This window comes from Petromyzon marinus, chromosome 6, assembly GCF_048934315.1.
Source record: "Petromyzon marinus isolate PM22_M1 ecotype Great Lakes invasive population chromosome 6, UKy_Petmar_22M1.pri1.0, whole genome shotgun sequence".
NCBI classification, from domain to species: domain Eukaryota; kingdom Metazoa; phylum Chordata; class Hyperoartia; order Petromyzontiformes; family Petromyzontidae; genus Petromyzon; species Petromyzon marinus.
The window spans coordinates 9,060,163-9,132,251 of NC_133672.1; the positions used below are offsets into that span (position 1 = coordinate 9,060,163).

Sequence of the window (72,089 nt, forward strand, 5' to 3'; positions counted from 1 at the left end):
GTTTCCCTTCTACGTCACTTTACCGAAAGAACCAAGAATATCATATTTAGATGTTTTGGAATTGCCGTTATTTGATGACGTCTTTCGGCAGTAGAAAGATATTGAATTATAAACAAAATTAGGCTTTAAGATGTGCAAATACCAAATAGACAACAATTCACGGTATTGTCTGCATTGATCACATATACTGAACTTGTGTTGTGCGTTTGAACATTTTAATACCTGTATTTACACCAGAATGGGTAAAGCTTTTTATCATTCAAGATGCATTCCTTTGAATGCTTTTTAAGCTGTCTGCAAACGCATGCATTTCTACAACCATTAAAATTGTGTCTATGACATTGCGGTTTTTTTTAATGCAGCAGTCAGGCTGATTGTACACAGAGAATCTTGAGTACATCATCACAAACGTTGAGTGTCATCCAGCATTCTCAACAGCTCAGATTAAATTGATAGCGAATATAAAAGCACCATAAATATAAGGTGGCGTATGGACCCTTTGAACTGTTATAGTGCAAACAGGAATTTTTACTTAGAGAGGTCAAGATGCAAAAGATTGCCACGGGGGCTCACATCTGCAGAATTCTGCTTCCTGTCATTTGAGTAAAAAAATACCCCTCAAAATGATCACTCCTTAGTATGACACTTTCCAATATTATTCTCCTTATTGCAGTGAAGCAGTTGTCGGAAATTCCTGAAGGGTAGTGCTCATTTTGCGGTGGCACGCATACACACACACTCCTGCTTGCTACCACTCGTGCTACAAAATGGGAATACTGTAATAGCGAGGTGCTTCAAAAAGAATATATCATGAGGGGCTGACAACCAACGTCAGTCGAGATTACTTAGGATAAGGTAGCACCCACTTCCTGGCTCCTGGTGATGTGTGAGATATTCATGAATGACTGTTTTTGATCTCGATTTCTTTCATGGTTGAGGTAGGCTATTTTTAGATAGCATTCCTAATGAGGCCAAACAAATGAAGACACAAGGACTATTCCAAAACAAGCACAAATTTAGACACCATTAATCTAATTGCATTATTGTAGTGTATAATAAAGAAATTAATATATAATTCAAACTACAATGCATGTTTTCAGAAATACTAATCTTGGTGTTAATATTTATATTTACTTCTTATATATTAAACAATTACATTTCAGAACGTTTATGGTATCTAATCAGTGGGCATATATAAAATAATGTTTGCATTCGCTCTGAAAATGTATATAAAAATAAAAGTACACCTCTTTGAATAATTAAAAAAATCTGCTAAAACATTTAAGGCGTGTAAGCATTTCAATATACTGTATAATACACGATTTATGTATCAGCTTACAATACTTGGATGTCTGTAGCTTTACCATAAGAGCACTGCAGGCTTCATCAGTAGTCACTGTATGATTGAGCCAGCCACCGTATCGAGGGATAATATCTTGACTTGTTTGCAATAAGCTCCCAAAGGTTTACCTACTTGGAATTGATATTCTGTGACCATGAAGACTAGTTTATCAAGCACATTCATTACTGTTTACCCAGACTTGAAGTATATTGAAGAAGTCTACATGCCAGGAAACATGACACACCGTTCCGGTAAACAAATTTGAGAAAGTCTTCGTACATTTAAAATGCCAATAGTATTCCTGCTTAAACAAGCAATGAAGCTGAATTTATCTACATTTGTCCCTGAACCAGTAGTGGGCGGCACTTCCACATTCCAGCATCGTCAGAGAATTGAATCACATGTAAGACAATTTGTTTTTACATCTGCAGTTTTTAACTTTTTCACAAATACTGCAGTCAATAGAAAAACATTTAAGTATCTATAAACTTCCCAGTTATCCACAATCACATCCTAAGCCATTACTGAAAAAAATATGAATTGCACAATTATAAATCTTACTGCCTTGACAAATTTATTTTTTTAAATCCATCTAAAATAAGATTACATTTTCAGATGACTGCTAATATTTGAATTTCCATATTGTGAAACACAATGAAGTGAATTTGTATTTTCCAAAGTAATCGATGTTCATGTGTAGTGTTAACTGGGGGTGACTGTCGATACATATTTCAATCCTACATCTATTAGTGCTGGCATTATAGTCGACTATTTTAATGCTTAATCGTATTCTTTAAAAACAAGTGTTCAAATTTGACAAATATTGGAACGCACAGCTTCATTGAATATGCAAATTATTGCACTTTCAATAACGGCGTCAGTTTTATGCATATTGTGTTGGCTACATAAAAGTTCAACAAATATGCATGTGGATAAACATGAAAACAAATGGTTTCAACCAACTTATACATTTCCCACTAAATCCTGGGTTAGGGTATGAGGTAGTAAAACACTAAATTATCCCGGAAATATCTCTAAAAAAATATATAAAATAGCATGATTTTTCAAACAGTAATTTTCATGTCACAACAATCTAAAATTGCTTTGAAAAACTATATGGGAAGTAGATACATGAAATAAACAAAACATATCGATGTCGACTCATATTTTAGAATCGAGCAGCTTTTATTTGCTTTCAACAGTTTTTTTCAAATTGGCGATGAATGCACTCTGAAACCGTGTATGTCAGTGATGAGTTAATTGCTTAATCGTGCATAATGGAATATTGAAATTCTGCATTTGCAGCCACAAAGCCCTTCAGTGTCAGTGAATTGTGTCCTCATTTTCCAAAATTATAATAAACCTATTTAGGCATCCATCTGTGCAAAGTTGTTACACTACAAAGCATCAGTAATTAGTTAATGGCTCAGATTGTATCTTTTAAGGTCGTGCAATTGCATCACCAGCCATGATCAATTCATGGTTTTGCAATGCAATAAACCATGCACGCAAGATAACTTTAGAATACCATCTCTATGGTGGTGGTGGTAGTCTCTTGGATGTTTTCCCTATCATCCCTTCTCGCGATGTGTTCTAACCAAAACCACTTTTTTATTGTCTCTGGTTTGTATGTCCTGTAACCAATGTGTTCCTTTCTCTGTGTCATTCCAAGCAGTAATAAAATCAGTGTATTTCCAAGCTGCAATTTTTAAGGAATGTTCAATTTTATTTGTCAATGTCCATGCTTCTGTTCGATATGTCAAAAGCAGGTAATATACACTGATTGAACACTTCCTCGTGAGGCACATTGGTATGTTGCTTTGTATTATTAAAATAGTAATTCAAAATTAATCCAACCCACTCTTGTCCACTTTTATTTTAAGGTGATGTTTGTGTGCCTTTAATAACTGTTCTAGATACCTGCCCTAGGCATAACTACTGTGATGCATTTACTTGCTGGTTATTACTCTGGTTATTTCGGTAAAGTCACGTAGGTAGTCACGAAAGCTTCAAATCTAGATTGCTGGTTATTGCTTTAGATATCTTCAATTGTTAAGCAAATGTGTACAACTGCTTAATACTGAACCAATACTGTATATATATTTAAATTGTTAAATTATGTTATAGTAATACATGAAACCTTTTTAGATATTTAACTTAAATTATAGTAATGGTATTGCCATGGATTACACACACATCGTAAGCCCATTGGCGATTTTATTTGTTACAGATAATTGGTATAATTTCTTTGTGGTAATGTGTGCTTTGAAATAAGCAACTTTTTTCATCATCATATGGTAATAATCTAAATTAAGACTACAATCACATAGAGGCCTATGACATTTAAGCAATACATCTTACAAAAAAACATTCTTTTAAATATACGCTTTACTTGAAACCATAAATAAAGGAATCATGTAAAACTAAGATTTATGTAAACGTATATTTTATGCCGTAAAACTGTCAACATTCTCAGGGTGCCTTTACTACCAAATACATTATTTAATAAATTGACAAATATATACGTTTGTTGGTTGTTATTGTCTTGTAAAGGCTTTTCGGTGCACTGAACGGAAACGTGGACTTCCCTACAGATAAGTCTGTTGGTGACTAAAATGCTATAAACATTTCCCTACTGACCTTGTGCACTTTATTCTTCAGATTACCACCAAACAAATGCTATTCTACAAATTATTCAGTTGCTTTAAAAGGCAAATGGGCGCATTTCCATAAGCTGCATGCTAACATCACTGAAAATACCTTAACCCCTTTTAAAGGGATTAAACATAAACATCCGATTGCAATGTTTACAAAGTTTACCTGAAAAAATATAAAAACACGTTTCACAAGTGTAAAATCTCATTTTGATTTTGTAAACGGGCAACTGACCCAATACTGTACGCACTGAAACATATAATACAGCACATTGCCAACACTTTTATCTAATTTTATCTGTGTGATAAGTAATAACACTGTAGAATGTTCCACGTGCAGTAAAGCGGATTGCTCGTTTCAGATTTGATGTCTAAATTCTCATAGACTTAAACATACAAAATGTTGCTACAGTAGTCGTATGTTATTGTATGCACTGCACCATGACGAAGATGTGCTAAATGCAACCAAGACAATGGGTTTCATGGTAGCAATGTGTCGTCTAAAACAAAGACTGAAGAGAGGGGGATTGTTTAAAATAAATCAAAGTCCCCTATAATATTAGAGGAAATATTGTTGACCGAAAATAGACAATGTTCATGATTGCTATTAACTTACTTAACGCCCACTGAGCTTTATAGCTCTTTCGCAGAAACGACCTAGCTATCACAAATGACAGCTCAACGAAGTGGCTTATCATCTGGAAATTTATGGCAGCTAATAATACTTGAAACACTGTAAATGTGGAGGGAAAAACTGGAGGACCCGGAGAAAAATCCACGCGACCACGGGGAGAGAGACATGGAAACTCCAAATATTCAAGTGTCAGGGTCGGGATCGAACCCACACTCTCCTGTATACATTATTTGTTAAATGTCAATATGCACAATGTAATGCTATAGGATATTACACACAGCATACGGGTGACGGTGTGCCTGTAGCCTTTTAGAAATGCAGTACAGAAATCTTGACATATGCCACTACAATACAGTGCATCAACGTTTGTATAACACTGTCAGTATGCCACATTAAGTCGTGTGAAACAATTTACGTATAAAGTATAAACGGAGTACAAACATGTTTGTGTCTTCAGGCTAATGAGTTACCTGTAGCTGGTTTTAACACTGGATTTACACATCGTACAAACAGCTAAAAGAAGTCGCCAGTTTTTACAGACATGCTCGCATTTTTTTTTAGACACTAATCATAGCTGTGATATTTTAGCATGATTGTACAGATGTGGTAACCTGAGGATTTTTACTTCGGCGTGGTTGGGCTCTCCAGGCTGATGTTGTGCACCATCTACTGTCAAAAACAGTTACTGCGCTGCAATCAGGAGCCAGCGCTCTCAGAGTTTTACAGCACAAATCCCAATGCAGAGCATCTGCTTATTTCCTTTTTATACACCGATCAAAGGATCCTAAAAAAAAATAGATTTACGACAATTACTAATAGAAAAATGGTATGTTTGAAAGAAACGCATTATTATGAAAAATATGTTCGAAGCAATAAATACAAAGCACATGAACCGTGTCAAATGCGCTGTCGGAAATCATTCCATACTGTTTTATTTATGAACACAAATTGGAAATGCATCGTAGCAGTCCAACACACCGAGATGATGAATATTTCTGAGCTTCAGGTCAAGCTGAGCAGCAAAGTGTAAAATGAATGTTGCTTCTGACCAAAAAACTGGCATTTTATGAAACCTACCTAATGATCCTAAGTTAATCATTGATTACAATACATTATTATTAATACAAAACTTTAGTATTAATGAGAATGTACATGCTAGACACTTTCATTTATCTAATCAGTTAATTTTAATGGCACTAGAATTATTTTCTCTATTTTCTTTTACTCCCATTTGAATAAATCCTTGTTACAATCATAAAAATAACCTGGCCAACAACGGTTCAATGATTATTAAACCAAAAGGAGGCACTGGAGAGCAGACGACAATAAACACAGTAGCTTACATTTGAGTACAACGCCCACAAATTCTTCAAGAGGCAAAGACAACATTTAAAAGTATCGTTACAAATATTAATGTATGCACTGCACTCTACAAACCTTAATATTTAACTTATTTCACGTAACTTTAACACGTAGGCTTTCGCGACCAATATCATCCCATAAGAGGTTTTTGGGTTAGATCGTGTAAATATACAAATGTGTCGTTAAAACCCGACACCACCCGACACAGCCAACTAGTAAGGGTTGTCACGTAAACAGAACATGCCAATTCGTCACTAGTACAGCACACCGGTGTGTTGGAGAGCCAAGCCACAACATTTACAATTGGAGTACGACGTTTCGCCAGTAATTACAACTAGCTTCATCAGGCGACAGCCAGATTTGTGGTATTTGTAAGTGGAATCGGTGAAAATCCATGCAGCATCCAAGCTCTTCTTTTTAATGTCAAATAATTGGTGCAAATAACATCTCCAAAGCTGTTTCTCAGTTCAAAATTAATAACACCATTAACTAAAATTGGCGTTTCCTCAACATTTCCAAAGAGAGCTTAGAATGTAAGAATTGTTCTATATTACCCAAGACAAAGCGGAATGATAACCATTAAGCCACATCTACTCACTCCAGGTAAGCCAAAGGACAATGCATATTGACTCATAAGGGTTGCATAATATCACCCATTACAATCGGTTTAAGGAATATAACACTTTAACACATCGGGTGAATTATGCAGGTAATCATGCATTTTTCCAAGTGGGGATTTGACTGTTCGTGGTTGCATTTTCACCAATATATTTTACAATGAAATGACTTGCGTTTCTTTTACCAGTTTTTCAGACACAATTGACTCGTAAATAGTATGCATATTATAGATGAATTAATACTATAAAACAACTGTTCTTTGAATGTAAAACTATTTTAGACTGGCAGTTTTTCAAACTAACATACATTACACGAAATAATATTACATGGTAAATGTATAATTTGCTATGATCAGGTTTCTTTGTTTTTATCTGAAATCAAATGTCACATTCAAAGCATAGAGAGGTGCATGCTGGTATTTACAGAGAAAGGAAGCCGAAAGCCTGCATCAGTGAACATAGTCAGGTTAGACATCTTGACGGTAGAGAAAACAAAGGCAATGCAAGAAGGAAAGATGGCCAGTAGCCAAGACTCACAACGGAGTGGCAGCAAAATTAAAGAACACGGCGGTGCAGATGACATCAGATCATGTGTAGGTGCTATATGGCATGCTGCGATTGCAGGACTATGAGAGATAGTGGTGGCTTGGGAATAATTTAATCCAGTAGTGAAATTATCATGGCAGATGATGATGATAATGCATTACTTGTTCTATCATTCCTACTTCTACTGCATCTGTGCTTGACCAGCAATGGGCTTGTGGCACCCTCCACCCCAGTCAGTCACTTGCAACTGTTCCTGCCACCAGAGCAGAGAGTCCATCTTGATCTGGCACAGCCAAGCGTGCTTCACATCTTTTTGAACTTTTTACGCTGCCTTTGTCCAAACATAGGTGGAGATGCTGTTGCGATGCTGTCCGGTGTGGGACACAAGTGGCTGCCATCTGAAGTAGTGGTATTGGGTGTCAGTGCAATGCCACTTTCACTCAGAGCTGACATTGGCTCATCAAAGCCACCTTCACAGCCAACCAACACGCCTGGAGGAGGCTCATCTGACTCCTGAGGCTCTGCCTTCACCTGCACCAGGCTCCATATAGGCGACACATCCCCTCCACTGTCTGTGCCTGTTATGTAAAACAAAATGATACGGTAAGTTATTTTTCGAAGTACATGAATAATAGATGTCAAATATGGAACGTATTCATGTGACAGGTACAAGGCGTTATGCTAAAAGTATTAAGGACAAAGTAGGAATACACAACAATTTACTTTGAGTGACAATGATGAATGTTGATGCTCTACCTGCATTGCTGCTGGATTGTTCTGGGCCCTCAATTTCTAACTGCAACGGCTGTTGATCGGCAGCTGTTTGCTCAGTTTCACTTTCTTCGCTCACAGGGAAACTGATCTGCTCTCCCAATGGTTCCTCCTTCACACGTAGCATCGTGGACAATACCCTAACACCAAAAAAGGCAGTTTATGAAATACCAGATTATTAAGATTACATCGCAGACATTTAAAGAATAACTAAATTAGATCATTGTTGTTTCAGGACTTCTTGTACAAAAAAATATGCTGGTATACACCCATTGTAACGAATATTTGGTAGTCCGTACAGCACAACCAGTAATACCCTTATTTGATGATATAATTACAATGACTGCCAGTTGTACTGGAACTCACCTTTCAGGGTTAAGCAGCCTCTCGTACTCCTCTGCCAAGTGCCTGCTCGCTGAGAGCACATAAGCGTGGTAGTCGACCACACGCTCCTGCCAGAACTCCTGGAGATCCAGAACGCTGCCCAGCCCCGTCTCCTGGAACACTTGCTCTATGGCATCGGGAAAGCCTGTCTGGCCCGTCTGTGCTTCCCGGTCCACTGTTACACGAAGCAGCTTCGTCAGTTTGAGCATAAATTCATGGGTAATGTCCGTTAGGGTCTCTAGTGTTGACTCCATAGCAGTATCAAAGCCAGCATGTGCCAGTGCCGTTACCACAGCTCTGTGCAGCAGCTGGCGATTCTCAGCAGAGCTCACCTCCATCACTGGTTCTCCACAGCCTCTGCACATACGCATTACATGTAAAATTAAAGACAGGGAATGCACAACTTCAACCATTCACTGTACAAAATGGCTCACCACTTCGCAAAGGCTATGACCACCAGCATACTGAGCTGCCAATGCTGACACCTATTTCATAATAAAGATGCAATATAAAGAGTGGACGGACCTGTAAAAATCACCCGTCTCCATGTCCGGGTCACGGAGCCGCATTCTGAGCGTTGAGCCTCCCAGGTTGCTGCTGCCAAGCTCAGTGCCCATGGAAGCGAGCTCTTCGGGCAGCGGTGGGGGGCTGGGCAGTGAGGGCAGTGGTTCCACCTCCTCGCTCTTCACCACCTCACCTGCCCCCTGCTGCTGCTGCTGCTGGGCGCTACTGATAAGCCCACGCAGGCGCCGGTTGTACTGCAGCAGGCGGATGGTGTGTGTGACGTGCAGTCCAGGCACCCCAGAGTCAGTGGTCCGGGCTGGGCTGACTGCGCAAGGCTGCAGCATTGCCGGCTCCCGCACCTCTGCCGCACGGGGCTCAGGCTGGAGCAGCTCCACAGCACTGCGCAGTGACTGACTGGGAGACACTGGGATCTCCCCCCAGTACCTCATCATCTTGTCCCTGCTGTTTTGCCTTTCGTTGTTACTGTTGTTTTCCCAAAGTGATGGCACACAAAGCCCTGAAAGATTTACAAGAATTTGCTTTGTTTATGACTTCATTCAGCACAGTGTTGAAAAATCAATGGCTAATTATGATGCCTTATTCTTTTCACAGGTTAACACGTATCAAAATTACGATTAACTGTTATGCCAAAAATATCGACCACAGTGCTATGTAAAATATTAGTGATCTATATGTCCAGAGGATTACAAAAATGTATGTAAAGTAGAAGTAATATGTAAAGTATTTTGACCAGTACAGGGTTGTGTTATTTAACAAAGTATTATATTCCTAGGACTGAATATTATAAATATGCACTTGGTAATTTTTATAAATTAAAAACATGTTGTGGCATATAGAGTATTTGCACATTAATAGGCAAAAATATATGAATAAACAATAACACGGTTTATAATGTGAATGTGACTTTCAAACAAAAGTACCGTAGTTAAAATGACCAGACAAGAGAATTCTAGGTAAGATTTGTACTGCATTGGAGAAATCGGATTCCTCAAGTAAAGATTCTGATTCTGAAATTAAAGAGAATGGTGCTTAGACTTTGTAGCCAGCAGCATCTTGAAGATGATGAACATCGTTTTCAAAAAGGAATCTTGGAAATGGACATGGAAGAGCCCGCAATGAGAATTAAAACTTGATTATAATGGACGTAAACCAGACTGTAAAATGTCAGCAATTTCAACATCGGAAGTGACTAGACTGACGAATTCCAAGGTACACTTCAGCAAAGACAACGCCGCCTGCATGCAGAAACAAGATTATTAACAGCATGTGGTATAGTATAGGATGTATATCTAAATATATACGATACGCAACAGATTAAAATACCACGAAAAGTAAATGATTAAATGGATGTCAGCACTTTAAATCATGAAACACCCAAGTATACTACGTATTGGGGGCAAGGTAAAAAATGGCAGAGAACACATTATCTGAAACCACCCTGTAAATAGGAAAAGAATGAGAAATATCGGAGAACACAAATGCAATTGCAGACGTCATCAATAAATAAGAGCATAAAAGTAAGAAAGACCCATAAACACTGGATTACTACAGAGATAGTTATAGCACATTAATATATCTGAGAAAACAATGTTCTAGATGTCACGCTTGAAGAAAAGCCACCGTTATTTACAGTATGAAAAAAATGCAAAGTTTCTGGACTAAATGGAATAACTGTGGCAACCAATACCGTATTGATAAATAGGAAAAAAGAGAAATAACTAGTAAAATCGAGGTGTATACACTATGTAGTCGGTGCATAATAAACAAAGAAATCTCACGTTCGTCAATAACATTGCGTTAAACATATAAATATTTTGTATGCGCCATAAACGGGCCACTGTCCAAAACGTCGCCTATATATGGTTTTCCTTTTTAAGGCAATATGTAATTTTGACGAAAGTGTTGCATTTTTTTGTACGCATAATCGGCACTTTACATTTAGTTTCGCATCAAAGATGTGCACATTAAATATACATTAACCCGCATACAGTACCGTATTAAACTATGGTTCTAACACTGTGGGCACTCCCACCAAGACGTCTGGTCAGCGTGGAAGAGTAGACCAAACACCCTCGAGTGGAAGCACTTTGGCCAGCAGTGGCGTGAGCAGGGAATCTACATTTTGCCCTCCTGTAATGTTTATTGTTGTTACTTTCTGACCCGCCCCTACTCGACATCTGTGAAAAAGAGCTTTATAGCTCATCGGATTCCTCAAGTATATGTAAATATTCCGATTCTGAATTACAGGGCTGCACCTTTAAATTTTACTATCAGTGCACAGATTGAGGTTGGTAGGAGTAATACTGTCGGTACATAAACGTGCATAAGGCAGTACACCAGTTTACACACAGTAACCTACAGTAAGATAAGTGTAGTTATAAACTATACAACACAATTCATATACTATGCAATACCGCGGCACTTAACAGTAGTGCTAGTACATGTTTACGTATACTACCATGCAATATCAAATAGAGTGTAGTGCGTACATAAATAGCCTAGCATTGTACATTACTTGCTATGTTAAACGATTCCCAATCATTGTTAAACTTTACATTACATGAAACCACGTTAGGCTGAGCGCTTCGACCTCGCTGCCGAGGCCGGGCGGTCGCCGACCTCGTCTTTGTCAGACGCGCAGTGCTACGATTACCATTGCTTAACTTAATTTACTGCATACAAATGTTGCGCCTTTCAACGTCAGTGATAATTTATTACATTAAGAGCTCACGGCCTCTCGCAGACTGGGAACTTGGGCCCTAGGCCCCGCACACGTCCGCGCAGCGAAATCTTCCGCCGCGCCCCAACCAGCGCGTGGAAAGGTTCCGGCCGATAACAGTCCGGGGGTCAGACGCACAGCCAATAAATATCTTTGCAGCATACCCGTCAAGCCCTTATCACTGCCCTCCCCTACCTTATTACAGACCTATTCAGACCTTATTGGTCACCCCGTGCCCCTTATGAATCTCAACGTTCGTCCTACAAAGTCCCCCACGAGGGAGAAACACAAACAAATAAGACAATGATTTTGTTCTAGATTTGAAGCTTTCGTGACTGCAAGGATCCATACTCTTTGGTTCTATTCGGTAAAGTCACGTAGGTAATGATTTTGTTCTTATTGAAACGGCTTTACGCCGTATGGACAAGAAAATTAAATTTCCCCGTACAAGTATACGGATAAACCGTATGGGTTGACAGCAAATGTAATACAGGGCCATCATTTGGTTAAATGAAGAGTTCGTTGTGGTTTCCGGTGCAGACTTACAGATAGTTATATAGACATTTCACGTGCCCCTCATCCACTGTGCAGTAATAACGCGTTAAATTATACTACTTTGTTTAATGTCTTCAGAGAGATGGCTTTACTGCTTGTTAAATTCGCCCTGTGCAGCTTACATTTGCGCTTTCATGCGTATTTTGTAAGCATGCCTTAAAGTGCACAATTAACAGAAACAACCTCAACACATTCGTCAATAACTCTTCCTTTAATGGGAAAACATAAAATGTTACGTATGAGGGGATGTTGCCCGAAAACGTGGCCGATTATATATTTGTTTCTTTTAAGGCATACTTAGTGACAAAGTGTTTGGTTAACTGTGCCTTGTAACACCACTGCCAACCCAGCACCTCACAAGTAATTTAATTTTGAAAGCGCATTTACCATTCACACTGTCAGACCAAATTCAAAACTCGGTGATACTCGCTAAATCACCGAGTTATACTAAAGATATTATATTGGATAAAATATTATATTGGATAAAAGTTTTGCATACCATTATGTGATTTACAAAAAATCATAAATTGGAGCAGTTTTCAATCTGAAACTTGACCTGCGGTGGCAAGAGAAAGTGGACAAAGGAAATGTGACTGCATAAGTTGACCATTGTGTAGTCAGAAAGTGCGTATCTTATCTTAACGCAATTTATAATGCGCCTTAACCAAGGCACTTTAGAGATCATTAAGAAGGGCACGACGTATGAATGTAACGGTGGAGATGAGGTTAATAAAATACACGAGAGATAGGAAGCAATGGGTCGCACAATCTGTGATGCGTGAATTCGGAAAAAAAGTGCAACTGGTTGATGATAGTCAAATGCCACTTGATGTCTTTCAATTTCAACACATTGTACACGGACGTTTTTGTATTAACCCCGAGAAAATGCCTCTCTGCATGTTGAGAATTTCTCATCACTAAAAAAAAAGAATATTAAAATTCAGTTTGGATTTTTCTTTTTAAAGTTTATTATAACGAGTGACATTTCGTATTTGCAAATGTTATGCTTCTATTATCGTCAGTAATCGTATCGAAATACCAGATTTAATGCAGCTATTTATGTACGACCATTTAATCTATCAGATTTGTTGCCTTAACATAGAGAAATGCAGTAATCGTAATATTTCAAGCCAAGTACACCCAAGATCGACTTGAAATACACGGTCACAAAAAGCGTGTCATGTTACAAGCTTGTAATTATTTTGGAAGCAGGGGTGCATGTGATACAAGACTCCCTCGGTGCGTATCAGTGATATACCTCACTCAAAACTGTAGTCGAGGTTGAAATGTAAAAAAAAGACAAATTTTATTGACAAACTGGTGTGTAAATTTCGATTTAAAGCTTTCGCCCCTTCACCTGATGAAGGCCGCTTGTGTTGTGGCCGAAACGTCGTGAGAATTTTATTGTTATTTTATCAATTTATTATTTTATTCTCATTCTACGTGACTTTACCGAAAGAACCAAAGAAGAGGAAACTGGTGTGTATATGTGTAGTTCAAGTACATTTAGCTTGACTGTATACTGATGACATCTGAACATTGCAATGCAATATGCGTGCAATTATATAAAATGGGTACATACCGCTCAGTACCTAAAAACTTTGTATAGCCTTTATGACCTAAATATATGTTCGTATTCATTTTTTTTCAAGTTAAATTAAGGCTGTCTCTTGCATTGTTTTTAAATAATAAAAGCTTTCTTACTCTTAGTAATTCAACACTAATTGGTTTCAAATTTTAAAAAATTGCCCATTCCATTTAATTTTCATATTTAAAGCTGGCTTATTTACGTCGACATGCATTAAGTTATTCCCCATTTACATTGCTGTAATGTGTGCCAAAATGCAAAATGCACGTTGAGTATTGTATTAAAGGTAAATTCAGTGCATACAATTCCACCAATATATTTAAACTTCCATTTCAACCAGCAGTGAACATATGCCAGTATACTCCCATGTCCCTCTTGGCTCATGCCAAAAAATGTCACAGTAGGCAGTTTACAATGACAAAACACCATTTAAATTAACCCGAGGTATGCCAGCAGCTGGTACTGTCATACCTATCCGATTTGCTGACATGGCCAAACACTGGGAATACATCATATATTTGCAATATTTCATATCCAATTGCACTTACATCATATGGACCTGAAAGGGCTTTCACTGAAAATGACATCAAGTTGTAGCCAGCACTTGAATCTGTGTCAACAGCTTATTGACCCTAACTGCTTATTAATTTATAATAAACTTACAGTTTGCACGATCTTGGAATTTCCTTTAATTGATGTAAAATACAATGTGTCGTGAATAATTAAATACATGTTTAAAGCCGTTTGTTAAACTACTGCTGGATGAAGGCCACCACACATCATATGAGTTGTTTGACTATAATTTGCCACGATGGTCAGTGCAGGTTGATCAAGTGTGTGGTGGGGTACACATGACTGAGTTCGCTCGCCACTTATGTTAGCTATTGCCACGAATTAAACTCAGGTCACCGGGTACATAACACTGACAACTGCACCCACCATTGTACCCCTACCATTCACCCCACAATATAAATTAATGCAGTGAATTGTGTAAACAGCGTACCCATTCACCAATACTGTTGAAGAAACGACAGGATATTTTTAGTGTAGAAAATATTTCCTGACTTTTGACGCAATTTTATTTTAACTCTTGTGGTACACAAACACACAAAGTTTACGCATACAGTAGAAACGCTCGTATCAAAACAAGGGTGACATTTCCAGGTCGAACGTCAACGTTGCAGAGTTAAATTCTGGTAGAAAAATGTGAATCCTGATTCAATGATATAACATACTGTAAAAGGGTTTTTGGAGAGTTGGTGAAATGTGTTTCATAACTAATTTTCAATATACCTGAAAAGGCTCACATGTACCATGTTTTGAATTATTTTTTTTACATTGTAAGTGCAATAAAACTACAAAAAAACTAAATAACTCATAACACAACTCGTCAACAAAAGATTATAAGTACATGGAAGTGTATACTGTAAATACGCACAATATGGAAGTATTTTGTTTTAACTGGAAGGATAACTTATGACAGTGAAAACATTACATTTCCAAAAAAATATTCTCAACACTCCACGAGTTCAGCAACTAATACTAGCTACTCGGGTTATTTTAAATTAGTTTGATGAGAAAAAGAATATTCAATCACTGGAAACATACATTCTTTAAAATTAGAAAGTAATAATTGCATACAGTATTTACATCATCAATTGATACCACTAAATATCAACAAGTGCTTTTCTCTAAATGAATATATTTTTTCCATTCCTTAATCTTAATATACATACTATATTGCACTGTATTTCCACAAATACCAAAAATAACACACAAAAGTGCTGCTTTCATACAAATGATCGATATCTCATTATGCAAATAATGAATTTTAGTCTTTCGTCTTGACACTCTTTGGTAATCCAATCTGTTTTCTTAGTCCTGATAGATTTGGCTTGCACGGTTTCTGTCAAGACAAATAAATGGGTAAATGTTGTTGTACAATTAACTTTTATTTTTACAATGCAGTTTTTTATTTATTTTAAATATACATGAGAGTTGCCGACTACATTTTTCATGGGTTTTTTTTAAAGGGGGATAATGTTGCAAAACTCATTACAGCAGTGAAGGCTGCCATCTGGTGGAATTTTAATATTGAGTTTAATCAACATAAAGTTACTGTTTTGGGTTAAATTATATTTTCAGTAAAAACACCATATGGATGACATCCATATTAAATTTTACGTGAAAAAACTTTAATTTTAATGGTGATTTCATGTAGATTTTACAGTACAGATGTCAGAAGTATGTGTCATAGAAAATGTATATTTGTATATATATTTTTTATATATAAAAGAAGTAAACAGCAAACTTAAACATATGCAGAATTAAACAATCTTTTGATAATCACCTGCATGTTGCACACTACAGGCAGATGGTGAAGATTGGCTAAGGGCATCATGGCCGGACGTCCATGGGCACACTGAAAGGGCAGCTGACACTTGGCTAGATCACGCATCAAACTTGCACACTCATCCCAGGAGAGCTTGTCCCCAAACTTCACAGCACCTGTCGACAACATAAAATGTTATTTTTTTTTTTGCCCAATGGAGCAGGTTCATCTGTCAAAATTAATTACATCATGCAGGCGTATAAATATACGTCAAAAAATAATCTTCATGCAGGATTTTGTATATTATACACAGCCCTTTCAATTGTTTGTACAAAAGAGCAGGCTAGTATTTGTCTATTCTCACCATGACAGGCCTGGGAGTTGAGAACCCTGATAATGGCTCGAGGCAACGTTCCCCTGGCACCTCCAGTCTGCTGCAGCAGCTGAGCAGTACAAACACAGCCAATATATTTTTTATTCACAAACATTACTGAAATGTTAATCATATTCACTTTCTCGCATCAATGCATTTTTGTTTCAAACATCGCCATCCTGCATACTTTAATATCAGCTGAAATGTTACCAAAATATTTTCTGAGATCCATGGGTGGCAGATCACGTAAACTTGTACATTTCAAAGGAACTAAATGTATAACCATACTGGCTGTGCAAATTCGTGAAAATGCAGAAATTGGGATCTTTTGGTCATGTAAAATAATTTAACACGTGTGAGGTCATCTTAGAATGAGGAAGATCAAACGAAAGATAAAAGAAAATCACAAATGATCTACATGAGTGAACGAAGCTGGAAAATCTAGCATAAGATAGGATGTTTCTACAATATCTGCAGAGCTGCATTGTCATGATTAGTACGAGCAATTACTGATGACACCAATTGCCTTGATAGTAAAAAAAGATAAGAACCGACAGTCAATCTAAAATAAAACTAAAATAGGAAATCATCCAAATCAGATACTTTAGGTCTTATTTGGTGTTGAAAAGAAGCACCAGAATATGATAAAATAGCCACAATATGCTTAAATAATTATTTAATGAATACATTTCATGTAATTACAATTCTAATATTGATGAATTATATTTACAATTATAAGACTTTTTTATATCTAACACTCAATTTAAAGATTCACCAGATTGGGTTTGTCATGTAAAATTTATAGGGCATTCTGGGAATTGTAAACATTGATCTTCAAAATTATAAAACCAAAGGAGTTTTTTTTTTATCACAAAATGCGAATTCTCCAGTGAGATTTTGTAACATTTTCCCACTAAACCACGTATGTGAAAGTAAATGCCACCTCAAGTTCTTCTCTAATCAGCTCCTGTAAGACATAAAAAAATACAATTCCAGTTTTAATAAGAGTTTGCAGAATTATTCAACGAAACCATCACACTTAACTATGAATTTACAATGATGGATACAAGTATATTATTTTCATTTAAACAAAAAGCCACATTGAAAAGTACGTTAAATAAACCCCCTCATTTGTTGCCAACATTTTTTCGTATTTAGAGCCCTTTGCAAATGAAGCCCACCCCATGCCACGTCAGCCATGGGGGTTGTTTGACCATACGTCACCACACTTGTTATTCGCGGACATACATTTAATTTTAAAACATTAATAAAATAATATCCCCAATGGAGTTTTAAGCGATTTCACCGACAACAAATGCAGGCATTTTATATAGGGATGGGGATGGGGGGGGGGAGGTGGAAACTCTTTCTAGTACATGAGTGATTCATGATTCATAGTACAGGACACCTCGAGAATGGTGCCTGTGATGGGTGGCCGGCCACGACGAGCCTCTCCAGTCTCACGCTCCACCAGGCATGCTGGCACTCCAGTCACATGCACCACGGCCTCAGCTGGGAAAGCCAACTGCAGCCCATGCCTCTCCAAGTGCCCTTGGTATGACCTAAGCACCGTGCCAAATGTGTATAAAAGATGGGAGTCAGGTGTGCAATAACCCCTAGCTGTACAGCTGTTTCCATCTTGCATGAAATCAGGGTGTCATTTTTTAAGTATATTCGATCACAAAGTGTGAGTATAAAGCAATGCAAATTTTTATATATATATTTTTGCAACACATTGGTGGGATTACAAACATATCCACACAAATAGTTGTTTTGCTTTATTTAGAAAAAAATGTTTCTGCAAACACATTGAATAACAGGTTGAAAATATGCTTCAAAGGTGTTTAAGGTACAATAAAACATGGGGTATTAGTCAAGCTTAATTTTTCGTAGTATAATTAGAATCAAGTGCAATGAAAGTAATACCTTATGAGGCTGATCTCGTGACAATTAAACTCTAATGCCATGGGAGGCACAACCAGTGATGTTCTCATCACTCTTTTTCCAATATCAGCAGAATCCTCAGACACTTCAAAGAGTTCTGTGACAGCAAATAAAAAAAGTGTCAAAACATGATGAATTAGATGAGTAATTTTATAATTGCATAATCATCGTTTTTCTTACGAAATTTAAATGTTCCACACACTTTTTTACGTACTTCTTTTGCTGTTTGCAACAAAATGGTTTATATGGTTGTTCGTATCGAAATTTAAAATATTGATGAAAAACATTTTATTTATAGATCATTCATTGTAACAAAGAAATGCAATAGTTTTCAGTATTCACGTTAGATGCTGCCATTGCTCATTACAGAAAATATATACATAAACACAAGGCAATCAAGGTATAGTAGAAGATCTTCTTGCGTAAATGCACACAGTTCTATTCATGTGTATCGAAGAAATATGTTCAGGAGTTAAATGCCAATGTTGAGGTCTGCCAGCCATGAGAGGGAGTTCAGGAGTTTGTTTTTCACATATCTGTATTATGTGTGGCTTGAACATCAGGCTTCTCTCCATAACTGCTAGATATTTTGGGAGTAGGGTAAATAGACACTGGAATAACACAGAATGATGCATCAAGGGTGGCATCTGCTGCATGATTGTTCGGGTGGAAAGCACTTGTGGTAAAGCTAACGGCGTTGTCATTGTCTGTTCCCAGGGTTCTGATTGGTTGGAGGTCATGGACGTCAGTAATTTCCCAGCAATATGATTGGCTGCATTCCGGCCAGCGTGTGGGAGGAGGGGGGCCCTTGGGAGTCCGAGATGTGCGAGTTGCGCAGGTAAAGGAGTGTGCAGAGGGACCTTGGAGGAGGGGGAAGGGAGGTGTAAGGGGACGGGTAAACTAGAGAAGTCGGCTGGATGTTGAGGGGGGGGCTAGGGAAGGGTGCACGAGGTGGGGTGGATGGTTGATGAAGGAGGTGCCCAATCACAGTTCAGATATTCCTCGCCACAACATATAAGCCATGGCCTGGAATCGAACTCAGGTTGTCCAGTCTATAGCGCAGCTCAAAAAGCACTATCGACCGGTCCACACCAGTTCCGTGTACTGTATTGTCATAATTTTTAATCGTAAGATATGAACAATTGCACAAGGCACATCCAAGTGGTAATGCACGGCAAAGTAATATAAGTGATGCTATATACCAGCTGTCAGTTGCTCTAGTCGTACTCTCTCATGGGCCGCATGCTGATCCACCAGAATGAGAATATTCAGATCTACATTACAAGACAATTTTTTAGAGCATGCACTTCAAAAGGCATTACATTTACACATCATTGCTACAATTAGCACAACACCAAGATAATACATTTTCGTAAATTATAATTCACAAGATTGTGAAAAGAATACAAATAATTACTAAATTCATAACCTTAATTTAATTAAACAAATGATGCACCAATTAAATGTTGATTTTTTAAAATTTCAAATGCATATTAAGGATCTGAATGGATTGCAGTGTGCAAAAAACTCAAGAATCCACCACATCTCCATGAACATTGCCTTATATTATAATATTAGCTAAGTTTTCAGTCGATGACACTTTTACCACTCATAAAGGCTCATTGTCCAACAAACAAAAATCTTGCCACATAAATTTTGCACTGCCTTGTAAGTTGTAAAAATATGAAATAGGTTAATCTTGATTTGAAGCAGGAATCCATACTCTTTGGTTCTTTCGGTAAAGTCAGGTAAGTAGAAATAAAATAAAATAAATCACGATGTTTCGAGCGCAACACAATAAATCGTCATCAGGTGAAACAACCACAGCAAGAAAATGCTGAAGTAGGCGAGAGCTGCTGTGGCAAGAGGTTATATTGGTAAGAAAGGGGGAGGCAAGGGGGGAGAGAGAGGGGGGGGGGGTAGGAGAATGGGGGGGGGGGGGGGGCTGCGTGACCGCTAGCGGAAGAGGATGTGAGGCTGGGGGGGGGAAGTGGGCGGGGCTGGAAGTGGGAAGCTGAGTGTGGGACACGGGGGGGGGGGGGGGGGGGAAATAAAAATGTACAGTACTAGTAAACCGGCAGATACGATGGAAACAACCACAACCAGTTTAGGCATTACCTGGTTAATAACATCCTTCCAATGATTATTCAATTTGTATCCATCTTCTTGAATGAAGTTATGTCTATGTTATATATCTGGATGGCTTCATGAACAAACCTTTGATAGTTGCCCAAAGGTTTGCAGAGTACCTTGGTCTCGGAAAAAACAATATCATGCGAGCCCACAGCGTTATAACAATGGTCAGCTACGGCAGAGGTATTGGTTCTGCCGTGTTTCAAATCTGCCTTGTGTTCACGAACACGGTCCGAGACATGTCGTTTCGTTTCCCCAATGTAACTGCTAATCGCAGGTACAACTCAGATTGTAGACTCCAGGGTATTGCATGTCAGGAATGACCTCCTTCACAGATGGGGTTAGATCACGGATTTTGTGTACTGTATTGAATCGGACCTGGATCTTGTGTTTATTCAAGATTTTGGAGATCTTTTTTGTGATCCCCACAATGTAGGGTAAAGTGATGGTTTTGATTGGAGAAACAATCTCCTGAGAAGCTAATCAAAACCATCACTTTACAATCATTGGAAGGATGTTATTAACCAGGTAATGCCTTAACTGGTTATAGTTATTTCCATCGTACCTGCCGGTTTACTAGCACATTTTTATTCCCCCCCCCCCCCGTGTCCCACCCTCAGCTTCCCACTTCTAGCCCTGCCTACTTCCCCCTCCAGCCTCACATCCTCTTCCCCTAGCGCTCACGCAGCCCCCCCCCCCCTCTCTCTCCCGCTTTGCCTCCCCCCTTTCTTACCTATATAACCTCTTGCCACGGCAGCTCTCTCGCCTACTTCAGCATTTTCTTGCTGTGGTTGTTTCACATGATGAAGATTGCTTGTGTTGAGATCGAAACGTCGTGATTTGTTTTATTTTATTTCTACCTACGTGACTTTACCAAAAGAATCAAAGAGAACCAAAGAGAAATAGGTTAATGTTTTGGACAATTCTATTCTTGCATGTATAAATATGTTGCATACGCAAATGATGAATGTGGCAAGCTTTTTTCTTTAAGTGTGCTTATTTTCAATGTGAAAAGAGTGATTAATGTTAGAAAAAAATACGTTTTACTATTACCTAAGTGACTGAAATTGAAGTCTACTATAAACATCTTCTCATAAAAAGGGTCCCTGTATGGACTTTATTACATTTACCATATCAGTAATTGAACCACATTTTTTTTATTTACACCCTGTGATGACTTGAAACTCCATTAGAGAATTGAATCAAACGGAAAAGCAATTTTTTAATTGTCTTTTGTACTACATTCTGGATGGAGAATGAGAATTATTTCCGTGTGGATTAAACATAAATGAAAATAATATATCAGCTCATCAGAATTAGAATATTACTTCCGCTTATTAGTTATATTAAACACGCAAATGTTTTCAATAAAATCACTGCTAGAATGTGAATTAACATGCATTCATTTCAATTGATATTTTTTATGACAAATTATTTTCGAAACGCTTCTATTATCTCATAAAGCAATGATTTATGTCATTAGAAGTGATATAGCCTTCAATTTCTAGAAAGCACGTAATATAAGGTCGCGTTTTAGTTATATGTCAATTGTAAGAAAAAGCAAAATTATGCGAGTTGCTCAAAGTAGAGGACTTAACAGGCATTCACTACCCCAGCAATTCCACAATTTGTTATGATTCAGGGTTGTGATTCAATTCAAAAATGTGATTTCCTGTCTCGTTTTTACAATCTTACTTATATTATTTACCATTGTTTTGTATCTCATTTCTGACCACTCCATTAGCCTGTACATTAGTAATGGAATAGTTCCACCCACAATTCTATACATGTCTTGTAAGAAATATACTTTGTTTTAATCACTGAATCAATTCATTTACAGTAATAACACAGTGGTATGTGAATATACCTTACCTTTTTGTCTTTCAGGTCCCTTATCAGTACAGAGACAGACAATAAACTTCTTGTCAACTTGCTGAATCACCTGTTAAAATAAATGTAGCATAATCACACGATATATTTAACCCAGGCTTATACCTTTGGTCAATAAGAAGAGCCACTGCCTTGTTTCAGGACATGTTATTCATCACCGATGTTTAACTTTGTCATGACAATGATACATAGTTGCCTTCTATGGCATACAATCTTGTGGCGTGGGGCAGATTTTAAGTTCAACCTCTGTTTTTTTACAAAAACTATAAATCACTGTAATAGGGTTTGATTGGTAGAAATGTTGAGCAAAGATAGGAAAGCTACCCAATAAAGTGACATTTCCACTAATTTCAAGTGTCAAACATCAACCCTTGTATGAATTTCAATTTGGTTGTCGTTATCTAAACACTGTTTAGATATTTAAATGTGCTTGAAAAAATGGTAAATGCACACAAGGGTAGCACAAACATTTATGCTGGAGTTTAGTTATGATATGAAATGTTATGATATTGTTCAGAAAGTTTGTCATTGTTTAAGGTAATAAGGAACACTCTTGTAATTAACTTCTTGCTAACATTATTTAAAGAGCAGAATCTATACATGCCAAACATTTTCTTACCTGCAGAGAGGCAAACATGTCTTTTGTAAACTTGAATGGGTTCAGAATATTATGAACTTTGACAGCCTTTGCATTCATTGAATTTGCAATAGTATCCACTGCTACCTGCGAAATAGAAATATGTTTTTATACATGACTATAGTACACAGTCAAAAATAAGGAAACATTTAACTTCGGCAATGCACATTAGGCTTTGAACTTACTTCTGGAGGTCGATAAAACACTGGATTTTCCCATTCAGAAAACAAGGCTTTAACTGAATTCTGGCTGGAACCGTCACCTAAAAAAACATAACAGTGAATTATAGATTAACAAAATGATCTTACATTGTTTTTAACATGACAGGATTTTCCATCCCTGCAATATTTGTGGCTTATCAACAATGAATGTGAATTGAGCAAATGTAATTATCATCAGCCATGAGCAATCTACTGTTGATCCTGCAATGCAACAATCCATCCAGCACCTGCACATGAACTGACCTCATCGCTCCACCTCCTCAGTGGATGACTTCACGGACACTTTCCATTCTTGGGCTGCTATGCCACTTCATAATTATTCCTGTGCATCTTCCATCATCACTTCAAGTGGCATTTCCTGCCCAAGGCCTACTTACTTTCATTAACAGTCAATATCACTATCATGAGTTATGGTTCCATCATTCTCCCTAAGTGTTTCCATTTGTGAATTGCCAATCATCAAACTCTTTTTTTTGCTGTTAATGCTCCCATTGTTTGCTATGACGTCTGCAAGGATATCTGTGTTCCGCTATCTTATCTATTTTCTCATTATTTTCCATTTTCTCCTTTTCATTACCACGTATTATAATTAGAGTAAACAAAGGTTTCATGGGTGTATTCTAAGATGAGATACATCTTTCATGTCATATTTGCGTTCAAGGTAACGTTGAGAGCAGCAAAGGAAGAATTTTATTCTGAGAGGGACAAGAGAGTGGGAAAGTTTTGCCCCATACTGTGTGAACCAGAGGTAACTTGAAGGGATCTCAGAGAGAACTCTGTGCTATCCACTAACATGGGAACGTTCGCAAAAACGAAGGGTCACACTGCTCTCCGAGAGATTTGAATGGACACTTTTTCTGATGACATAACTCCGATAGCACACTCGGGATACAATTGGGAAAATGAACAAAAACTTTGAAAAGTAAAATGTATGTATGTTTAACTTCTTTCGCACAATACGTAGCCAACCGTGGTAATCGGAGGTGTGAACAGCAACTGAATGCAAAACAGAACTGAGGGACATTATCTTATGAAGATTTGAAAAACACGTTATGCCTCACCATGTTTTGTTTCTCCCTCCTTCCACTTGCTGCCGACCTCAGCGTTACAGTCTGCCAAGTGCTGTTTCCATTCCTCCCTTAAAGTAGATTCAGACCCGTTTCCGCCTCTGTGATTTTTGCCCAAGTTGCTTAACCGCTTCTCCTTGGACCGCGGTATAAACGGCAGCGCGGAGTCGGTGATAAATGGTTGACAGCTGGAGGAACGCCCTTCACGCGCAAACACAGAGTGACGGTTTGCCACCTCAACACATAGCGCATACGATATTGGCAACAGTTGCAATGTAAGTCTTTTTTATGTTAACAGTAGACTGCCCAGTTTCACCTGGTCACACACCTTCTTAATTGAATAATATCCCTCCGCAACCAACATTCACAGCTCCGATCTCCCATATTTTTGCCACCCCACCTTTTTCACACCCCTCACATGTTAATTTTAACAAAAGAATGCCCAACTCTGTAAAATCCCAACAATGAGCTGTGTAAATAGGGATGTGCATCACGTGTAGGCCATTGTTTATTCTTGGAATTTACCATGTGTAAGAAATGTGAAAAAATGTTTTTTAAAATAATGTTAATAGTAGAAAACCAAAGTGCATTATTTACATAGCAGTTTTTTGTTAAGTAAAAAAGAGACTAATGGTTGATATTACATGCTGCAGAGATATCACTAATACATAAATACATTTAGATATGAAATGTTATATTACGTTTACGATCAACTCACCAGATGAGTCGACAACTAAAATATTCATGGTGCAGAATCCTTGGATGCATGCAACCTGAAGATCAGCTGAAGGTGGCGGCTTGTAGCTGCTTATTCCTGTTTTTAAATTCACATAGACCCTTTTTTCCAACGTACTATCATAATGGCTCACCCAATTGGATTTCATTTGCGTACCAGGTGAAGATGATCCAATTTCAGTTTTTTTGTTTTCACGATTCAAATTGTCTCCGGTGACCTCTGTGTTCATATTTTTTATTCTGTGATTGTTTACAGTTTCTTCATTTTCCAACGCTGCAGTTTTCTCACGTTCAGCACTTTCAGAAATATTTACAGTCTCTGAGATGGTAGGCTGAACGGTACACCCTTGAACAGAATCAATTAGACATTCTTCACTACAATACTGTTTGCATACTTGATTGTCAAAGGGTTGTATATCACCTTTATCAGCCACATCAACATGTTTAGAATAACCTAAATAGTCTGCCATGCAATCCTTTAAAGGCACATGGCAGTGTTTTCTCAAGGACATGGCAGGTGATGTGGTGTCAGTGTTTTCCATGATTACTTTCTCCTCTTTTTGTTCCTTTTTACTGTGGATTTGAATCACACTACGAGTTGTTTCACTGCAGTGAATCTGAACAATTTGTTTCTTTTCAACATCTTCTGATGAATTAATCTTCTCAAGTGAATGTATACCTGCTGAAGAATTTGAAATGGGTCTATGCTCTTTGGGATGAGTACAGCCTATTAACTTGGAAAGCTTTTTTGACAAACTTATTGAAGATGTGTTATTTGTTACTGTATTCTTTTCAAAATATTTTGCTATATTAAAATCTTTACTGTCTTTAATGTGTTCCTTTGTGGCAATTTCAGAACAGTTATTGTGATGCAAAAACGTTCTTTCTGTTTTGGCATCACTGGAATGTGACGCCAATACCCTGGATGAAATGTGGGAACTTTTTGCTGACAAAAATTGCTGACATTTAATTGATATTGGTTTTATTTTATTTGCCAAGATGTCACGATTACCAGAACCTTCAGCAATGTTCTTACTCAGTGGTGGAAACAAAGGGCATGAAATAGCCGAACCTCTGTTAGCATTTTCATGCTCGGAACTGCCCATTTTATTTTCAGAAAGAGCAATCTGTGTAGCACACTTTTCATCCGAAGTTCTTCTGAACTTTCCCAAAGAGTTTGTTATAGAAGAAATGTTGACGGGATAACTTGGTTTTTTAACTGTGCTGCTCAGTGGAAAGGGCAAATCCAGCCTATATTTGTCAAAGTAGTCAGTGTGCAGCTTGCTGACAGCCGTTTGAAAGCACTGTCGGCGCATATCACCGTCAATTCGAATATCTTCTGTGAGCCTTCGTCTTAGACTCTCTGAAGTGGGCTGAGAGAGGCTATGATGCACACATGGTTTGTTTGGACAGAGTCTGATTTCCTTCCAACTTCTACTGATGCAATTGAGTTTGCCACCACTGGCCTTATAATCGGCTAAATTTTGACCACTATCAATCCTTTCAGTGTTTGCTGAAAGGATTGATCCTGGTCTCAATGGTTTAAAATGTAATTGATGACAAATGTTTGTAGTATGACATCCATCAGTAGAATCGTTTGGTTTCATGTGTGGCTGTAAGTTGTTTAGACAAACTTGTTTTGCCTTATTTCCTTCAAAACGGTGCAGCATTTCACTCCCTGGCAAGTCACAATCCATATTTATATCCTGTGTAGACTTGGGACCCAATTGAGCAGAATTGAAATTAGTACTTCTCTCTTGGTGAAAACCAGGATTTGAAATGTCTGATTGCTTTCCGGTGATACAAATAGGGTCAAACTTGGATTCCTCAGGTATGGTAGTGCTAATATGTTGTTGTACACCACATAATTGTAAAGTATGGTTATGGGAAGCAGTGTCTTTCACAGAAAAATGTTCAGCGTCCAGATGTCTTTTCTGCTTACAAAGTTGATGTGCCAATGTTTTATTCATGCAACTGCATGTGCCAATACACGTTTCATTGTCAATATCCAATAAATTATTAAACCCTTCAACATTATTCGGCGTTGCAATGTCTGCAATGGATGATTCACTATTTGTTTGTTCAGAAGACTTGTCAAGTATGACACTACAAACAATGGCATCTGTATTGGAACTAGATAAACAAATTCCAACACTCCCTTGATCGTCACAAATCACATTATCCTCATCCACTGTGTTATCAGTAGGCAAATTGCTTGTTGATTCAAATATTACACTGCCACTGTTTCCTGTGCTCGTTTCACTAAAGTTTTCTCTGTCAGACAAATCGTGGTTGGACCCCGCATCTACTAATATGTCTTTTTCTGCAGGTGTGTTTATTTTACCGTGAATGTTTTTATCAGTTGTTGGTACTTGCTCTGCTGCAGTTTCCACCTCTGTCTGCTTGAAATTGTCTGTGTTAAAGTCCACCACTACTTCTTGACAATTACTTGGTACTTCACTAACGAATGTGCATTTCCTTTTCACACTGTGTGACTGAAGTTCAGGGCCATAGATCTCAAGAGAAGCAAAGCTTGGTCGAACTGGAGATTCTCCGAGAACACCAAACTCTTTGGCATCTTCCATTGAATTTTTAGTGCAGGGATGGCCTATGATAAAGTCGTTATCCAGCAACTCTCGCTTAATGTCTTCTCTCGAGATATCTTCCTTAGCGGAAAGATTTTCCCTCTCAAGAAATTCCTTCACTGACATTTCCACACAGCCCAAAACATTTTCCCAATCTTGGAACTCAATTAATGTTTTCATAGGGTCCAAGCAGATGTCATAGTCAGACAAGGGACAAGTTATATTCAATACAAAAATCCCATGAAGCTCTGAATTTCGCAGACTACCTTCCTTCTTGCTTGGGCTTAAAAGAGGGTCTTTCCATGCCCATTTTTGGCAGATTTTCTGCTTGCAAATAATGCTCAACTTCTTTAACAAGATGTTAACAAGTTTGTGCAGTTTTGTTTTGAGCACAAGCCTTCCATTGACATATATGAACTGCAGGTTCTTGTTGTGATGGCCTTCTCGACCAATATATCCAGCGATCTGAAATTTTTCAGACTGGTAGTTTATCTCTGAGAGTCTTTGTGCCTTGGTCTCCCCAAATATCTGTCCAAAGCGGGAAAGCATGCTGTTAGTATGCTGGCACTGAACAGAAACAGTGCCAGTGTATTCGTTTTTCAATGTGAACGAAACTTGATGATGAACCAGAGCTATTGCCTCTATTTTCTGACGAATCTTTTCATATTCCAATATTGGTGGAATGCACTTCCTTCTAACTGGCAGGTTATAGAAGAAATTGTGTACAGTAACTGTCGTTCCATGGCTTGGTCTGATTTTTTCCGCTTCATGAACAATCACCGACTGCATGTCCTGAATGACTTTAGTGTAAGTTCTTGAGGAAGATGTTGCTCTGGAAGTAATCTCAACAACACTCGATACACTTGCAATACTAGCAAGGGCCTCGCCCCTGTATCCATAATAACGGAGGTTCTCAAGATCTTTTATTTTGTGGCACTTGCTTGTAAAGTATCGATTTCCTAATACCTGAAGATCATTACTGGTAATTCCATTGCCATTGTCAACCACCTGAAAAATGACAAAAAAATCGCATCTTAAAAGGTGAAAGCAATCATTTAGGCCTTACATTAGCCCCACGTATAAAGCGATCATCCAAAAATACAACTTGATAAAGGAAAAAAAAGTATTGCTTTGGCTGTCAGAATGATATTGAAACCAAAAAAGTATGCTAAGTTCATAACATTATTTGTTTACACTAAATGCATCTACATATGCAACACATTTTCTAGCACTTGATTCATTGATTAATATTAACTTTTAAGCTCACAATACACACATCGAATTCCATAATAATCAATGTTGTTCTATTCTAATAGGTTGATTGCAATGGGTCCAAGTGACCCACATGACAACCTTAGGTTACTACATTTACCACAATGTAAATAAATTAAGAGTAATAGTAATACAAATTATTTTTTAAGTGCAATGCAAAGTGAAACTCTTATATGTAACATTTTGCTGGGTAGCCCATATCAGATAAGAACATTCATGAATAATAGTGTCCATCTTATTACCCACAAACATAATTCCTATTATCCACCATAAAAAAACATGCATATTGGGGTGAACTTAGCACTCATTGTACTTCCGTAAATGTTATCCGTTATGGCCATGAATAAAATAATGAATGATCCTTACTGTACAGTTGTGTAATATACCGTGGTATAGGGTGTTGTGTTTTGCAGTTGCAGCAGTGAATGGAGATGACAGCGTAGACTTAAGATAACATTATCACCACCCCTCATGAACAGCCCTACCACTACCCCTTCACAACTGTATGGAGTGCTAGGTTGCCGTGCATGACTCCTTGATACTATTTGAGATATTCATGGACAGTCTGAGTACCAATTTGCAGATCATGGGCAATAATCATAGATCAGTCCAACTTAGGAGTCATGAATAAGAAGCCCGCAGATAAAATGCATTTCACTAAATATATCACCTCCAACTATTATCAAGGGAATTGTACTACCTAGAAAAGGCTTCATATATAGCCATTGGTGCTTAATTATACACTTTTTAACAGACAAAAGAAAGTATGTACCGCTACACATTATCAATTTTACCTGGAACATTACTCATTAATGAGTGGCATGGCGTATCCATGGCTGCTTTTTGTCACGATTTCCAGGCATAACATGTAAACAACTGCACGCACCTCATAAATATTTAAACATTTATCCGGCTAGTACAGATGAGACTCAACACCTCATTAACCAAGCAACCCTAGTGATGAAAAGGCATGTCATGTCAACATCGTCGTCGTAATGCGGTGGGCATAAATGATCCACGATTGGACCAGTCGCCTGTGACCGCAAAAAGTGTTCCATGCCAAGTATAGCAGTTCCACAATGATACTGGGCAACGTTATTCAAAATCATCCTAATAACACGTGGTGTCATTTAGAATGTAATTGTCTATAGATTTAGTATAGAATATTTAAATCGTTAGACACGTGCATCATCAAAGCGTGGATGCAAACGTAATTTTGTCCTAGTACGTCCGTGTCTGATGACATTTTCTCTCATTAAGGAAGGGTGGACACAGAGTACTTATGAATGAATTAGTGTTAATTGAATGACATAGTACACTCAATAAAAAAGCCACTTCAGGAGTGCCAGTAAAGCTTGTTACAAATGCTCAATTACCACTCCTGTTGAAATCCACACTATATTCTGGTTTCTTTAATGCTAATATAACATGTAAGAAACTAAAAAAACACCACCTCGCGATCACGCCAACGCTTACCCAATCTCTTCAAAAGCGTACGTTAAGAGTGGAAACGCTCGGCAGCTTCCACAAACGAACCTGGAAGCGGAAGTCGTCCATGTGGAGCCGTGCCGCCACGCAACTGGCACCCGCGTCCAGGCTGTTGAGCAGCAGCTCCTCCACACACTGACTGGCCGTGCTGAGGGCCACTCCCGAGCGCAGCCTCGCCTGCACCTCTGGGGGCAGCTCCTGCAGCATGGGTGCACTGTGAACATGAGAGAGTAAAATACTGGTGAGCGACGAGTGCCGCGCACTTTTTTTGGGAACTTGTTCAGGCTTACACAAGGGGGGGGGTGATTAATCGCTCATCTCCTGCGTGATAAAGACGTACCCATCGAAAACCGCTCATTTTATTATTAGAAAGAACAAATTTCGATTTAAAGCTTTCGTGACTGCAAGGATTAATCTTCTTTGGTTCTTTCGGTAAAGGCCACTTGTGTTGTGGCCGAAACGTCGTGAGAATTTTATTGTTTTATTTTATTATTTTATTCTCATTCTACGTGAATTTACCGAAAGAACCAAAGAAGATGAACAAACAAATTATTTACTTAATACTCTAAGGGGAAGCTCCTATGTTTGACCGTTTTTGAAATATTCAGATTTGAACATCATAAAATGTGCATGTTTTGTGGTTTAAACCCACTTGAATCCAAAATATCTCAAAAACAATAAAAGATGGTTTTCGCTTGAATGTTATTTGCTGTTTAACGCTCTATCAAACGAAACAACCTCGCGATGTTATATTTTTAATGGTTTGTGAATGACACGCACAAACGTGTTTATGGGGCACTTTAAAATCGAGATTTGTGGGCCTTAAAATGAAAATCTCGGATTTTCAGATTTTCTGTTGTGTCATAAAAGCTACTTTGGTGTCACGACCACTGAGCAACTCTGCAAGCGCTGCGATTCCCCCCTACCCCCCACCCTGAGCACACGCACGCAGCACACACACGTAGTGTCCTGGCAGGGGATTGCCTGGCACAACGGGTTTTCATCCGAAGGGCCCCTAGGTGGGAAGTCCCGCGGTTTCGCGGTGCCAGAAGATTGGCTGACCCTCCCAGAACAAATCACATTGCTTCGCCCCTAAATTGGCTTAAAATTGTATGAGAGCACAAAGGTTCACCAGGCCAGCCGCAATGAGTCACGCATCGGGGAGAGGGCTGGGGTGAAATATTAAGCGAGCAGAGCAAACGATGAGGGAGGGGGAACCCAGCGAGACCAAGTACACACTAGCCAGGTGTGTATTCGCCAGCCGGACGCTGTCCCAGATTTAACAGGGTGAGTCAGAGATTAATGAGTACGGGAACAGAGACAATGGGCCTAAAAATAACAACGCTCCATGTAAGGGCAGGATAACATAACCCCAGATGTTTTTTTAAAATCAAGTGGCATAAAAAGGGGAGCCCGAAACGGTTCAAGTCAGTTCTCTCCAACCTCTTGCCGTCCTGTCTCAAGCCGTTCGCAGCATCCGTGTGATGCCAGCGAGTGCTGCTACGAGGCAGTGATAGGCAAAGTTTTTTCGTCATCCTCCCTCCGACTCTCACTGCGTCCGTGCGACGCCGTGAGTACAGCTGCGAGGTACGTGATAGGGCGTGTGAGTGTTCGGGGAATCGGATAGTAGTAGGACAGGCTCTGCCCGCAGGGTTTGCGCCGTGAATAAACGTTAGCACAGAGCCTCGGTGCGGTGCGAGTGATTCATGTGCGGAGCGGCTGCGTGGGCAGACGCGCAGCGAGAGTGAGGGCAGAGCCGCAGCATGAGCGCTCGATGAGATAATCGCCTGCAGGTGCGCGCGCATTCGCGCAGCTTCTAACAGCGCAAGTCTTTGTGCGGACGCGGATTTGTATATAACCGCCCGCAGGCGCGCGTGTTCGCGCAGCCGTGAGCTGTAGCGTGTGTGTAAGAAGAAACCGCTCGCAGGGGTGGGTGCGGTCGTACAGCTGTGCGCCGCGTTGGCGTGAGTGTTGGTGTGCGTGCGTGTGTGGAATAACCCCGTGCGGCGGTGAGCCAGCGATTTAGCTATGGCCCTCAGAGGGGGCGCTAACGCGGGGGGTGGGGGGGGGCGATTACCCGGTCGGCGGGGGCCCGGCGGGGGCCGATCGACGCGGTGGGTGGAGGGGGGAGTGGAGGGAGGAGTGGAGGGTGGAGTGGAGGGGGGAGTGGAGGGTGGAGTGGAGGGTGGAGTGGAGGGGGGAGTGGCGGGTGGAGTGGAGGGTGGAGTGGAGGGTGGAGTGGAGTGGAGGGTGGAGTGGAGGGTGGAGTGGAGGGGCGAGTGGAGGGGCGAGTAGAGGGTGGAGTGGAGGGTGGAGTGGAGGGTGGAGTGGAGGGGGGAGTGGAGGGTGGAGTGGAGGGTGGAGTGGAGGGGGGAGTGGAGGGTGGAGTGGAGGGGGGGTGGAGGGTGGAGTGGAGGGGGGAGTGGAGGGTGGAGTGGAGAGTGGAGGGTGGAGTGGAGGGGGGAGTGGAGGGTGGAGTGGAGGGTGGAGTGGAGGGGGGGTGGAGGGGGGGGTGGAGGGTGGAGTGGAGGGTGGAGTGGAGAGTGGAGGGTGGAGTGGAGGGTGGAGTGGAGAGAGGCTGGAGGGGGGGTGGAGGGTGGAGTGGAGAGTGGAGGGTGGAGTCGAGGGTGGAGTGGAGAGTGGAGGGTGGAGTGGAGGGTGGAGTGGAGGGTGGAGTGGAGGGGCGAGTGGAGGGAGGAGTGGAGGGTGGAGTGGAGGGTGGAGTGGAGGGGGGAGTGGAGGGTGGAGTGGAGGGGCGAGTGGAGGGAGGAGTGGAAGGTGGAGTGGAGGGGGGAGTGGAGGGGGTGGACGCCGGCTCCCACACTACCACCTCTATATACCACATTGCAGCTATATACCTGGAAGTACCCTAGAGGTTTTTGAGACAGATTAAGGTCTTAATTTATACAGATAAGGACCAAATCCACCTCCGATTAGCACGGTTGGCTATGTACTGTGCGAAAGAAGGTCAACGCACATGCATACAAATCCCATATACAGCCACTACCAGGCAACATTTACAAAACAAAATAAGGTTATACAAACCTCATGTTAATTTATCTGAAAACGCCATATTTTCTTACTGAATACAAGTTCGCACACGTGAGTTAGTTTAACACGTAGGCTTTCGCGACCAATATTATTCATGGCAAACGTTTCTGGGTTAGATCGCGTTACTTATAAATGTGTCGTAACCCTCCACCACCCGACACGTCCAATATTATGAAGATGTGAGTCACTATACATCTCAAGAGTGCTAAATAGAAATACGGGTCAATAGATTGCGCAGTTGTTAAGCGGGCTGCCCTCTGAACCTGACAAACGTGAGTTTCAGTCCCGGCTACAGAAGAGAACGCTGTGCCGATGAGTGAAATGCGAACTGGTGATCTGGGCCACCCTTCACCAAACCCGTCAACAGGGGCCCATGACCGACGCGGATGTGCGACAGGCCTCTTAACACCCAGCGGTGAACGGACATCGTTAAGGACGCGTACAATGTTAATATTCTACAAACGCAAAGTCTGCGTGTTTTAAAGCGTCTCGTCGCGCATCCCTTTTTGACCCCCGGTAAACGCGAATTAAAAAAACAGTGAACCAACAACGTACGTTCCCGCACAACAACAACAGCAATTGTTCCGCCGTTTGAAATCGTCAATTTTTATACTAAATCAAAATTTATTTTTTATACTGTCTGGTTCTTTCGGTAAAGTCACGTAGGTATAAAATAAATAAAATAAACATTACCTACGTGACTTTACCGGGGGGAAAAAACAAAGAGTATGGGATACCTGCAGTCGCGAAAACTTCAAATCTAGATCGTCAATTTTGTTTTTGTTTTCGCAACGACTGCCGCGCGGAACTATTTCGTCGGCGCGTAGCGACACAGCGCGACCTGGGCGGGGGCTGGGGCGTGAGAGCCGGGGGCGGTGCGAAGGCGTTGCTAGGCGGTGCGAAGGCGTTGCTAAGGCTGTGCAGCGGCGGCGGCAGCCTCGCACCCAACATCGGCAGATGTTGCGCGCGCGCCTGGCCAGTTTTTAAGTTTTGACGCAACTTTTATAGAAGGCGTTTTGCTGTTGTCCGTCGCTGCTGCCGCTGCTGCTCATTTTCACCGTCGTCGTTATTAAAGTCCGCGCGCACCCACCGTCTCCACGTCATATCACTTCGTCGGCGTCTTTCTAAGTGAGTAACAATTGTTGTTCCGTTGTTCCGATTGGTGTGATTGTCGGTTTAGCACGTAGGCTTTCGCGTCCAGTATCATGCAGAATACAGGTTTACGTGACAAACCTTACTAATCGGCTGTCTCGCGGTGGCTGGCTTGACGACATGTTAACATTTACGCGATTTTATTAAAAACAAACATCTATTGTGTGATTTCGTAAAGAATGTCGCACGAACACGGCGGTGGTGGTGGGTGGTCCGAACGTACGATAGCGGTAACGATATGAACAGTGGGACAGTATAAAGAGCGGGAGCGTACTCTTACACGTAGTTTAGTAACTGTTAACGTGTAGTTGTTTTAAAGCGGTGTGATTGTTATTTGCTCGAAGTCGGTCAATGCCATAAACTTGCGGGGGGGGGGGGGGAATCTGAATCTTATGTTTCGGAAATAAAAGTTATATAGTGTACATTTAACATAAAACCATTTACTGTATGGGCTTATTAATACACACCGCATGTATTGTCAAGACTTTCAAACATACAGAGTGTAATTGGCGCAGTAGGAACATGACTGCAGGTACACAATCCTTTGGAGGGACACTCGTTTAATTTTCCATTCCCTTCCCGTCCAAACGGAAAAAATCTAAATGTAATTACACATTTAATTCACGTGAACGTTAACTACTGTTGTGACGATGTAGAGTGCACTGCCAGAAGTCGAACACAATTGATTGTTTTACATTGATACAACTAAAATAATAATAAAATATCTCCAATTCGCCGTTGTTTTTTTTAAGCACCACTCTTGCCATGAACTCGGCAATCTGGATGCAATTCCGAAACAGTGATGAGCACCAGCGTGCTAAAAAAAATGACGAGCAGAGATCTTCATCCAGCAGTGGATTGACAAAGGCCTGCAAATCATTAATAACTGCCAACATTTTTGAAACGTGAAAACATCACGGAAATGTGAAGCAAGCTCATGTAGTGGTGGTTTGTGTGGAAGACAATCTATTATTTGCAGAATAAAAAAAATAAGAACTTCAAAACTGCACAGTTAACTTGGGACATTTCGGTGCCACAAAGTATTGTGTACATTCGCTCATGCCAAAACGCTGCAGACTCTGTTAATAATTCAGTAAATCCCCCCGCAGAGTTGTAATGCATGCTCTTGGAGTCATTGCACTAGTAAGCCTCCCTTGGCAGCCAATATGTTTACCACATTCCATCAAAAGAGGCCATACATGTTAGGTGATAACTATTGCTGGTGGCAAGTTGAAAGCGCACACGGAGATCATGTCCAATGGCCATTTAAGTGAAGTTTTACAACATAGTGCCATTTGGCGTGCATTGCTTATTTATTATTTGACTTCCAAGACAGCACTGCTACTAAGCCATGCTGGAATGCAAATAATGCAAAGTAAATATTTGTCAAACTTTTTTTTTATGAAGTTCAAACTTTAATAACGCATGTATGCACTTAAACCTCGGTCAGGCCAATACGTTAAATGTATTTTCCTACGGACAATATGCTAAGCAATTATAATGTAAAGTTGCATCCTTAATTTATTTAAACTACACTCGATAACCGCAGCAGCAACTAATGTATTTTCTTCCAAATGACCCATTACTTGGGTGCATTTTTGAATCCTAAGAATACGGTATTAAGAATTGCTTTTATCCTTATAAATTCTGCACGTTGTTGAAACTGGACATCTGTGAAAAAGAGCTTCATAGCTCATTGGATTCCTCCAGCCTAAATAAAGATTATTATTCTGATTTACAGAACTGAGTGAAGATCATGAAGCCGGCGGGTCAGCTTGGGTATCCCATGGCCAAAGAGCCTTCTCGGTTGCTCAAGCTTCAAAAAGAGTTCCAGGAGAGACTGCTAAGGGAAAAGGAGGCCACTCTTACAGCCATGCAAGGGGCACAGTACCAGACTGCGTTCTTCAGCGACAATCAAAGATACGTAAAAATGCAACGCATACCTTCTGGGTGGAAATATCCTCACACGTTTCCCAGAATGCCATCAAACACACGACCACCACTGCAGTTTTTACCACAGCCTCCTCCACAGCCTCCACCTTCTCATCTGCGACAGACACAGTTTGGCATGCAGAAACGAAGTGCTGGCATTGACAGAGCCAAGCCTCTGCCGCAAATAAAAAAGAAAAGCTCGAGCTTACACAATATATTTCAAACACCACAACCGGCATTCCCCCACTACAAGGCTGGGGATACATTAAAGGTGACCGACCGATATCCAAATGGACCGTTAAAATTGCCACCGGTTGATGTGGACAAGTCTAAGCAACCATCCAACTGGACAACTCAAAGCCAATGTCAAAACGATGTTGCTCACATTTCAAATGTTGGTAAAGCAAAATACATAGAGACGACACCCAGCGTAGATGTGAATTCAGGCGCCACAAATACCTTTGACAACCTACCTCTACTGCCACAGTCTGACCAACAGCAGGTAATTGAATCTCACCAAGCACATGCTCCTTTAGAAAGGACCAATCTAACTACTCCTCACTGGATGGTTCAGAAACCGAAAGATGATGAAGAAAGCATTGAAGAAGAAATTCAAAGAAAGGAACGCGAGATCTTAGCAAAACTCAATAAATTTCAGGAAGAGTTGCAGATCATTCAGAGAGAAAGACAAATGGCAGAAGAAGAAGAAAGGCATTTAGAGCCTGCAATCCAGGGCATTACAGAACCGCATTTCATGGACAGGCACAAGGTCATCCCTGCCATAACAAGGACTGGCGATTCAAAAAAACTACCATCACTACACGGGAATCAACATGACAATAAAAATCAACCAGGGATGGAAGAGGAACAATTTGAAAATAAAACTTCCAAAGAAGCCCATCATGAGGAGGAATCTAATACACCACATTCAGTAGTAACTTCTAATAAGTCAAAAAACATGACCAACCACAAAAGCGGTAATGTTGAAGATGATGTCATTTCTATTATTGATGAAACACAGGACTATGAATATCAACAGAATTTCACAGATGAGACAGACTACCTGGCCGACCCAGAAATCCTCGATCTCGCCAAGTGCCACACTTGCGGACGGACATTTGCGAAGGAAAGGCTTGAAAAGCACGCAAATATCTGCACCAAGACCACTCAGAAAAAGAGAAAAGTGATTGACTTTTCAAAGATTCGAGTTCAAGGAACCGACATGGAAAAATTCTGCAAAAATAAAAGTAAAACCCCCGAACAGGTATGTGAAAAATATCTTTACGAGTTATTAATTCAGCACAATTAAATCATTGGGTGGAGCAGTGATTCAGCGTTTAGTGCAGAGGGTCAAAATATCCGGCAGCCCGAGGTCGATTCCTAGGTACGGCTAACATTGGTGCTCAGAGACATCTGAACTGGTCCTGGGTGCCCGCTTCAGGAACCTACAATATCCAGCTCGGTAAAATATGGTCAAACGATCCCTATGACCAGCAAAGCATGGGAAGGCTCTAATCCAGCAGTGGATTGCAAAAGGGCAACAAATTAATATTAACATCCAAACAGTTTTTATTGGTCAGCCATTAAATTATAGTCTACAATATCAACTGAGAGTTTCAACACACGTTTTAATTGACTGGTACTGTTATTCAATTGCTCTTTAAAAATTAGTGGGTGTAAAAAAAGAATGCAATTGTTTCAGTAATAATGTGCAAACTATACCAAATAATACGTAAAAAATGTTTTAATATTTGCTATAGAAGTGCTGTGTCATTTGTACCCTCTTCAAAATAAAACATTAAGTCCTCTCCAAAAAATAGTTTCCACTCTCAAACGTCCACACCCACTACTTAATGCACTGCCCATTTCACTGCTTAAGCTTTCAACTTTTTGTAACTACTCCAGGTTCATTTTATGTCCTGATCAATTATGCTCAGCAACACAAAGATGAAGATAAAATGCAACTTAATATATTGGTTGTGATATTTAAACAAATTAATGCTGCCCATTCGTATGTAAACTTAATTGTATAATTTTTTTATCTAAAAAAATAGGGTGACCATGAAGGTGTCTTCCATTATTTAATCATTATTACGAAGCAGTTTGAGCTAGGTTGATTAAACGACTCACGTAGTAGTTAGAAGATTATATCATATGGGTTTCATCTCCCGACACCTCCCCATGTCGTCATGGTGTTGGCGACACACATTGTTTCGAGATTTCAGTTTGCTAACAACTCGACAGCGATTGTTTTCGAATGAGTGCTATGTGCCCTTGGAAAATATCTAACTTTTCAGATGTTTTTGACACCTTATCTTTCGCACAACCCTTGACCAACAACCACATTCTTGGTTATTTCGGTAAAGTCACGTAGAAGGGAAACAATAAAATAATAAAAATATAAAACAATAAAATTCTCACGACGTTTCGACTGTAACACAAGCAATCATCATCAGGTGTGAAAACCACAGCAAGAAATTTTGAAAAAAGTGGCAGTTTTTTTAACGTTAGCACCACGGAGAGCGATTTGGCAGTTATTCAGATGGACGAGGCCATCTATGTTCGGAAAAGAGGAGGGGGGAGACGAAAATAATGGATGAGGTCTGAAAGCCACCGTAAGCGTGAACAATCAATTAAGACCCGAAATGGTTTATCAAATCCTTCCAATGATTGCTAAGCCAGAATCCATCTTCTCTGTTGAAATTGTCTCTGTGTTTGTATATGTGGATAGCCTCATGAACGAATCTCTCATGGTAGCCAGATGGCTTGCAAAGAACCTCTGTCTTGGAGAAGTCAATGTCATGTCAGCCTACTGAATTATAACAGTGATCTGCCACGGACGAGGTGTTGGTCCTACCGTGTTTTAGGTCTGCTTTGTGTTCAGGGATCCGTTCCGAGACATGTTGTTTGGTTTCTCCAATGTAACTACTACCACAGAGGCAACTTAGTTTGTAGACGCCAGGGTACTGTATGTCCGGAATCACATTTTGCAGATGGAACCAGATCACGGATTTTATGTAATGTGTTGAATCGGACCTGGATCTTGAGTTTATTCAAGATTTTGGAGATCTTTTTTGAGATCCCTGCAATGTAGGGTAAAGTGATGGTTTTGAATGGCTCCTCAAGAGGGTCCTTCTTCATGGTTGGAGTGATAGCTTTGCGGATTTTGTAGTCGAAGTAACCATTAGCCTTAAGAGCTTGGTGTACGTGCTTGAGTTCACTGGCTATGTGTTCCTGGTCGGATATGCATTGGGCTCTATGGTGCAGAGTCTTGATGAGGGAATCTTCTGGGATGGATGGTGGTGGGAATCCGGTTTCAGGTATACATCCGTATGGGTAGCTTTCCTGTAGACAGAGTGGCTCATTGAGCCATAAGGTCTCTTTTTTATTAGGACATCCAAAATAGGTAGCTTGCCATTTTTCGACTTCCATGGTAAATCTGATGGCTGGGTGTATGGAATTCATGTGGTCGAGGAATTGGTCTAGAGCAGGCCGGCCATGTGGCCAGATGACAAAAGTGTCATCCACGTACCTCTTCCATAAGGTTGGGCGCAGAGTGGCAGTCTGGATGGCGTCAGTCTCAAATTTCTCCATGAAAATGTTGGCTACAACCGGAGATCGGGGAGCCCATTGGGGTGCCCTCAGTTTGTTTGTAGAAAGTTCCATTCCAAGTGAAGTATGTATTGGTTAAGCAGTGTCTCACCAGGGGGGGTACCTCAGTGTTTAGTCCTTGATGAACCAAGTCTTCAATGATTGTGATGGTGTCAGGTACAGGAACTTTGGGGAATAAGGAAACTACATCAAAACTGACAAGCAGGTCGTCTGGGGACAGGGAAATACCCTTGATTGTCGATACCATGTGAGTAGAATTTGTACCGCAGAGGTGGTTTTTCCAGTGAAAGACAGCAGGATTTCAGACAGAAAACGAGCCAGTTTGTAGGTGGGGGAGTTGATAGTAGAAACGATGGGACAAAGGGGTGTATCTACTTTATGTATTTTTGGTAAGCCGTATAATCTTGGTGGCCTGGCAGCAGAAGGTTTCAACGAGAAATGTTTGGTTTGATCAATTAATGCGGTTGAACAGAAATGATTTTGTTGGTTTGTATGACGAGGTTGTTGGTGTGATCTCTTTTTATTTTTGTATAGCTGCCATCGTTAAGTAATTTTTGAATTTTGTTATATTCTATTTTATCCATGATGATAGTGGCATTGCCCTTGTCGGCTGAGAGGATGACAATGTCATCCCGCTTTTTTAATTGATATAATCCAAAACGCTCATCTTTGCTGAGGTTGCTAGCTGGCATCTTAGCGTTTGAGGGTTGCAGCGATTTCAGATCTTGCTACGCCTGCAGCGATGTGACAAGCTACCTTTTTTGGATGTCCTAATAAAGAGACCTGATGATTCAATGAGCCACTCTGTCTACAGGAAAGCTACCCATACGGATGCTTACCTGAAACCGGATTCCCACCACCATCCATCCCAGAAGAATTCCCTCATCAAGACTCTGCACCATAGAGCCCAATGCATATCCGACCAGGAACACATAGCCAGCGAAAAGCACGTACACCAAGCTCTTAAGGCTAATGGTTATTCCGACTACACAATCCGCAAAGCTATCACTCCAACCATGAAGAAGGACCCTCTTGAGGAGCCATTCAAAACCATCACTTTACCCTACATTGCGGGGATCACAAAAAAGATCTCCAAAATCTTGAATAAACACAAGATCCAGGTCCGATTCAACACATTACATAAAATCCGTGATCTGGTTCCATCTGTAAAAGATGTGATTCCGGACATACAGTACCCTGGCGTCTACAAACTAAGTTGCCTCTGTGGTAGTAGTTACATTGGAGAAACCAAACGACATGTCTCGGACCGCATCCGTGAACACAAAGCAGACCTAAAACACGGTAGGACCAACACCTCGGCCGTGGCGGATCACTGTTATAATTCAGTAGGCTCACATGACATTGACTTCTCCAAGACAGAGGTTCTCTGCAAGCCATCTGGCTACCAAGAGAGATTCGTTCATGAGGCTATCCACATATACAAACACGACAAAATTTCAACCGAGAAGATGGATTCTGGCTTAGCAATCATTGGAAGGATTTGATAAACCATTTCGGGTCTTAATTGATTGTTCACGCTTACGGTGGCTTTTAGACCGCATCCATTATTTTCGTCTCCCCCATCTTTTCCGAACATAGATGGACTCATATTCTTAGTTTTTTCGGTAAAGTCACGTTGAAGAGAAACAACAAAACAACAAAATATATATAAAACAATAAAAAATTATCACGACGTTTCGACCATATTGTTTTATATATATTTTGTTGTTTTGTTGTTTCTCTTCAACGTGACTTTACCGAAAAAACTAAGAATATGAATTACTGCAGTCACGAAAGCTTTAAATCAAAATAGATGGACTCGTCCATCTAAATAACTGCCACATCGCTCTCTGTGATGCTAACGTAAAAAAAACGCCGCTTTTTTCAAAATTTCTTGCTGTGGTTTTCACACCTGATGACTGCTTGTGTTGCAGTCGAAACGTCGTGATAATTTTATTGTTTTATATTTTTATTATTTTATTGTTTCCCTTCTACGTGACTTTACTGAAAGAACCAAGAATATGAATCCCTGCAGTCACAAAAGCTTTAAATAAAAATTCAACAACCACATAATTAAAATTACTTGTCTAATTACAGTGCTTCGTAAAGGATGGCACCTGTACGTGTGCACATTTTTGTTTCTGTTCAGGCCAAAAAACCCAACTGGAAAGCCAAGTCTGAAGCTTTACAGAGGACGCTCCGAGAGGCAAGAATAGCGCAGCACGGTGGCAAGCTGAGTGATCTGCCACCTCCAGCACCCGCAGAGAACCCCGACTATGTGTCCTGCCCACATTGCCAGCGCCGCTTCGCACCAGACGTGGCCGAGAGGCACGTGCCCAAGTGTCAGAACCTGCGAAGCCGGCCAGCACCTCCAAAAAGAAAATAATGAAAGCAGTATCAAACGTTGTACAACAACCAGAACAAAAAACTACCTAAATAAACAATGCTCAAAAACTGATTTGGTTTACGTTATAATAGAGCTCAACCTTTAAAAAAAATAGGAATCAATAATGGCTACATATGTGAACATACAAAGGTAGACCAACTCAATTATATCCACATAGCATAAAGGCTAAGCCTAAGACAAACGTGAATAAAAGGGGCAATCATCTTCAACTTCTTTAGGCCCTGGCAACTCCCTCCCAGGCTGACTTTCAACAGCCCACTGGGTCGTCGCGTATGACCTGCCAGGCAGCAGGGAAACATTTATAACAGTAGCCATTTTTGCAAGGCAAACCAACAGCATGACAGCATATCCGTCAACTAAATTATAAGAGCCGTTCAGAAGACTGAATCAAGAAGTTATAGAAAGCGGACCGTCCCCCCCCCAGATATGGGGGTAAAAAGTTGATCCAACAAGGTTTCCAAAAATTGTCGACCCCCTAAAATTATTGTGTAGGCATAGGGTGTGTAGGTATATATGCCTACAACACGCTACATACAATAGTATCTGCACACATGGGGGGAGAGAAGAGGACATCTGTGGGGGCAAGGCACGAAGCACTGAGAAGCCCTCCGCAGGAGCTAGAATAAGGCCGCTGAAATTGTAGTCATTAAAAACTTCATGAAACCGTTTAATAATTATGCCGATGGTTTAGATGTATATTTGTTGACAAAAAAACTGAATTCAAGAACGATCAACTTACACCAACCAACATAATGAAAACTTTCCTGCGATTGCAGTATGTGAAATATCAATTCGACCACAAATGTTGGGGTTCTACATAACCGCAACGTGAATTAACATTAGTAATTTGTGTAGACGACGAGGAAAACATTTTAAATTAGAGCCTTAAATCATACCTACATAATGCAGATATGCATTAAGTGACTAAGCAATAAATGCAGTTTTTAATTGCATTTTTTATGGGAGCATGTTCTTTATCCTAATGCGTCGTTAATATTTTATTACCGTTTGAGAACTTGAGTATTTCTCCTGCTCAGGTCAGTTTCATAAGTATAATATATATATCTCAGTGCCTCCATCCAATTTTCAATAAGGTAATTGATTTATTTTATTTATTAAATGTGTTCAAATGGGACATTTGAAGTCAGGATCAGCATAAGATTGTATACTAAAATAAGAAGCCATTTAACTATTAAAACACCCATTTTTAAATTAACTGTACCGTATACTTTTTTATGGATTTTAATTCTGTGAAAAACTGCTTAATTTATCAAATGAAAATCTTCAAACAGCTTTAATATGACTAAAACGTAATAACTCACGTAAATATATTAAAAATTATTGTAAAAATGTAATTATAAATGCAGGGTGTAACATGGATTGATTGTGGTGCAGAGTTCATGTTGTATGGGATACATTGAAGAATGGTTTAATGATACATTTCACTACGCTTTTTGAAATTCTATCTGTAGACTTTAATGTTAAGATGCACATGTGAATTGCATTCAATTGAAGTACAGAATGCTGTATATTTTTTAAATGTACACTGCATTTTCAATGCTTGAATGATCAGAAATGTATGCACTTTCAAGTTGGGGTTTGTATTAACAAAGGGTAAATATGTATGCGCTGTAAGTTATTTAATTGCCCATATATTTCAGAACATAAAGGAAAAACTGGATAATGCATTTCCCTCTGATAATATGTACTGTCTGCACGCCTAAACTTATAGATATTAAACTATCACAAGGATTCTGCTCCACCATACACTTTTGGGATTGTAAATGTTGCAATGGCATGACATTCAATGGATAACCATACGCACCGTGCACAAAATGTCAGCAGCTAAAATCAATAGCATGAGGGCAAGAAAGTAATGAGTACATTTGAGTGAGGCTGAAAAATCTCTTGCTCAATTTTCTATAAAACGACCACAGCAAAACTGCAGTGATGAAGTGGCTAGGGATAACAGCTTTAGAAGTTCGAAAGCAACCCCATTGCCAGTCTGTCTTTGACATAAATTGTTTCAGTTGCATATTACTGAGTGACAAATGAGGTACAATAGATTCACAGTTTTGTTTTATTGCTATTTGGTAACTTTGTACTAAAATGTAGGGATCTTTATTCAACTGAAAATGTATGGTTAAGATATGTGTGAAAATAGATTTAAAGTTTGACAGTTTTATTCTACAAAAATAACTTTTATATGAATTGGCATCACTTTTTAGTCAGATGTGAAAATACATTGTGACTGTATAAATTGCATTCTTAAAATATGAACTATTGCTTACGTAAAAATATAACTGGTCTATGTACAATATACATACTTAATGCATTCTACATCACTGCAGCTACAAAGAGAACTCTATGTATCTGCTGTATTACCCATGACTCCTATTATCCATGCCCTGCGTATTTATCCATCCTGAATTCTGAAACGGCTGCCAATTGTCCATATTTATTGTGGCTCAGCAAATTCATCCTATTCGTGTTTATCTGGAACAATCTTGAATCATGGGCTCGCTAAAATCATTATAAATGTTTTGTGGATAAGGGAAGTAGATCACATAATTAATCCTTTCATCGACTAGCAATTCATTATTCAAGGTGCTCTTATCCAGAAGTGGTGAACGTTTCTTATTTAACAAATCCACTTCATTCATGGGTAGAGCAGTGCCCATTCAAATGTCCATTAACATGCTTATGAATAATCCAAGGCAGGGTATTTATGCAGCATGCATGGCTGCACCTGTGCTACACCCACGTGCCCATCGGTCAGGGTATCGGTCTGTGCACGAGTGCAATCACACAGGCAGCATAAACGAATAAGTGGAGCACATCAGCAACTTCATCCAATTGTTCGTGGTGCTTGACCTGCGACGCACGAACCCGGCTCAACGCTGTGGGATGTCGTTGATGTCATCACAGATTTGCGCCGTGATGTTTCTTATAATGAACTTGTTTTGCATGTGGGAGGAAACAGGCGTACCCGGTGAAAACCCACGATCATCGAGGCGATAACGCTCGTTCTGCGTCCTGCCATGCACTCACACAGTAACCTGCTTTTGACGTTCATGTTGTCTCCTGTGTAAGCGTGTGGTTTCCCGCCATGCATTAGCACAGTCTTCTAGTGTTAGTGTAGTCTCCTGCTGTGCACTCCCGCAGTCACGCATTTTGCATTAGCGCAGTCTCCCATCGTGCGCTTGAGCACGGACGAGAATTGTGCAAAGAGATTGCATGAGGAGAGGACAACCACCATGGGAGAAAGAATGGCAAGATCAATTTCGCGACCATGAGTGATAACGACGGCAAAGAAAGGGCTTCAGCAGTAATAGACCATGGATGATAAGATACCAAAGATGACCACAATTTGATGCTGCCACTGTCTTGTCACTGCTAATGCCACTGCAGCCACAAGGTAAAGGACACATTGCACCACTTCTGCATTCAAGGCACATTTTCAGATAATGACAAATTCATCCAATTAAACAAATCCCCAAAAAAGGGCTACCCAGGAGTTGCCTACGAGAAGCGCACCATTAATTTCTTCGCAGTTTTTTTCTGAAGCGTTTACATGGCAGTTACTATATTGTGTGCACTAATCCTGACTTTCTGGCCAAGATAATGGAATTATTTTAATGGACAGTCAATGTGAAAGTGATATCTTGTTCAAATAATCAATGAGGCATATTCGTCTCGTGCTAATAGCCCTATTTTAACCAAATTAAACTAGGGCTGAAGAGCACAGCCTAAGTGATCCTAACCTAACATTAAAACTAACGATATTCCCGAGACAGTGGTGGAAATTCCACATTCCCATGTCGACGGGGGTTGTCCATAAGCTTAAACCTTATTGTGAGCTGCTCACTCACGCTGAGCCACCAGGCCAAAGTTGAAGATAATAAGTTCTGCCAATAGCGCCCCCCCCCCACATCATTGCGGAAAAGGAGCTCAAACATGGGTGGAGTTAAGAGGGGGCGGGCACTCGGGGTGCAGCACCCACCCCCCAAACTGAGCACCTTTATGAACTTGTTTTTAGTAGTTTACTATTACAATTAAAAAGTAATTATATGCACCCGCGATTCCTAATGTGAGGGACAAAGCGAACCCCTGCCCCCCCCCCCCAATATAAAAGTATAACTCCGCCTTTGAGCTCAACCGTACAACTGTCTCATAAAAAATGAATGTAACGATTTGACGTAACATTTTGCACAGAAAATATAGTTCATGAAACTGTTAGGCATAAATCACAAATATTCTTGGTTCTTTCGGTAAAGTCACATTGAAGGGAAACAAAATAATAAAATATATATAACAAAATTCTCACGACGTTTCGACTGCAACACAAGCTTGTTTCATTGTTTCCCTTCTACGTGACTTTACCGAAAGAACCAAGAATATGAATCACTGCAGTCACGAAAGCTTTAAATCAAAATTTCACAAATATTTCTGTTATATGATAAAATTCTGCTTTTAAAAAGGGCAATGTTTATAAAATTACGAACAATAGCTTTTGTCAAAGTGTGCTGTGTTAATTATCATAGGTAAGTTTAAGTTGTAGTGTTTGGAATCAATTAATATTACAAATGTCTTCAGATTGGTTGTATCATTTAATGTAATTTGTTAAATTAAATATCAGCAAAAACTGTATACCACAATGTTAGCCATTAAGACATCAAGTTCAACAACAATAAATATATTCGTTTATCACCGTAAACGTGTGCAAAAAAATGTCATGCCTGCAGTTCCATAAGTTTTTCAAATTACACTACTTCCACTGGATCATAAAACAGATTATTTTCCAATGGGCTCTGCAAACTGCAGCAGAAGCCACACCGATTATGATGCAGTATGTGCGATCTGGAGGGTCACTTCAGCATATTAATGGCGTTATGAACCAAAAACAACTCGTTTCCCCAGAGATCCATGGCATAACTTAGATGTTTTTTCAGCCAGTTATCCAGTACATTTGCCGACGGTGCATACAAACATGCATTTTCATACTTTCACATTTTTTATGTGTTGCATATGGAATAGTATTTAACATCTTGCATATAGATGAACAGAGCTTTTGATACTAATGTAACTATTTAATAGAAAACAAATAATTATCAGTATTCAGTCATGGATTTTACCAAAATATGACCGAAGCATATGTTTTTAAAGAGACAAAACTACAGCAATATTCACTTGCCAAAATCAATCACTGAACTTCGTATAAAATAAATATTGGCTTAAAAGCTTCAACATAAAGGAAGTAAACGCAACATGACATTCAAGGCTTGCTTTGATATGAAGCAGATTGAAACATTCAAATCTTCCCCTTCTGCTCCAAGGCAAGGGTATTCACTGCTGTAGGTGGCGTGAGTAGAATGTTTTAACCATGCAGGCAATATCATTTTGCTCCTTGCAATTAGCAGGATGGGGTAAAATTGCAGCACACCATCATTAACATTGCGACTCTTTAATGACACTTAATGGGATCCTGTGAATTAAGCATTTCCCCCCTACATTTTCTAATTTTAACAAAAGAACTGCATTTTAGGACAAATTCGCTGCACATTACCCCAATGGCATTCGAAAAGCCCACCAAACAATGTACAATGAAATCAATGCATGTATTTAACATGAGCAGAAGACGAAAATGGTACCTCTTAATTGGTTTGGGGATTGTATTTTTAAATGCAAAACCGATGCATATGGATTGGGGATTGTATATTTTTTTAATGTTAAAACTATGCATATGAGGAATCCTAAAATTACTTGTTAATTTGGTCATAACACAACCAACACACACAACGACCTACTCTTGCCAAGGGTATCATGGGATATTAACATTCACCAGCAGATGCAGCCAACAGCTGAACATCCCCTTTAAATGAGGGGTCTCCGTGAGGTCTCAAAAAACTGAGGCATCTTCTGGTTGCCATCTGTTGTTGCAGATTTCATGCCAGGTCCCTCTGGTTCAATGTACAGTGAGGGAAACAAGTATTTGATCCCCTGCTGATTTTGTACGTTTGCCCACTGACAAAGAATTGATCAGTCGTTAATTTTAATGGTATGTTTATTTGAACAGTGAGAGACAGAATAGCAACAACAAAATCCAGAAAAACGCATGTCAAAAATGTTATAAATTGATTTGCATTTTAATGAGAGAAATAAGTATTTGACCCCTCTGCAAAACATGACTTAGTACTTGGTGGCAAATCCCTTGTTGGCAAATCACAGAGGTCACACGTTTCTTGTAGTTGGCCACCAGGTTTACACACATCTCAGGAGGGATTTTGTCCCACTCCTCTTTGCAGATCTTCTCCAAGTCATTAAGGTTTCGAGGCTGACGTTTGGCAACTCGAACCTTCAGCTCCCTCCACAGATGTTCTATGGGATTAAGGTCTGGAGACTGGCTAGGCCACTCCAGGACCTTAATGTGCTTCTTAAGCCACTCCTTTGTTGCCTTGGCCGTGTGTTTTGGGTCATTGTCATGCTGGAATACCCATCCACGACCCATTTTCAATGCCCTGGCTGAAGGAAGGAGGTTCTCACCCAAGATTTGATGGTACATGGCCCTGTCCATCGTCCCTTTGATGCGGTGAAGTTGTCCTGTCCCCTTACCAGAAAAAAAAACCCCAAAGCATAATGTTTCCACCTCCATGTTTGACGGTGGGGATAGTGTTCTTGGGGTCATAGGCAGCATTCCTCCTCCAAACACGGCGAGTTGAGTTGATGCCAAAGACCTCCATTTTGGTCTCATCTGACCACAACACTTTCACCCAGTTGTCCTCTGAATCATTCAGATGTTCATTGGCAAACTTCAGACGGGCATGTATACGTGCTTTCTTGAGTAGGGGGACCTTGCGGGCGCTGCAGAATTTCAGTCCTTCACGGCACAGTCTGTTACCAATTGTTTTCTTGGTGACTATGGTCCCAGCTGCCTTGAGATCATTGACAAGATCCTCCCGTGTAGTTCTGGGCTGATTCCTCACCGTTCTCATGATCATTGCAACTCCACGAGGTGAGATCTTGCATGGAGCCCCAGGCCGAGGGAGATTGACAATTCTTACGTGTTTCTTCCATTTGCGAATTATCGCACCAACTGTTGTCACCTTCTCACCAAGCTGCTTGGCAATGGTCTTGTAGCCCATTCCAGCCTTGTGCAGGTCTACAATCTTGTCCCTGACATTCTTGGAGAGCTCTTTGGTCTTGGCCATGGTGGAGAGTTTGGAATCTGATTGATTGCTTCTGTGGACAGGTGCCTTTTATACAGGTAACAAGCTGAGATTAGGAGAACTCCCTTTAAGAGTGCTCCTAATCTCAGCTCGTTACCTGTATAAAAGACACCTGGGAGCCAGAAATCTTTCTGATTGAGAGGTGGTCAAATACTTATTTCCCTCATTAAAATGCAAATCAATTTATAACATTTTTGACATGCGTTTTTCTGGATTTTTTTGTTGTTATTCTGTCTCTCACTGTTCAAATAAACCTACCATTAAAATAATAGACTGATCATTTCTTTGTCAGTGGGCAAACGTACAAAATCAGCAGGGGATCAAATACTTTTTTCCCTCACTGTAGTTTAGCTGCATGTCATGGCCCATGCACATTCTAATAAATTGGTCCTGCAGATATTTGTGAAATTCACATTTCATGCAAGTGTCTCTGATTTAGGTGTGTATATCGAGTGTTGTCGCAGTGGTTAGCATGCTGTGCCCGAGTTCGATTCCCGCTCACGACCAATAACAGTAGCCTTCCCTCGGTCGATTCAGCCTAAATAGAGTATCTGGTGCAGTGTATAAATATCAGCACTGGAGAGACAAAGGTGGCCGGGTATGGTGTTAGCCACTCACCCTCTTGTGTCATACTGGCCTGAATAGGTGCTTGCCAACAGAACTTAAAAAGTCTGTTCAAGGATATCTGGGGGGATAATAATGTTGTTGTTTATATCCAGACAAGGGGATATGCGTAAGTAATACCACGAAATGTTTTGTTGGAAACTATAGTAACCAGAGGTATAAAGTACGTGATTGGGAGACTGCATATTTACCCACATACACTCTATTTTTCGACACGCTGAACCACATGATTGAAACAGCATCACCGACTGCAAACGCGGGTGGCAAATCTGGTGCAGGAAAAACTCCTGCTGCTCTATCGCCAGCCAAAGACAGACACTTCACTTCATCCCGTGGGAAATGTCCTCTGCAAAAGAGAGTGCTTCATAGGTCCAAAAAGAAAGAAATGGCAGGGGGGCACAGGAGGCGCTGTACAGCTGATGCAGTATTGTTGTCAATTCCAACTGTGTGATGGCTGCAGTTGTTGAATGGCAAACATACGGTCTCGCATTATCATTGGGCAGGAAAACATCTTTGATATTCTTCAATGGCAGCCTCTACCTGAACGTGTGTGTAAACCTCTGCAGGTGTCAACGTAAGTAGTTGCACTCTCCGTTTCATCCTTCAGAAGGCTATTATGGATGACACTGTCAGCATCTCCAAATACAGCAGCAATGACCTTCCATATAGGTGGAACGGTCTTGGTTGATGGGAATGAAGCGAGACATCCACCACATACTTTAGCATTTTGTTTTGAGGTCGCAAAGGTGCACCCACACCTTGTCACGTATAACGACTCTTGCCAGAAATGTCTCATGGCGTTCCTGGAATTCCGGTGGGTCTCTGAAAACTTCCAGGCATGTGGTTTTGTAGATGGTAACAGAGGCACGATGGTAAAAGGCACTCAATATGCACACAAACTATCAAAATGCAGTTCATCCACCATTTGTTTCTCAGAAGCAACCAAACTTGAATTCTTGTGCAATCTTATTCAGTGCTTTTCAGCAATTGTCTATGATGAAGTTTTAGATGCTCACATAATTCCTGGCTTACATGACAGAATGGTCAGCCTTAGCGTGGCTTGTCATTAATGCGTGTGGCACCAGATGATTAACCCAATAAATGCATTCATTGAGTTATTTGCATGACAATTTTCCTTCGGGAAGAATTTGATTACAGCAAATTGAGCTTCACATCACTTTTGGCAAGATTACACGAGACCATAACACAATTCAGCACCAAATCAAAGCTGTACAGGGCAGTGTAAAGGTATGAATTATTATCGGTGTCAACATTACAAAACAATATGAAACACGAAGCCTATTTACAAACACCAGAATATTTAAGGTATAATCCTAATTCCAGTTCTTACAAGCAGTACGGTACAAATATTTATAAATTCAGCCTCCCAAAGAAAATATTCATGCAGCGTGTCTTGTTTGGCATTTTAAACCAAACTTATAATAGGGTATTATTTAATATTTATGATATATTTGTAGTCGCGGAGGTAGTTACCAAATAAAAATATACAAAATTGCTAAAATATCCTTAAACTATATTTCATATTCATAAAAAACGACATACCAATATACTGCACATCTACAAAATAAACATAACTTATATAACCCAACAAAAATTACAATACACAATCCAAGATACCAATAAACGATGTTTTTGTTTGAGCCTCAGAATGAAGGTCCCTTTTGTAATATTTTAATAATAGTAACGGTCGAGTAAACATATAACATTAAAAACTAACAATTTAAACATAAGCTAATTTGTTGTGATAAACCTTTCCAAATAACATTTCACAATAAAGTACTGTATTGTATTCTTTGGCTTGTATTAATGTATGCCTGGACCTAAGGAAAGATCAGCGTATTGTCCTTGTGTGGGCTATTATTCTTTTAAGGGCTAATGCTTCGTGAAATGGCAGTGTGGGAATTAAGATGCTTTGCATGGCCCTAAAGATCAGAACCATCTTGCAACAAAAATGTTTCCTTCAGGTCCAATACATAGCCAAGGTCATGACACTAGACGTGAATGTTATCTTGGCTGAGTCAAGGCAGAGAGGCCTCCTGAGTAATCAATAGAAGTTGCCTCTGCACCTGTTCTCCCAAATGTTGTTCTCTTCTCTCCACTTGTGGTTCATGGTCGACGATATTTGACCCCCCTCCCCACCACCAAAAAATATTAAATTCCGTCTTTCTGCATGTTCTAAAGCTACAGTTTAATACAGTATACAAACACAGCTCAAAGGATTGAAGAGCACTCTGGATAAATATTTATTTTACAATAATGTTAAAAAGGAACATCGAGAACACACTGCATTTTAGAATCTCTGCAAAATACCCAATGTTGATATCAGAGATACGAGTACGCTTTGAATAAAACACTGGAAAAACTGGATGTGTACTTTAACATTTTCAGGTATGACAATGTTAGTATTCTATAATTCGGTGTGATGTTACAATAATTTTGTACACACCTACGTACTGCAGCATACATTGAGGGAATGGCAAGTGTACATCATAAATGGTTAAAATATGACGTTCCGCACAGAGCTGTATAAATGCTATAATTACCCAATAAAAATGAAAAACTGGTACAGTGAGGGAAGCACTGTATATTCGTTCCTCATGAGGTTCGGTCCTGAATGATCGTTGTTATGGTTAAGGTGACACGGCCGTCAGCATACTGATTCATGTGCCGAAGCTTGGAGATCACACACGTAGATATGTATTCGTATAAGCAAGGCTTGTTGAAAATGAACCCATTGTGCCTGCCTAGGCTTGTCCTTCCCAACACGTGATACACGTCTCACTTCGTGGAGACTCAAGTGCACGCAAACATTCTGTTCCCAGTGAGCCACTCAACTCTAACATCACCACCAAGAGATATTTGGTTTGCTCGCGATATTCACGCTGCATGTTCCTTGTATACGGCGGCATTATGTAGTGTTATTGTGCTGTAAACGCATACATACGGACATGAATGGTTCAGTTCCTGAAGACTCCCAAGCACGTGGAGAAAAACGTCAGACATCACACCCAATACACGGTACAACTCAAAATAAGTAATATTTAGAAAATATTTTTTTAAACACACTTTAATGGAATGTACCCTACTAGTAATGGAAGACCCTCCACGACTCCAGGAAGTGGCCCCGAGGCTTGCCACAACGTAAGGGACCCGTGGTGATTTACAGCCAACGTCAGTTGACCATGGGCAATCAGACCCAAGCCGAAACATAACATATAAAAAATAATGTTTAAAGATATATATTATGATAGAATATAGTGTTGTCATCAGTATGACATAAGTATACCAAGTTTGCAGTCGATACCACATTGGGGAGTGGGTTAAAATTGAGTTACAAGATTTGAGGATACAACAGTGAGTTAATAGAAAGCGTGTAATTAAAAAAACGAACCACGATTGCACATGAGTTGAGCCAACGCACTTGATTCTTGCTTGGGTACACAGGGAATGATGGGCGGAAACAAATTGTCCAAATGTTTTAATTACCAAAATCAGGTTTAAAAAAAAAACCTGATACCACATGACTGTATTATTAGTTTGGCTTTACATGTTCTACAAGCACTACAACAAAGACAGAGATCCCCCGTGTAGCCTTAGACTTTTGAGGCAAGTGCTGTTAGCGAGCACCTATGAAGGCCGGCACTGAGGCACACAAGGGGGTTGGGTGGCCAGCACCACGCCCAGCCGCCTTTGTCTCCCGAGTGATGAATAATTATACAATGCACCAGTAACGCATTTTAGGCGGAGCCAACCTAGGGGAGACCCAGGACCGGTTCAGATAATTGTCATCGGTGTTGGCCGTGAGTGGGAATCAAACTCGGGCGGCCGGGCTCGTGGGCCAGTGCACGAGCCGCTACATGACCGCTCCTCAGTACTACAACATACACACACGCACATTCAAGCTCTGAACAGAACCATGTACAGGGTCTCAATTTCTCTTCCCTCCCCTCGCCCCTCCACTCCTTCCCCTCCCTCCCCGACCCTTTCGTGGTCCCCAATTACCCTCGATCACGGTCACTAATTCCCCAACCCTTGCACGCCCCTGCCATCAAAATCATTCTATTCTCTGCCCCTTTTTTTAGCCATGTTCAGCACCTTGAGCGAAGGCGCTCTATAAATATAAAATTAGATTATATACACATCTCAACATGCACTGTAAATAAAGGAATTTTTTGTTTATCATTCACCATAATGTGTAATAAAAACTGGAATATGTGAATTGATCACACAGAGCCAGGTGTGCCTGTCGTTTCATTGCGATTGAGAATGTGCACTGTAGAGTACCTTGGGGGTCTTCATATGCCCTGGCCCCACCAGGCAACATTGTCTGTTTCATGTATTTTAAAGGGTAACCCTTCTGTGTCTAAAAGCAGGTATAAGGTGACAGCACAAATTCATTTCATCTTCGGCGCATACAAAAACTTAAAAGCTCGACCTCTCGTATTGTTTATGAATCTAATTTATACTTAATTGCACCAAATATTGCGACTCATGAATCTATTTAGTTACAATGCTGTGGAAAAACGTGAGATTCTATGTTTAACAAACGACACAAATAGATCACCGTTTAATCATTATCGGTCGGAGTAGTGGTGCAGTAGTTAGCGCGCTGTGCCATGCCCTCCACTGAAGTTTGTTATGACTGGAGTTCAATTAATAGCCAAAGCTAATAGCAGTGGTAATATCTGAACCGGTCCTGCCACCCCCTTAATCAACCTACAATGAGCAGCACTGTAAAGTACGATTAATAAAACCCTCCATTACTGATATGGTATAGTTGTGTCCTTTATCGAGCCCAGTATTGATAAAGGACCACAGAGCATGAACTTTTAATGCAAGTTATTGTATTGTAGTAACGTCAAAAATGATCAACAAAACAATGTCAATGTTGAGCTACATAATCTATATTTTTGCAAAACATGTATTTTTAAACAAATGTAATAATTTTAGTAAAATCGATTTCCAGCTTTCGAAAGTAATTTACTAAAAGTAGAATTACTGAGCAAAATATTCTATTTTATTAAAATTGCACAAGACATAGGCATATAGTTCACTACCAAAATAATGAACGCTATAATATTATGCAAATAAAGCCAGGGAGTTGTTTAATTTAGGTTTGCAAACACCTACGTGACTTTACCAAAAGGACCAGAGTATGGATTCCTGCAGTCACGAAAGCTTCAAATCAAGATTAGGCTCGTGACAAACTCAATGATAATAACCATGGAAATGTCTATCTATGACAACTTTTCAAGACAGACTATGAACCACGGTGATGAAATAAAAATGAGAATCAAAGCGACTTGGGAGTGCAAAAAAAAACAAAATGCTTCTGCATTTGAAGATTGTGGCCTTCGATCAATTCGCACCGCCAACCATGACATATGGATGACAAACATGATCAATGGCAATAACATCGTTACAAAAATAGGGCACCAAAAGGGCATGTGAAACGCATCCTAAGAATAACGCAATTGAAAAAAACACACACACATGAGTCATAGAAGCCAGCAATAAATGCAGAAAGTCAAAATATGTGGAACACGATGCGGGAAAAAGTCTACCAAAAGCCAACGCTAGTGGCGAAAAGGAAAGACTATGCAGGGGCCGACCTTGTTTAAATCGACTGTAAGATTCACCACTACTTAATTGCTTTCCTGTGAATGGTAAATTATCTGCTTTTACTTGCCGATTGTATATACATTTTTTGTTACTATGCATGCTCCTTGCATCACCATACACTGTATTTAAAAAAAAAACAGTTTAAGTTCAATAATTATAATCATTGATGCTCTTGGAATCGTACTGTATTCGTGTACAATTGTACATGAATATAGATTTCATGCAAATTGAACAAAGTGAGAGAACGATTTCCCTTCCATCGTATGGATAGCAAAAGTGCTGCGATGGAGTACCTATTAAGGCAAAGGAAATGTATAAGACCAACTCCACGCAAGGTTGTTAATTCAACAATTTTGCATGCAATGGCATGAACCATCTTCATTCATATACATGATGAAGGCCTCTGGCATACCGTGTCAGTCAATGGGGGTTTGACCATAATTTGTCTTCACGGTCAGTGCGGGTTGGTGAACAGTGGAGGGGGGGGGGAAACTCGGACCAGTTCAGACACCGCTATCCACTCATGTTAGCCGTGGCCAGGAGTAGAACTTGGGTTAGGTGACACAGGACAATGCGCTAACCCCACCACGACCACGAATAATACAGCTGCATGCAATACGGTTATGTATGACCAAGTGACTTTCCCGGTTGGTGAAAGAAGTCGGTCCACTTTGTGAGTGCTCTTGGGCACGCCTCAAAAGTATCGCCGTGCTTAAATAAACAATGGGACAGCAACTCGTTCCCCGCTGCCACCGCTAAAGTTTCAGTTTTCAGCTTCATTTATTAGGTGTGGCCATGTGAGCCATGCTGTGCTCTTGACTCGGGTGCAACCACAACAAACAAAAACATGAACAAGAAAACATCTTAAAGTGACTACGCGCAACAGAAAAATCCAGGAAAAAACAACAAAGTCTTCCAGGAAAAAAAACCCACCGCATTTCAACGCTGTGTGCAAAAATCCCAGTGGGATGCAAGTCAAACAACAACCATATGACAATTTAAATTAAAGTTATCAGGCTAAATTTTGATTTAAAGCTTTCGTGACTGCAGGGATTCATATTCGTGGTTCTTTCGGTAAAGTCAACAATACTATTTTTTTTATTATTTTGTTTCCCTTCTACGTGACTTTATCAGGCTAACTCTGTACTTCAACAAACAAACATGGCAAAACCAAACGTTTTCGAAATCACCAAAATGAAGCTATAAAAGCAATGTAATATGAGACCGGCAAACTCTTTGAACTCCCACAAATGAGGTCCCGAGTTTTATCGATGCAGAAATGACGAGAATCCGATGTAAAGCTTTCGTGACTGCAAGGATTCATCTTCTTTGGTTCTTTCGGTAAAGTCACCACGTAGAATGAGAATAAAATAAAACAATAATATTCTCACGACGTTTCGGCCACAACACAAGCGGCCTGTGTTGTGGCCAAAACGTCGTGAGAATAATAGTGTTATTTTATTTTATCAATTTATTATTTTATTCTCATTCTACGTGACTTTACCGAAAGAACCAAAGAAGATAAATTAAATCAATTTTATTTTACTTCATTAAAAAACATTTTTTACCTACTTGACTTTACCTTACCGTAAAAAAAACCACAAAGAGAATGAATCCTTGCAGTCACGAAATCTTCAAATCTATAATAAATACCAACCAGGGTCTATCCACTGCTGGACAGCGGCCAGCCTCATCCCGCTAGGCACTCGCTATGCTTCCTCGACTATTCGCTATCGTCCCCAATGCTGTTACCGCTCTACGGCAGGTAATTTACGACGCGACCAGCAGCGTGAAGAGATAAATTTGATCAAGCGGTGCTCTTACGAACAGCAACGCATTTACACTGTACGGCGCACTGTACAGTGCAATCCGCACGCTGTCTCGCAATAAGCGCGCGGCACTTTAGCTCGCATTAGCGAAACGTTGTAGGGAATAACAGCATCGATTAATGCATTATATCGCTAAGAATGCGCGATGTGCTCCCGAGGCCGCGCCACCGAAACGTCGACTTGTTAAATGAACCGCACGCCCGTTTTTTTACCATTTGATTGCGACACTTGGCCGAGATGAGAAGCTTCGATTCGATTCCTATATTTTTGCGATCGATTCGCGGACGCGCATTTGCGGTGGCGTTTTGCCCACAGCAGACGATTCCGGCATTAGATTCTAGAATCGAACTGGCTTTTTTTTTAAACCTAACCCCGTAACGTTGTATCCGATGTCGATTCTTTTTGGGTTTTTTTGGTATAATCGTTTGAATCGATTATGCCCCAAAATCTTTGAATTTATCTCGGGGTTCAATTTGCTCCACCAGGTGAGACGACCCAAGAGGCCACCACGGTGATCTCAGAACAACTTTGGCGTTCCTAGCCAATACACTGATCCACGCTTGCGTTGGGCCACGTACGGATCAGGGTAGTCCAATTTACGAGGGTGAACCCGGGTCACCAAAAACGACAGCTTTTCACTATGATGTGGCATTACTGGTTGTTGTTTTTGTTTTAAAGCGCAACATTAAAATACGAATCGTAAAAAAATGGGGTGATTTTTTTTGGAAAGATGAACTTGATAATAAGGGGCAGTCCATAAATGACGTCACGCGATTTTGGACGATTTTTGCCCCCCCCCCCCCCCCTTGTCACACTGCGTCATAAAAAGTCAGACCCCCCCCCCCCTCAAATGTGACGTCACAAAGCTCTGCCCCCCCCCCGCCCCCCAAAAATAAACCATGCTTGAAATCGCTTTAAACTATTGACATTGTAGTGCGTATTTAATTTAATGTGACGCTGCACTCTGATGTTGTAGGAGAAAACATTTATTAAAAAGTCTATTTAATTAAGTAGAACGTGTTGTCTATATTTATTTAAAGTTGCGCATTTTGATGTGACGTCACACCCCTCCCCCCCCCCTCGTCACACATCGTCACAAATGTCTGACCCCCCCCCCCTAGGTGTGTGACGTCATTTATGGACGGCCCCTAAGCAGAGCAATGCGCCCAAAGAATAAAGTTGTGAATGTATTCCCGCTACTGGCTCTGTGATATTGTGGTGCGGAGAGACCAGGTCATCAACTCAAAATAAATGGAATGACTAAAAAGTGCGCACAAAAATAGAGACACATGCTTAGAATCATACTGAGAGAGAATGAGGGACACTTGCATTAGAAAACGTGCAAGTTAATGACACGATTTAAAGCTTTCGTGACTGCAGGGATTCATCTTCTGGGTTCTTTCGGTAAAGTCACGTAGAATGGAAGACAGCAGACAGTCCTGTTTCTTCACCTGAGGAAGGCTACTTGTGTTGTGGCCGAAACGTCGTGAGAATTGTATTCTGTTGTTATTATTTTTATTATTTTATCTCCATTCTACGTGACTTTACCGAAAGAACCCAGAATATTAATGACACGATTCAAACTGTTTAGAAAAAGCAATGGCTGACGGTTAAGAATAAGGTCACAGAGTGGCAGCCGAGGTATGAAATGTGTCCGAGAGAACGTCCACGTGTAAGATGGAGCAGTGAAATCAGCTTGTGTTTAGTTTCTAGGGAGATTGTTACAGTGTAGGATCGCGCAAGATGATAACAGCTTGGAGATGGCTTTATCCAGCAGTGGATTGATCATGAATGATGATGATTCAAAATGCAGCTGCATCACTACTCCAAAATTTGCATGATGGAATAAATGTATAGTGAAAATTACACAGTAATGTAATGAAACATCACTTAACGATAATAAAACTATAAAATGTATGACTTGCGCAGACTTGTAGCAAATGCAGATTTAACTTTGTAATGGGAACATTAACAAACGCATGTGAAGCATAACACTACAAAACAATAATAATTAGATCAAAACGGCATAAATGATCATTTCTGAAATTACGAAATGCCTCCTTACCAAAGGGCACATTACCAAAGATGCCCCATTACAGTATACACTGATAAATGCCACTGATAGTCACAATACATGCTGGGGATGGAACCTTCATATATATGTGAAACAGTACAGAGGCTCTCATGCAAATGTGAAGAGTAGGTGGTCATTTTTCACAAGCGTAAATGATTAATGAGACATTTACCCGCGCGGTTAAGTTGTTGAGGATATGGAGGTGTGCCGGGTTAGATGCCAGCTGAATGGTGGACAACCGATAGTAGGCTAACCCCCACGGAAAGCAGACACCTGAGCACAACACCACGCAGCAACGCAGGATGCATTGTCCTGTGATGCGTAGAAAGATGAGACATTATCTTGCTATAATCCTGGCCAGGTGTGGCTCGTAGAATTGTATGCCTTTACAGTGCCGTCACTGTAGGCATCCTTTTCATTCCGTACGTGTAATGGGCGCTCAGAGAATGCATAACAAATGAAGGCCCTTCCAAATGGTTGGAGTGCCTCCGCTCCTATCATCGGTGAATTGTGAGTATGGGGATTAGTTTGCTGAGCCATAGTTCCCAAGGCATATCCCTTGCAGGCTTTAATGGGGAGGAGATTTTATTATACTCCAGTAGTCTTAAAAGCCAATTACATAACGCATAAAAGATGAATGTTAAATTTTGATTAATGCCTTACTATATTCAAATTATAGGAGCAAGACCGTTAGTACTGGGCATTTTTTTAACGAGCTGTTTAAAACTCTTTTATCAGTACTACAGCTGGACTGCTTTTATGAAGTGATGATGCAGAAAAGTACATCAGGAAAACTTTGCCCTTCCAAGACCTTAAGAATATCTCTATGTAAACCTCCATATCCTGAAAAAGGCCAGTCAGTTGAAACATCGACATCTTCCTTTCCTCTAAGTGACAGTATTTATAAACTTTTAAGTTTGTAATTAATGTTGATTTACACAAGGAATACATTGTGTATACAATTTCAACAAAACATGTTTTAAATTCACTGTTCTACGTCTATGTATTTATAGGTCATACTGTAAATTTGGTAAGGAGACAAAAGGGTTACAGTCATTTCAAATAATCTATTGATGTCTGTTGCATACTCTTTGAAGAACTAATAATATGTTTTCATTATGCAAATAATGAAATGTAATAAATGTCAACATGGGTGCAAAAGCAATTATAAATGAAAAATGGCCAATTGTTATTTTTTATTGCTCTTTTCATGCATAATGTTATTTGTTCGGATAAAATAACACTTTGTTTAGATTTATCAATATATTTGTACAAAACAGGGAACAGTTGCCCATATTTTACATTTCAAAAGCACAAACATGCACCGTAAATAATTAACTAATTTACATCTAAAGCCGACATAATTGGTTGTGCCAATTGTTTAAATAATGAATACTGTAATGCCGAATTCTTGCTGTATATTCCAATAATATTGTAATTGACTTCTATAGAGCTGAATAATAACATTTCTTGAAAGCTACTTTTTTAAAGGTTGCTGGGAGCAGTGAGTTATCAATATATTTGGCAAAGAATCAAATTAACTCGGTTGTTATACAATTAATTTCATTTTTATGAATTTTATTTGACCTAAACGAGTTTCATTATTGCTTTGCAAGCAATACCTGTTTTGCATATTAATCTAAACTTTGTACTGTAACTTCTTCTTTGTACTTTCTCTTCACAGGGCTACTTATTTAATGATTTATTTCCTTTGATTAATACTGTACTCTACTTTCTTGGATTTAAGGTAGCATCGTAGATGATTCAATGGTTCGAATCCTACCTCAACACTTTATTTCTGCAAAGCATTCTCAGATCCCAACATGCTGTGGTGTGGGTATGAAATATAATATGCTCTTGCATCATTGGCAAATGTAGGTCATTTTCATCTTGGTGCCATATGGCCTAATTGTATTGAATTTGAAAAGTGCAATTAAAATGTTTTATTACTCCAACGAATGTACTGTAAAACAACACTCCACGGGCTACGAGGGTTCCGTTATTGGCTGAACTGTCACAGCACAGCAATTTAAATGTAATTAATATATTAATAATTATGTCATGCATTTTCAATCCGTGTCAATCTAAACACATGCAAAACACATGGCTTGTATACTACATTATGATGCCTCTAAACACCCTGTGACCCATCAAAGAACTGGAGGTACACCAGTGAGATATTTTTGCAGCAATGGACAAATATGCAGGCTTTAAACAGTAGGGACTAATTTGTAAAGGTTAGTGTTGTCTGAAACAATGAGCCAATTCAGGCCACTGGATTATGTTAGACACTTTAGGTCAACTGATCCAAGGAATGTTGCATACATTATCTACGATGCAATACACACCAATTATACTGGAAAAAAACGATGTATATTTCAATAATATGGCAAATTACACCAAAAATATTGAAACCAGATTAAAAGACATGAAATATACTGCTCCAGTTCCAGTTATAAAAATGATCATTGTGCTCAATATTTAAGTTTTTAATTCGTTATGAGAATTCAGGTTGTGAGCTCTGCCCAAAAGCAAGACTTGCTTACACATCTAAAAACATAAACTGTGCTGAATGTGAAAATCATTGTCATAAAAGTGGACATCCTTGCTGTTTGTATAGTTAAGGTTTCTCTGAAATGTTACAATATGCGATCTTATATCCTGGCATGGGATGCTTTGTTTTATCGGTACTCTACATTATTATAGTGTCTAAAAATATATATGAATAGTCTAATTAACAATTATACATAATGGAACTACTTACTGTCAATAATCAGTAAACTGAAACAGCAAATTATTGATGCAATTAAGCTAAGTTAGCTGTGGAACAAAAGTTGAAAAGTGCACAAGGAGGCATGGAGAAATGCATGCTTGGAATTACACTGAGAGATTGAAAAAAATATAATCGCATTGATCAGGGAAGACACGCAATTTAGAGACATCACGTTGACAAGAAAAGGAAATGGATTTAAGAGCCATTCGTAACCACTGCATATCGAGTAAAGAATTCGACTTTTGTTATTTTCATATTTATCCGAGTTGTATTTGCATGTACATGTTGCACCATCGAATGACATGGTATCGACTGTGAAGGAGTGAGCATAGAAGGGTTTTTTTTTTTAACGAGTTCATGTTCAGTCAATCGGTTAATAGAAAAACATGTCTATTATTGGTCATACAGATGCTTGTGTTTGCCTTTGAATAGTTTAACCACGCTTCATCTTGCTTTTAATTCACATTCCTGAAATATTCCTGTTAATGGCAACCAATGTTAGATCAACGCCCATGCCACCCACACTGATTGTGTTGACTCAAATGGCCGAAGAAAATGCCTACCCATTGACGTAACCACTAGATGGCGCAATGAGAAGCCTTAGTTTTTAAGACACCGAGGTAATGGTACCACGCTACATATTGGAAAGGTAAAACATTCAAGGACATATTCTTGGTTCTTTCGGTAAAGTCACGTGACTTTACCGAAATAACCAAGAATATGAATCCCTGCAGTCACGAAAGCTTTAAATCAAAATTCAAGGACATGACGGTAGTTTTCAGAGAATATTAACACGAGCCTTTACCTCGGAAGCAAGCACAATTTGAAATACTTGTTTAAATGAAAAAAAAATGCGACTGAAATCTGCGTCTGTATAATGAGAGTTCTGTTTTACTGTACTGGACATAACATCTTATGAGATAAAACGCCATCGCCTCCTACGTTTGGCAGATACCAGTCGCTGTGTATACAGAAATATTTAATGATAACGCTGAACAGGGTCTAATCCGTGAAATGAAATGGCAAGTGCTGTGGAAAAGCACTTCTCTGACTTACCATCGGGTGAGGCTGTTTCTCATTAGTGAAGTCACCGAGTAAAAATGTCCTGCTTGGCACACTGCCGCAAACATCACAAACCCCCTGGTTTGTAAAAAATAAACTTTGTTTTACGTGTGTAGCCTATTGCCTCAAGCAAATAAACATTTGCATGTAAATTGCATGATTATATTACACAGTTATTCAAAGGAATTACCGTATGCCATTCCTGATATATAAATGACACACTCTGACATGTGCAATACCGCTTCAATGAAAGTTTTTTATGAAAAGCTAAAGCACTGGAAACCTTGAGGTGATAACTGTTTACACACTCTTCAAGCATGAATAACTCAAAACTGAACATGGTAGTTTTTTATTTTTCCCAAAAGTAAACTTATCATTTGTATTCTATACATGATTTTACTGATTTTTACAATAGAGTTTTTTTATTATTATTGTAAGTACAGTACTTCAACCGTTTTAAATGCAGTAAACTGCAATCCATGTATTTGCATTGCTATCACCTCTTACAAAATGTCTGGCCAGCACGAAAGAGTAGGCCAAATACCCTCTAGAGATGCTGTCCAGAGCTTCCTCCAGTAGTTCCACCAGCAGTGGCATAAATAACCGCAGGGCTCCACGTTTACCTTTTAACTTGACTACAAAATCAAAAAAACATAATTCAACTAAAAATGTATGCAACAAAACGCATGGATACATTGTCTTATAGAAGGTACAGAGGATATTCACATTATTATTGAGGAGTCTATACGTATACTCTTTTCTTTGAGATCTTCACACTTTCTGATACCTTGTAGCGTGGTTCCAACATTCCAGGCCAGTTCCTTTGCTTTAAATTTACGACACCATATTTAAGCTATGAACATGCATTAACGAAGCATTAATATGAATATTTATATGATATTAGGACACCTATAGCTAAGTTTAAACATTTTGAATATGATTGAAATGTCACAGGGTAAGACACCTTAAGTGAAATGTTGTAATTACATTTCAGGAGCTTAACATCCTCATATAATCCCCCAAATAATGTGCATTAATGTATTCCAGACATAAATTGATGCCTGTAATCTTCAGAATGGGAGTTATCGTTGAAGAGTAATAGTAAATCCAGTTACAAAATAACAGTATTGAATAAGACTTGAAAACTGTGGTAACACTACAAGTAATTCCGATTGCCAAACGTATTGTATGTACAGTATGTATGTTGAACTTGTTTTGCACCAGATGTAGCCAACCGTGCTAATTGGAGGTTATGGTTTATATTTGCGTCCTCATTCATTGCCACAGGAATAATTCAAACACAGTTGGTAATAGATTACCTATTTTACTAAAATAGCAACGCATTTGCATGAAGAACTGGTCATGACACTCAAATGGAATGTGAAACTATTTTCTGTATTCATTTATGTTGCATTGACCACTTTTTCCAAGGACACCAGCCACAATGCTCGACAAATTAAGGAGAGTAGCATAAGATCTTTAGTTTCCACAAGTGAACATTTAAAATGTCCTTTATGAAGGACATTGCTCCATCGTGCTCTGCATACAAGTCTAGGCCAAAGCTATGAAGTACTGTATACACAAAAATGCAGTGGTCTGCTATAAATAAGACTTTATTTGTGCGACTGTTCACTTGTTTTATGTGATCTTGTAAAAACCAGCATGACATTTTAATCAAATGAAAGCCACAGATCGGTAAATTCTGGTGTCCTATCTGTCAGGCATTCCATAAGTTGGTGATAGATCATTTATTATCAGAAAATCAAAATTTTTAATAAAATGTTTTTTTTATGGAATTCCATAATACGAAAAAAATGATATATTGTGGATTGATTCAATAATGATTCGTGATGGTTTGTTAAAGGAATCATATGACAGGTTAAATGTAAGTAGGATAGCAATAGTAACAAAAAATCAATGCTTTGTCGAATCCCTCTGAATTTTTTTACATTGCCAAATGTACACAATAACTTTAAAATCCCTTTTAGACTATTCTGTATTTCCTCGACTGACAGTGAAAATGTAGGTGCTTTGAATCCTTACTGCTTTGAACAAAAAAATGTAGCCTCTTCCTGAAATGCACCTGATATATATAATTACACCAAATAATGAATGTGTTGTGTTATGCCTTATTGATGTAAGATCAGAAATAGTGATTGCATTAATGAGGAACAATTACAACATTTATAGTACTCAAAATGTGGATGGTTAATGAAAATCAAATCCGCATCACTGCAGCTGTCAAATTGCACATGCATAAGTTATGCTATCAATTAATGCTGGAGACCTAAACTTAATTGAGCTTCCCATTGAAAAGGAAATGTAATGCACAAATAAAACTGTCTGCTCAGGCGAAAACATTTGAATGTCGTTTGATCACCACGTGCAAAATATAGTCAGGCCCTGCAATTTTCAAATCAGGGCTCTACAACACATTTGACCACTATTGAGTTGTAACATAGCCAACACGTGTAGCAGAGCATCGACCAGGCTTGATTCTTGTAACTCACTATTCTCCAGGACGTTGGGCAAAAAAACATTACCAAGATGCAAAATCATCCGACCATTGCCTGTCCAGTGCTCGCCGAACTGCACTGACTTCCGGTTGCAGAGCGAATTCGTCATGAGGTCGCAATCAGTACACATGATGTGGTTGCCACAAATGAACCATAATACCTTGCTGCCCTCGTCAAGGAGCATGAACCATGACTTCTTCTCCGAATACAATCTTCTCCAAAAACGCATTTTCAACAGTATTGGGCATATGTGTGTTAGTGGAAGTGGCAAGGGTTATTCTCTCTCTCTACAAACACAAATATGAAACGGCTCATTTGCACATTTCTCCTGCAATGCTGATAAAAGTAAAAATTGAAATTTCGTTTATGGCAACCACCCATATTTATATAATGGTTCTTAGAGGGGCTAGAGGATCTAAAAGCACTTGGAAGCTAAATTGTTCAAAAGGCAGACTGCACAGCATTAATTCCATTAGGAAATAATATTGAGAATAATCACTGTTGAAAAACTGCCATTGCACAATCATCACAATAAAGAAATAGTCCTGATAAGCAACTGTGATATTAAGATATCCGTGATCTGCCTTTAGTTATATACATTGCAAATATATAATAATCTTGTACCATAACAACCACATATGTGTTTTATATATACAGTACAATATAGAAACGGAAAAAATAGAGAAATGAACGAGAATTATGATTGAAATGTGTTAGGCACGTTGGAACACTTCCACAGCCGTTGTTAATTACATTAAACCAATAATGCCATGTTACAGTAGGAATGAATAGAATTTGTTGTTTTTAAAAGAGTTTACCGCACTTAACTTAGATTGGAACACAAAAGGCTGTTATAGTGTTACATCGCACAATCAGTGTATCTGCGTGCTCAACAGAGCTCAATTTGGATGTAAGGGGCCTTGGCACTTTGCCTTTTTAGTGGCCCTAATGACTAATTGCCAATATATAAACAGCTCTATAGTGAGCTGTATAAACATATTTGTTGCCTGACCATCACTGAGCGTGTAAGAGTGCTACCAATGGTTGACACGGACGTCTTGAACGCCATGTGCCCTCTGGTACGTGCCAGATTGTATTTTATGAATTATAACAGCTCGTGTTTCTGATCCATATATTATCGCATGTATTATGCACTGATTTCAACTTTCTTTAGGCACACAGGCATGTTTTTTTCCCCTCCTGCATTAAATTAATTTAGAAATGAAATAAAGGCTGAAAAACATGAAGAGAAGCCATGGGAATATGCTTTGAATTGCACAAAGAGACAGAAAGAAGAGCATATGAATAAGAGGACACACGGAAGTTAGAGACATCGTATTAATGTCAGTGTTAAGAAAAGTAAATGGACTTGGGCAATGCACGTCACTATTAGGGTCGATGGCCAAGAGTACCTGAGAGGGGATCTACCATGGAGGTGGAGCGATTAAATCGGCTCACGTGCTAAAGATAGACGGATGTTTTCACCATGTGATTGTGAGAGACGGATGTTTTCACCATGTGATTGTGAGGGATGGCAACCGAGAATACATTGAAACTGCTGCTGCTGCTGATGATGATAATCATAATAATTATGATGGAAACATCTCCGGAACGCACCCTGCCTGTTATACGAGAAAATGCAGTATCTGCACAAGGTCCTTTCTTCTATCCACACTGTATATTAGACTTTAAGAAAAAATATATAGTAATTTGTGCCAGCATGTCGTACTCCCGTGAGTCATAAAATTAATACTAAACACGTCGAGTGTGCGGTATTTCTATTATTATTATTTTATCATTGTTCATTTTATATTTGTCTGACAGCTCTACTAGAGAAGGCAGTTGCAGGTAATGTTTTCTGAAGAATCTGAATGTAAAAGTAGTGGTGTGATTTACACTAAGTTTTACACTTTGAAATGTATGATATACTTTTCATATGTTGGTAAGAAATGGAACATTCACCTCTTAAACACTGCATTCATATTTTTATGGATTTCATCCATACTTTAAAGGAATATAAAAAGATGCCAGTTATATCATAAAATATGTTTCACATTTTACTATGGTATATTTATGCAGTATATATATTTTTTATGTAATTCTTAATATATTATCCCAGTTACGTGCTCATGTTGATGGTATGCCACATACACACATGTACACAAAGTCATGAATGTAGGGGAGGGCTTCTGAAAAATATTTTCTTCCCTTTCAATAAATTTCGCCCTAAACAACTGCCGATGCCACAAACACAGCATATTATATTTTATTTGCATATCGCAATATGTTCAGGAGCTAAATGCCAATGTCGAGGCCTGCTAGCCACAAGAGGGCTTCAGGAGAGAGAGTTTGTGTAATTTTACTATTTATCCTCCTATTATTGGTTCTTTCGGTAAAGTCACGTAGAAGGGAACATTTTCTTGCTGTGGTTTTCACACCTGATGATGATTGCTTGTGTTGCAATCGAGAATTTTATTGCTTTTATTATTTTATGATTTCCCTTCTACGTGACTTTACCGAAAGAACCAAGAATATAAATCCCTGCAGTCACAAAAGCTTTAAATCGAAATGTATTTCTCCTCCGTTGAAGGAGTGCAGACTACAATGGTTTACTATCATTATGAGAGAGATTTGCTCAACGCCCTGTTGATGTTCTGATGCGGTTAATGATTTGGGTTATACCAGTGTCGTCGAGGTATGTCAAAGCCAGGAGGTCCTATGCGTGGGTCTCAAATGAGGTGTTCTTTCTAGACATCTGTGTCGTTTCAGTGCCAGTGTTCGTCCGGATCTCGGTGATATTCTAGAATGGTGACAGCGCGAGCCCAGAAAGGGGATCGGGACTTGAGTCATTGGCGAGGTACATTGTTGAGGTGTTGTTTGATGGATAGGATGCTGTTGACAAGCAAACGTGTAAACTCGCTTGCAGTCTTTACGTCTCTGCAGATATTTTGCTGGCAGCATGTACGCCAGATTAAGGAGCGATGGGATTGGTATCGGTTTCAGTGTTTTGGTTATGATGCGCATTGCATTATTTAATTGTGCATCTAAAAGTGTTGTGTACGAGCTACCGGACGAGGCTGGAGCCGCAGTTCCTTGCCACTGAGTCGATTAGCGAGGGGACAGCAGTTGAGGCGCCCCAGGTTTGTTACTGAAAGTTTTGGTAGCAATGTGATTCTTGATTTGGTATGGCAATAAAAAAAATCATATTAGATCATTCTATGTAACTACGAATATCCTAATCAATAGTTCAATACACTGTATCTGGAAATGTGGTGAACAGGTATTCTGTTCTATCAAATTGTGAACAATGCTAAATCTGTATGTGGAATGTTTTTAGAGGAAAACATTCTGAGGTGTCAGATATATATGAAAATATAGATTTAAATTTTGTTTTAGCTCAAACAAAAAAACGAGCAGTTTTTTTTTAAATAACTATAATTGCAATTTTGCCTTACACTAACAGCAACAAACACAGCACACTGTTATCACACATTCTAATATAGCCCCGAACAATTACTTATTTATTTTTTACTAACATGTAATAAACTTTACTATACAATCACATACATAAACGAAATGTAAATACGTAACACACATGTTATTATACTTCAGCTGAAGAATGATGGAATGTTAGTGCGTACATATTCGTCTGATGTGTTATATGTTCGCATATTTCCATATAAATGGTTGGCCTTAAGAAGAAAACATTTACAGAAATATATAATTAATGGTATATCCTATGCAAACAAGATACTCTAAATGTGTATACATCACAACGTTTTTTTATGGTTTAACATAGGCATGGTATGCGTATTATGGAGTGGAACATGTCTTTAACGGTTGTTGTTTTTCTGGAATACAATTCAATCGTGCTCCTTTGGTATCGTTTATAACTCCCCAAACATATGACCACTTATCCATCTTTAAGGGATGCCATTCTTTCGTGAGGTTTTCTGTGGAAATTATACATTGAATATCATAAAATATCTACCCTAAACATCACACAATGCACACTTAGTCATACATCGACAAACACCATCAAGAGAGAATAGGAAATAAACCATAATTGACTCAAAGTTTAAGCCCACGGGTTGCAATAATTCGTGAATAAATACCACGTTCGCATTTGCATTTTTATATTAAGCTCTCCGTTTATACATGCATATTACCTTTAAATTCAATGATTTATTTAGGAAAGTGGTTTGTAAATTAGATTCATGTAGTTTAGCATTATGCACTATGTTGTCGTGATGATATCGTGATGTTTTTTTGCCGTAATAATGTCATACCCCCTTCACCATTGCACATTGAAAATTGTACAAGTATTACTGTTAGGTATAACAGAAAATATGAGGTTATGTTTCGAAAGGAACCAGCCTTCGTTGTAATGTTTGAAACAATTATCCGAGTTTGTATTTTTTCATACAAAAAAAATACATTATTTGAATTATAGCGTCTTACTTTATGTCAATTATTAAATAAGAATATACAATTCGTTAATATTACCTTTGGATTACAATTTTTTGACACTGTGCTTATTTTATAAAAAACAACACGAATGTTTAGTGATGTGTTGCCAGTACGAGAGTCCTTGTTATGAGTGCATGCTGTGTACTACGATCATTATAGGAATGGAAAGGCCACTTCAGCATGCTTGAAAGCGAGCCACGTTAGAAAAAAAAAATCCGTCCAAAAGAGTATGGGATGACATATACTCTAAGGCGATAAAAGCAATCGTGCAGGTACCCTTCATGCATTATGCTTAATTATGATTTGTTATGCCCAAATGGAGAAATTGGAAACATATAATCGACTTTATTCTCACAGATATACCCCATGTTGTTAAATATGTCTCTGCCCTCGGCAAATTCAACACGGGAAGTTATCGCAGGTTGGCGTAATGCGAGTTACTCTTCAAAATCATAAAAAAGAGGACAAAGCTGAATACAGGCAAAACACAACAGTTAAAGTCAGATGTCTAATTCAGGACATAGAGTAGTTTAGACCGATTCTAAATAATAAGATGACAAATCTTGTCACACTAAAAGTGTGGGAAAGAAATAAAATAAAAATGCAGAACAAGTTATCAGAAGGAAAATGGTTTAAAAAATGAGATGCGTAAAAGGGGATAACATGGTAAACAAAACATGTAATACACATAAACCATAAAGAAAAATAATTACAGCCCATTGTCAATACATTCTCTGAATGGATGCCTCACTACAGCAGGTAATATAATATGCTTTTCATTCTTAAGTTCGGTTTTCCAAAAGCACTCCAACCTGCTCTAATCTGGCTTTCTATTTCATCATTGTGATCTCAATCCACCTTCAATAACTGCCGTTCTCAACCGCTGACCATATAATTATAATCAATCAGATTCTGGAAGGGCCCTATTGATATCATACGCTATGATGCCCAGCATTTGCAGACTATGAAAAGGCACGTGACTCGGTCATCCGAGCTCTCACAAACCGAGGCATGCATTAAAAATATATATTTTTTAAAAAACAATAAAACCACGTCTAAAAAAGGGGAATAGTTACACTGAGAGAGCATGAATACATTTAGAAATACAATACTTGTTAGAAATGCAGTCAGGCGAGGAGACACGCATTCACCAATGTTTTTTTTCACAGCTACATTAAAAAAAAAAATCCGAAAAAGGAATAGCAATAATAAAGGTATAAGCATAAGTGGGACAATATTAACCATCGCAAATTTGCCAGAAGCATAGTGATTACACGATGTAACACAATTTTTGTTCCTGGGTACTAGCTGTTGTGTTTTAATTGCATATGCCTAAAAAGTATA

The 72,089-nt window shown here is 39.4% G+C and overlaps 3 protein-coding genes across 14 annotated transcripts; 1 reads left to right on the forward strand and 2 right to left on the reverse strand.

Annotated features, from left to right (window-relative positions):
- Window positions 1-5,532: 5,532 nt before the first annotated feature.
- SUPT7L (SPT7 like, STAGA complex subunit gamma) lies at window positions 5,533-11,691 on the reverse strand. 8 transcript variants are annotated; one of them, XM_076065025.1, is made up of 6 exons: window positions 11,351-11,669; window positions 9,756-9,842; window positions 8,836-9,331; window positions 8,293-8,667; window positions 7,912-8,066; window positions 5,533-7,733 (listed from the first exon to the last, which is right to left on the reverse strand). In XM_076065025.1, the coding sequence occupies exons 3-6, from the start codon at window positions 9,264-9,266 to the stop codon at window positions 7,459-7,461; spliced, it is 1,236 nt and encodes a 411-aa protein (XP_075921140.1). In that variant the 5' UTR covers window positions 9,267-9,331; window positions 9,756-9,842; window positions 11,351-11,669; the 3' UTR covers window positions 5,533-7,458. The 8 variants fall into 8 exon arrangements, with proteins under 8 accessions (XP_075921140.1, XP_032803979.1, XP_032803982.1 ...); XM_032948088.2 differs by lacking the exon at window positions 9,756-9,842 and having other exon boundaries at window positions 11,554-11,691; XM_032948091.2 differs by lacking the exon at window positions 9,756-9,842 and having other exon boundaries at window positions 11,489-11,669.
- A 3,062-nt stretch (window positions 11,692-14,753) lies between these two features.
- On the reverse strand, window positions 14,754-58,170 carry MLH3 (mutL homolog 3). Of its 4 annotated transcripts, none has more exons than XM_032948079.2 (14): window positions 58,063-58,170; window positions 30,423-30,588; window positions 25,013-28,622; window positions 24,289-24,495; window positions 23,192-23,268; window positions 22,989-23,093; window positions 22,352-22,421; window positions 19,549-19,620; window positions 18,329-18,443; window positions 17,811-17,964; window positions 17,346-17,369; window positions 16,394-16,472; window positions 16,048-16,205; window positions 14,754-15,603 (listed from the first exon to the last, which is right to left on the reverse strand). In XM_032948079.2, the coding sequence occupies exons 2-14, from the start codon at window positions 30,579-30,581 to the stop codon at window positions 15,529-15,531; spliced, it is 4,905 nt and encodes a 1,634-aa protein (XP_032803970.2). In that variant the 5' UTR covers window positions 30,582-30,588; window positions 58,063-58,170; the 3' UTR covers window positions 14,754-15,528. The 4 variants fall into 4 exon arrangements, with proteins under 4 accessions (XP_032803970.2, XP_032803971.2, XP_032803972.2 ...); XM_032948080.2 differs by lacking the exon at window positions 58,063-58,170 and adding an exon at window positions 36,521-36,624; XM_032948081.2 differs by lacking the exon at window positions 58,063-58,170 and adding an exon at window positions 34,163-34,248.
- On the forward strand, window positions 31,809-47,245 carry LOC116939552 (uncharacterized). 2 transcript variants are annotated; one of them, XM_032948083.2, is made up of 3 exons: window positions 31,809-31,961; window positions 36,319-37,773; window positions 42,271-47,245. In XM_032948083.2, the coding sequence occupies exons 2-3, from the start codon at window positions 36,334-36,336 to the stop codon at window positions 42,505-42,507; spliced, it is 1,677 nt and encodes a 558-aa protein (XP_032803974.1). In that variant the 5' UTR covers window positions 31,809-31,961; window positions 36,319-36,333; the 3' UTR covers window positions 42,508-47,245. The 2 variants fall into 2 exon arrangements, with proteins under 2 accessions (XP_032803974.1, XP_032803973.1); XM_032948082.2 differs by lacking the exon at window positions 31,809-31,961 and adding an exon at window positions 34,302-34,553.
- Window positions 58,171-72,089: the final 13,919 nt, after the last annotated feature.

Bases quoted from the DNA above. Each gene is read 5' to 3' on its own strand.
- SUPT7L (XM_032948084.2), bottom strand. The intron at 8,067-8,292 runs GTGAGTTCCAGT...TTTTGGTGTTAG, and splicing joins AGGCTGCTTAACCCTGAAAG to GGTATTGTCCACGATGCTAC. The intron at 7,734-7,911 runs GTAGAGCATCAA...TTTACATAACAG, and splicing joins ACAATCCAGCAGCAATGCAG to GCACAGACAGTGGAGGGGAT.
- MLH3 (XM_032948079.2), bottom strand. From the start codon at position 30,581: ATGCTGCAGGAGCTGCCCCCAGAGGTGCAGGCGAGGCTGCGCTCGGGA. The intron at 22,422-22,988 runs GTAAGAAAATGT...TTATTTTAACAG, and splicing joins ACATGTTTGCCTCTCTGCAG to GTGATTCAGCAAGTTGACAA. The intron at 17,370-17,810 runs GTGTCCTGTACT...TATGTCTTACAG, and splicing joins TCACAGGCACCATTCTCGAG to GAGCTGATTAGAGAAGAACT.
- LOC116939552 (XM_032948083.2), top strand. From the start codon at position 36,334: ATGAAGCCGGCGGGTCAGCTTGGGTATCCCATGGCCAAAGAGCCTTCT. The intron at 37,774-42,270 runs GTATGTGAAAAA...GTTTCTGTTCAG, and splicing joins AAAGTAAAACCCCCGAACAG to GCCAAAAAACCCAACTGGAA.